The following is a 72,089-nucleotide window of genomic DNA, read 5'->3' on the forward strand; positions in this document are numbered from 1 at the left end:
TATAAAAAAATTTCAAATAAGAATAATTCATTTTCTAGCTTTTTTCCACATAAAAACCAAGTTGCATATGGAGGAGTAATTCTTTGAACTCAAATTGCACATAAAATCTAAAAGCAGTCTAACCAAAACAGAAAGGTTATATAAATCGAAATTATCCAAGTCTTGATTAAAAGATGCAACATTACCAGTATCTACTCCACTGATGAATATTAAGCATGTCCTCGGTTTCACTCTACTCCTCCAATAACCCTTCACTCGCATACTTACTTAAAAGATCTATCTTCTTCCTTTCCACAACCATTCTTTGAATCTCCTTCTTATTGGTGTTTGAGAGCAAGGAACAATCAAAGTTCAGCAAGTAGCAAGGCTCGATACTTGCAAAAGAAACAAGCAAATTTAAAACAGAATTTTGAAATAAGTAAGGAACAATGAAGAGTTTCTTGGATGAAAAATGATGAACATTTTCATTAAACTGAACAATGGAAAAATGCCAATACATAAAACAAGCATTGTGCTTGTCAAAATCAGTATAAGGTCAACTAATCTATACCAACTACCACTAATACATTAGAACTTGAAAGCTAAGCTTGTACACATGAACAAAGCTGGTTAACAGCTCAATCACATTAAAAAAAATACATCAACTTCAACCTAGCATGGTTCAAAATGAACTAAGTTTCATTACATCAATAAAAAAAGAACAAAATGAACTTAGATTGGCTGCTGCACTTGCTTCGGTAGTTTCTTGCATGGCTCAGGCTTGCTGACCTGCTTCCTTACTGCTTCTGGTGCCATATGCTGACCAACATTCAACACTCCTTGATAAACTGTAATTTATACATATTTTTATCTCATGCTTAACACATTTATGGATAATTTCTCCTTAGATTTGGTGAATTCGATGCTCCTAATTCTTTAATTTCATGTTTTATACTTAGGTGAGCACAGGAGAGTAAAAAGAACAAGAAACGGGCCTAAAACGGAGAAAATTAACCCACATGAAAAATCAACACGACCTGGACTTCCTCACATGGGCGTGTCATACGGTCATGTCTCTTTGGCAGGATCGAAGCATGACTTACACGAGTAGACTACACACCTGTGCCTATTCAACAGCCTTGACCACGGGTTAGAGTAATCACACACAGGCGTGTCCCTGCTGAGCCCAAGTATAACCTTATTCAGAAAAGACCAATTTTGAAGGCTCTTAGGTATTCTAAAGCCTATTTAAACACCTAAGGAGGCACTTAGGAGGAGAGACGCAGAGTAGGAGGCAATGAATTACTCAAGGGAAGCTGATTGGTCTATCTCAGAAGCCGGATTCATCATCAAGATTGAAGATCTCCCTTCAATTTCCATTCAGGGGTTTTGGGTTTTCTTTATGTTTTGTATTCATTAGTCTTCTGAGATTTTTTCTTCTATAATTATGAAATAAACCCCCTAAATACCTAAGGGGAATGAAACCTAAGACGGATCTTGTTATTATTATCTGAATTGTATGATAAATATTTGACTTGTTCTTAATTATGTGTTCTTAATTCTTGTTTTAATATTCTAGGATATTGTTTCGAGTTAATACTCTTATTCAGAGGAGGAATAGACCCTATCTAAAAGTAAATTTGTCATAATTAAGCGGAGTTGATTGCACGCCTAGAGATAGGGTGACAAGATTTTGCTGGATTAGGGTAAAACCTAATAAGGGGATCCATAGATCAAATTAATGCAATACTAGGTGTTAATTAGAAAGAGATTTCAATTAATCAACCTAGGGTTAGACGTTATTAATCTTGAGAGAGATAATAATATAACTTAGGGATTTCTATAGATCAAGTCAAATGAATAAATCGTCTGATTCAGAGTCAAATAACAAGTGAAGTCTAGGTGGATTTTTCCTTGGGTATTGTCTTAATCAATCGAATTTTCCCAAAAGTTTTTCCACAATTTCTCTTTGTGCACTCTTAGTTTAGTTATTTAATATATATAAACCAATCCCTTATTTTTTAGGCTAGATAATAAAAATAATGTAATTACTAGTACTCTTGGTTCCTTTGGGTTCGATAATTCGGTCTTGCTAAAGCTATACTACTGTTCAATAGGTTCATTTGTCTTTATCGTGATAATAGTTAGTTTCAAGAACGCTTAATTATAAATTTTTAAAACCTGTCGCGAATATCATGTATCACTCCTCATTAGTTAGCATGTTGCAAACTCCCATTTGCTTTCTTAGTTTGATAAATTTTGACACACTAAGGGCTTTAGTCAGAATGTCAGTAATTTGCTCTTCAGAATTGCAATGAACCAGTTTTACCTCCTGTGCTTGCTCCATTTCTCTTACAACATGAAGCTTGATGCTAAAATGCTTTGTTCTACCATGAAAAACTGGATTCTTTGCAATTGCAACAGCGGATTGATTGTCACACATGATCCCTGTTGGTTCCTCTTGATGTAAATTCAGGTCTGCTAATATCTTCTTTAGCCATATGGCTTGATTCACAGCCCCAGCAGCTACTACATATTCAGCTTCAGTAGTTGACTAAGCAACTACATTTTGCTTCTTCAAACTCCAACAAAAGACAGCTAAACTAATGGTGAAAACATACCCTGAAGTACTCTTCATGTCATCAATCGAACGTGCCCAGTCACTGTGTGTGTATCCAACTAATCTTAGCTTATCAGCTTTGCCATAAAATATTTCATGGTTCAATGTACCCTTGATGTATCTAAGCACTTGTTTAGCAGCTTGGAAGTGCTTCTCGTTGCAATAATGCATGAACCTTGAAAGCAAATTGACAGCAAACATAATGTCTGGCCTAGTGGTAATCAAATACAACAAACAACCAACTAGGCTCCTATAGACAGATTCACAAACCTGTTCAAAACTCCATTGGCTTGATAATTTTTCTCCAATAGCAATAGGTGTGCTTGTTGCCTTGTAATTTTCATTGAAAACTTGGTCAGGATTTTGAAGGCAAAAGCTTTTTGACTTAGGAAGATCCCTCTTTGACTTTGGTTCACTTCCATGCCAAGAAAATAAGTCAGTCTCCCAAGATCAGACATCTTAAACATTTTTTGCATCATTGCTTTGAAATCTGCCAATATAGCTTGGTCTCCTCCTGTAACAAGCAAATTATCCATATACACAGATACAATAAGTTGTGTTTTATCATTTTCTTTCTTGACATACAAAGTAGGCTCATTGAGGCTTCTTTGGAATCCCAAATTGAGTAGGTAGCTGTCGATTCTGCTATACCAGGCCCTTGGTTCCTATTTCAAGCCATACAAGGCTTTCTTGAGCCTGTAGACCATGTCTTCCTTGTCTGGCACTTTAAAGCTTTGAGGTTGCTCCACATAGATCTCTTCTTCAAGAAAACCATTGAGAAATGCTAACTTTACATCGAGCAGGTGAATTTTCCACTCCATCGGAGCTGCCAAGGCAATCAACAGCCTGATGGTATCTAGCCTGGCCACTGGTGCAAATGTCTCTAGGTAGTCCAAACCATACTTCTGGCTAAACCCCTTCACAACTAGCCTTGCTTTAAGTTTTTTCAAGCTCCCATCAGCATTATGCTTGGCTTGATAGACCCATTTTAGCCTAATGACCTTTCTGTTGGCTGGTCTTGCAACTAACTCCCATGTCTGGTTCTTCTCAATCATGGCAATCTCATCAGCCATTGCTTGTTTCCATCCTTGATGTGCCTCAGCCTCTTCAAAACTGCTAGGTTCAACTGTAGCCACATGTGCTCTTTCATAAATTTCAGCCAATGGTTTAGTACCCCTGACTGGTTCATTATTGTAGCGACGTAAAAAAAAATTCTCTTTCGGTTGGTCGCTAATTGGGGCGATTTATTAAACATTTGAAAACCAACTTTCGATTTTATTAACAAAGGGAGTCGCCACCGATCCTTTTTTGTAGGTGTGATCGGACACCTAATAAAATTATTTTAAAACAAAAAGAAGGCCAAATTTAGGTCTACGTGAAAGTCCAGAGAAAAATTAGGGTTCGGGAGTCAGTTACGCGCGAGGAAGGTATTAGCACCCTCGCGACGCCCAAATTGGTATCTCATAAACATGTGTTGACTTGATTTTCAAAAATACGAATTCAATTTGACATTTACTCGTGATCCAAATGAAAAATGAGAATTTTTAGTTTTCGATTTTTTTATTAGAAAGGGTGTCCCGTTTTTTAACACAAGTTGACAAATTTCACCCAACATAGCGATGAAATCGATGGCTTAATACTAAATCGGTACATTGTCTTATTTTTGAAATTAATTAAAACATGAGAAAAAATATTCCTAAAGTGAGAAATTAAAAATAGATAAAGGACGCAAAAAAAAAATGATATCATTAATGAAAAATATTAACATGGAATACTAGAATATTAGAATAACAATAATAATGATATTTACAAAATAAAAACAATCATGTACTAATAATAAAATAGGAAAAATGATATATTTGGTAATAATAATATAAAATAATAATATGTACATAAAAATACATATATATATGCATATAATAAAAGTATGTAATAATAATAATAATAATATCTACAATAAAAGAAAATATTAGGAAACGTACATAAAAAATATATACATAAAAAATTTACAACAATAATATAAAATAATGATATGTACAAATATATATATACATATGTACATAAAATATACACTAATATAATAATAGTTATAATAATACTAGCAATAGTAATAATTTGTAATAATAATATATACACAATATGGTATTTAAAATATATATATGTATATATAATAGTATTTAAGAATATATACATATGAAATATATAACTAATGGCATTAAAAAATATATACATAATATATATAAAATACATAAAAAAAATTATTAACACACTACATAAGTAAATGAAATATAATAATAATACTAAAATAATTAATTTAAATAGTAAAGTAACTAAAAGAATTAAATTGAACTAAAAACAAAATATTTGGGGCAAAATTGAAATAAAAATAAAAGGAAAGGACTATATTGAACATGCATAAAATTGTGGGGGACCAAAAACACAATTAATCCTCCCCTCAAAACATAACATAGCAAGAGGGACTAAATCGCAAAGCGCTACATACTTTAAGGCCAGTTTTTGACAAAAAAAATCATTTTGAAGAGAGAAAGAAAAAAAAGGGGAGAAAGAAGAGAGAAGGGAGGGGGGAAAGGAAATCCGGCCAAGGGGGCGGTCACCGGTCGATCGTCGGCCGCCGCCCGTCGCCGGCCACCGCCCACGGTGGCCGAAAAAGGTAAAATTTTTTTTCTTAACAATATATGTATATATAAAGAAAAAAAAACAACACAAAAAAAGAAAGAAAAAAGATTCGAAAGAAGAGGAAAAAAAGATGCAACCTTTTTATTGATGTTTCTTTTGTGTTCAAAATTTGAAGGGATTTTTGTGTTTGTCTCCTTTTTCAATCTTTGTAAAAATCCCCCCCTTTTACATGATTTTTGAATGGCTTTTTATAGCCATCTTTTACATGATTTTCTATTATTTCTTTTTCTATTTTGTAAGTGGTGGTGGTAGACAATGGATATCAAAAATGGGAGGAAAAATGGGGCAAGTGGGAAAGTGGCTAGGTGGCTAGGGTTTCTTGGTTTTTTTTTGGGGTTAGTTTTTTTGGGGGGGTTAGGTTTTTTTTGGGGGCTTAATGGGCTTTTGAATTGGGTTTAATATTTGGGTTTTGTAATGGGTTTGGGTAGATGTAAATGGGTCATGGGTTAAGGGTTTTAGTGGGTTTAGAGGTTTGGTTGGGTTTTGATGTAATCGGGCCCGAGCAATTTGGGCTTCTATAATTATCAATGTCTATTTCTGGACCATTTTGATCAGCTTCAATCCGATCAGCTATCAATTCTTCAGAATTGGCTTCTGGTTCATTTCTTTCCCAATTCCAGCTTACTTTTTCATCAAAGACTACATCTCTGCTTACTTGGATTCTGTTTGATGAAAGATCTAAGATCCTATACCCTTTCTTGACTAAGCTGTAGCCTACCAGAATACCAAGTTGAGCTCTTTTTGACAGCTTATCCCTCTTTACTGCTAGTGTGTGAGTATGACACAAGCAGCCAAAGACCTTCAAATGAGTCAATGATGGCTTAAATCCAAACCAGGCCTTAAATGGAGTTTTATGTGCCAAAGCCTTGGTTGGGAGACTATTTTGAAGGTACACAGCAGTGTTAACTGCTTCAGCCTATAGGGTTTTAGGCAAATTCTTCTCAAACAATAGGCACCTGGCCATATCCATTAAAATCCTGTTCTTTTTTTTCACTTACCCCATTTTGCTGAGGTGTATAGACATTGGTCAGCTGATGTTTGATGCCGGCATCACTGCAAAGACTTGAAATTGAGCTGAAGTGTACTCATCTCCATTGGCTGATCTAATGGTCTTCAATTTACATCCTGTTTCTATTTCAACTGCAACTTTAAACTTCAAGAACACTTGAGCTACCTCAGATTTGTGCTTCAAAAAGAAAATCCAACAATATCTGGTACAATCATCAATGAAAAGAATGAAGTACCTGTTACCATTGAGTGATTCAATCTTCATGGGGCCACACACATCAGTGTGCACGAGTTGAAGCCTTTTTTAGGCTCTCTAAGCCTTGTTTGAAGGAAATGGCAGTCTAGCCTGCTTTTCTAGCTAGCACACTTCACAGACTTGATCATTTTCAATTGAACCAATGAAATTTTCAGCCAAATCTTCTCTAACCATCTGAGCTATTGATCTGAAGTTTGCATGACCAAGTCTTTGATGCCAAAGCTTGGATTCATCAATAGAAGCTGTATAAGCTGAGTTTAAGGCTTTTTTCCAATCAATAACAAAGCTTTTATCTGTCATGGCTACTATCATGAGCATGGATCCACTTGGATCACTGATTTTACACTTACTGCCTTTGAACACAACTGAATAACCCTTCTCCAGCAATTGAGCTATACTCAACAAGTTTTTGTCAATTTCAGGAACTAACAACACATTTGAGATGAGATTGTTACCTGTGGGAGTCCAAATCAGGATATCTCTTTTGCCTTCAACCTTGATAAAGTGACCATTTCCAACTTTAATTTTGGTTTTGCAGCTTCTGTCCAATGACTTAAAAATGGTAGCATCTGGTGTCATGTGGTTGGTACAGCCACTGTCTATGAGCCACCCATTTGAGACCTTCTCTGGAGCAGTTGAGTAAGAGATTGTAAAGACCTGCTCCTCATGATCACTGCCTTCTTCAGCTACCCGAGCTTCAGCCCTTGGTTGCTGTTGGTTCTGCCTTGGTCTTTCCTTCTCTTTGCAGACCTTTTCAATATGGTCAATCTTTTACAGTATTGGCACTGCACATCTGGCCTAAACCAGCATTTGGCCTCTGGATGACCAGGCTTCTTGCAATGCCTGCATGGTCTATCCCATCTTCTTGGAGAATCTAACTTTGGCTTATCTCTCCAAGTCTTCTTACCTTTATTGACAGAAGAGCTTGAGGCAGTCTTGGTTTTCGCTTGGAAGGTACCTTTTTGGTACTCCTCGAGTCTACTGACTCTTCTCTACTCTTGTACATAGAGAGCATTAATCAACTCTGTTAAAGAGATGCTGGTCAAGTCCCTTGAATCTTCCAGGGATGATATTTTTGCCTCATACCTCTCTGGTAAGTTAGAGATCACTTTTTCCACTACCCTTGCTTCATTGAATTGCTCTTCAAGGAGCCTTATGCTGTTTACAACAGCCATAATTCTGTCTGAGTACTGCTTGACAGTTTCTTCTTCCTTCATTTTCAAGTTCTCAAAGTCCCTTCTCAAGTTCAAAAGTTGTTGTTGCCTTGTTCTCTCAGCCCCTTGAAACTCCTCCTTCAGTCTATTCCAGGCCTGTTTTGGTGTCTCACAGGCCATGATCCTTGTGAAGATCACAACTGAGACATAGTTCTAAATACAAGACATGGCTTTATGCCTCTTGGTCCTTTCATCAGCATGTTGCCTGATCTGAGCCACTATTGGGTTGGCTCTGAGTGGTGCTGGTTCAACATCTGAGTTGACCACTTCCCATAGGTCGAATGCCTACAGGTAGGTACTCATATTGACTATCCAAATATGAAACCCTTGACCATTAAAAACTGGTGGTGCTGCAGGAGAAAAGCCTGATGAAGCCATCGTTTTGAAAGTATGCAATAACAGGTTCACTGAGATTATAGCTCTAGATACCAATTGTTGGTGTTTGAGAGCAAGGAACAATCAAAGTTCAGCAGAAGCTGGAGCAACAAGGCTCGATACTAGCAGAAGAAACAAGCAAATTTAAAACAGAATTTTGAAACAAGTAAGGAACAATGGAGAGTTTCTTGGATGAAAAATGATAAACATTTTCATTAAACTGAACAATGGCAAAATGCCAATACATAAAACCAAGCATTGTTCTTGTCAAAATCAGTATAAGGTCAACTAATCTATACCAACTACCATTAATACATTGGAACTTGAAAACTAAGTTTGTACACATGAACAAAGCTGGTTAACAGCTCAATCACATTAAAAAAAAACATCAACTTCAACCTAGCATGGTTCAAAATGAACTAAGTTTCATTACATCAATCAAAAAAGAACAAAATGAACTTAGATTGGCTGTTGCACTTACTTTGGCAGTTTCTTGCATGGCTTAGGCTTGCTGACCTGCTTCATTGCTGCTTCTGGTGCCACATGCTGACCAACATTCAACACTTTTCATCACGTAACGGCACGTGCACGACAAATTCCCTCTCTTTATCTTTCCTCTCTCTCCTCTCCTCCTCCACCACATCCTCTTCTTCCTCAAACAACACATTCCTTACTTGTTAAACTTAGCTTTTCAACATTTTATTTAGCACAAGGTCTTTTTTTTCTTTGAAATAGCGGTAACCATCTCTTTACTTTGAAACTACTACTGTCCCCGAATAAAATGACAAATGGTGATCAATAATATTAATTGGTTTGAGATTGAAAGTTTTCAACAGAACATTTAATAAAACTGTTATTTCTTTTATTAACTAAACACCTGAATTTAAATAGAAAAAAGAGTTATACCCTAATTTGAAAATAATTCCCTTATTATAATAGAATACTAAAAGATAAAATAAAATATTACTATAATATCTCAAATAATTTATTCTAAGATTTATCTACCTAAATAACTTTAAAACATATCCCAAAATATATGGGTTTCACATATTTCAACACCTTTCCTCAAGTTGGTGCATATATATCAGCTTACAAGAAAATCAAAGCTTGTCTTAGAGAGCCCTTTGGTGAGTATGTCAACAATCTGTTGTTTTGAAGGAACAAATGGCATGCACACTTGACCTTCTTCAATCTTTTCCTTGATAAAATATCTATCAATCTCAACATGTTTAGTTCTGTCATGCTGGACTGGGTTGTGAGCAATACTAATGGCAGCTTTGCTATCACAATACAACTTCATTAGTGAAGTTATTGATTTCCTCAACTTTTCCATAATTCTTTTTAACCATATCATTTTACAAATTCCTTGAGCTATTGGTCACAACTTAGCCTCTATACTACTTCTTGCTACAACATTTTGTTTTTTGCTTCGCCAAGTCACAAGGTTTCCCCAAAAAAATGTACAATATCCTGATGTAGATCTTCTATCTATTATTGAGCCTACCCAGTGTGCATCTGTATAAGCTTCAATTCCTCTTTGTTTGGATTCCTTGAAGAATAAGCCCTTTCCAAGTGAACTCTTCAAGTATCTCAAAATCTGAAACACTGTTTCTTCATGTTCCTCTATTGGAGAATGCATAAATTGACTCACTAAGCTCACTGCAAAAGCTATGTCTGGCCTTGTATGTGATAAGTAAATTAACTTACCGACTAATTTTTGGTACTGCCCTTTATTAACTAATTGACCTTCTTTTTTTTTTCTGAATTTTACATTTAAATCAATTGGTGTGTTAGCTAGGCGGCAACCACTAATCCTAGCCTCTTTTAAAAGATCAATCACATATTTTTTTTAAGAGACCACAAGACCCTTTTTTGATTGAGCAACTTCCATTTTAAGAAAGTATTTCAAAGGACCCAAGTCTTTGATCTTAAACTCTAATGCCAGATGCTCCTTAAGACGTCTTATTTCATCCATATCATCTCCTGTAAGAATGATATCATCGACATAAACTATAATAATTGCTTTTCTACCTCTTTGTGAGTGTCGATAGAATATTGTGTGATCAACTTGCCCTTATGAGTAACCCTGTTTTTTAACAAATTGAGTGAATCGTTCAAACCAAGCTCGAGGAGACTGCTTTAGACTATACAAAGATTTCCTGAGCATTCTTCACATTTAGGAAAGCATTCTTCACATCTAGCTACTGTAAGGACCAATCAAGATTAACAACAATGGATAAAAGAACTCTAACAGAATTTAATTTGGCTATTGGAGCAAATGTTTCAAGATAATTGATCACGTATGTTTGAGTGTACCCTTTAGCCACCAGCCTACCTTTATATCTATCTAAAGAGCTATTCGGTTTGAATTTAGTTGTGAACACCCATTTACAGCCCACAGTTTTTTCTCTGCAGGTAATTCCATTGTTTCCCATGTGCCTATTTTTCAAGAGTGCGCATCTCCTCTAAAATAGCCTTATTCCACTCAGGAACCTGTAAAGCATCTTTCACATCTTTGGGTATTTTCACAGTATCGGGACACGAAACAAAGGCTGAGAATGTTAAAGACAAGGCTTTATAGGACACAACGTTAGACATGGGATATTTGACAACATTTCTAACACCTTTTCTTTTAGTAATTGGAACATCTAAATCAGAAAATTCATTAGTTAGATTATGAGCTTTACTTGGACTTTTAACAAGATCTTGGGAGTCGAATTCTTGGTGATGAATCTGGTGGATTCCACTTTCTTGATTTCGATCTCTTCTTGAGTAAACAATTAACTCCTTTGTTTGTTTTTTATTCTCATGATTAAGCTCTACACATTCATACTCATTTTCATTAACAACATTAACATCATTAATTTCTGTGTTAATCATAAATTCACCTTCCCCATTATTAGAATCCCTATGCTGTATATTCCTAATGTTTTCTTAATCAATTATAGAATCTTCCTTACTATAATTCCCTCCCTGAAGATTAGAATCAAAGTAAGATTGCGTTTCAACAAATGTGACATCCATGGTAACAATAGTCTTACTATCAATTGGATAATAACATTGTAACACTTTTTATTAGAAGCATAGCAAACAAAGATGCATTTTTTTGCTGTAGGATCTAGTTTACCTTGGTTGTGAAGATGAACAAAAACACTACACCCAAAAACTCGAAGGGATAAATCTGTGATCAATTTAGAGTTAGGAAAGTTATCTTTAAAGAGATGAAAATGAGTTCTATAGTTTAGAGTTTTACTAGGCATTCTATTAATAATATATGTAGCTGTTAACAAGGCTTCGCCCTAAAGATAATGTGGTACTTGACTAGTGAACATCAAGGCTCTAGTTACTTCCAAAAGATGTCGGTTTTTTCATTCTGCAATCCTATTTTGTTGTGGTGTATTTGTACAAAAGCTTTAGTGGACTATACGATGTTTGGTTAAGAAATCACCTAATTGGTCACTAAAAAATTTCCCACCATTGTCACTCTGAAGTACTTCTATTCTCACGCCAAATAGTGTTTTCTCCATAGCATAAAAAGACTGAAACACATTTTTAACTTCAGACTTATCTTTTAATAAAAACACCTAACAAATGCGAGTATGCTCATCAATAAACGTGACAAACCAACGTTTTCCTGAAAAAGTTGACTCTCGAAGGCCCCCAAACATCATTATGAATTAACCAAAAATGTTTGAAAGCTTTATATTTTTAAAGTGGGAAGAATGACCGATGATGTTTAGCTAATTCACAAAATTCACAGTGATATGAAGGACTTTTATTTTTAAATAGATCAGGTAACAAATATCTTAAATAGTAAAAATTAGGATGTCCAAGCCTATAATGCCAAATCATAACCTTATCCAAACTAGAAGCATAATTTAAACATAAAGTAGTTGATGGTTGACTTAGATGGTCGTTGTCAAGAAAGTAAATTCCACCAGACTCTTTAGCATTGCCAATCATCTTCGCCGAGACTATGTCTTGAAATTTACACATAGAGGAGTCAAATATAACATGACAATTTGAGGACTATAATAATTTACTGATTGATATGAGATTACAAGCTAGATTTGGCACATGTAAATCATCATGTAAAATCAAGGAAGGTGAAATTTTAATAGTGCCTTTCCCAGCTATTGCCAAGAATGACCCATTTGCTACTTTGATTTTTTTGTTTCCTACACAAGGTGTGTAATTTGAAAAAAGAAAATGACTACTAGTCATGTGATCACTAGTTCTAGAATCAACGATCCACATGTTTGTTTTACAATTCTTAACACTGAAAAAAACAGAAAAATCAGTGCTTGATTGGGTAAAGGGGGAAGAAGGATTATTGGATGAGTTAGGAACAGAAGAATTCATCCAAAATTGTGGTGATTGAAAAAGCTTGTGTAAATGCTCTAATTGTTCCTTAGTGAATGGAAACCCTTCTAGAGAACTTTGGCCCTCATAATTTTCATTTGTTGTTTCAACGGTAAAACCTTTTCCCTTTGTTTGATTGCTAGATCTCTTATCTCCAATGAAGGTTGTTTTAATGATGATGCTACTAGAGATTTAATCTAGCTCAGATGCGATAAAAGTTTTCAAGAGAGCATTTAATAAAACGGTTTTCTCTTTTATTAACTAAACAACTGAATTTAAATAGAGAAAATAGTCATAACTTAATTGAGAAAATAATTTCTTTATTCTAATAAACTACTAAAAGATAAGGAAAATAATTCTCTTATTCTAATAGACTACTAAAAGATAAAATAAAATATTCCTAGAATATCTCAAATGATTTATTCAAATATTCATCTACCTAAATAAGATTAAAATATATCCCAAAATATATGGATTTCACATCTTTCAACAAAGATAACAATACATCATGGAAAATAAAGAATGGATGCAATGTCTAGGGTAGCTTAATTGTAACAAAACAACATAATGAATGCAAAACTTGAACATCACAAATAAATACAGCAAAACCATCTAACCTTAAAACAAATAATATAACCTTATTGTCTTTCATAATTTGGTTTTCCATCACACTGGTTGAGATTATAACTGAATTAAGTGACTGAACTGCAAATATTGACATTTGTAGGTTTTGTGATAGAAAACCACGCTTGTAACTTGTTACTTCTGTTTAACTACGGTCTACGGGTGTATTTGGTTGCATGACGTAACTGTCATTGTCACTAGCTCGCTTCCGCTGAACTTCTTTTTGCTTTTAATATCCCACTGAACCCCTTTAATTCTATGGCATTGGGATCTACGATGAAATTCTATAGCATTTTTCTACCAGACATATTCGTCTACACCCTCACCCGATTCCGAGACTGTCTTCTAGCGGACTAATGCTCTATTTATCTCTCCAAACTTCAAATTTAATCTGTTTTTGTGTGAGGAACTATGTTTGATGAATGTGTTCGGGAAAAATTATATAATCTTCTGCTAGCTAATATTAAATCCTGGCTGGAAAATCTCGTATCCTTTCTTATTAATACTCTGGCACATTATAGTTTATTCACTCACCCAACACTTTCTAGACCTTTCCCGATCAAAACTTCACAGTGGCATTATGGCAGAGTATAAAATATGGTTGTTCCTTCAATTGGCTTTAACACTGTAGACATGAGGAATTATAGACAAGGACAGGGATATCAGAAAGTACACTTTAGATATCAGTTTTGGCTTAATTTCGCTTGTTAACTTAAACATTATAGATAAATTTCTCATTCTTACCAAAACATAAGTTCCTAGATCATAGAATATAAAGAACCCTTTAGTACTTGTACTTGAATGGGGGCATCCAACAAGGAATACCTCTCCAAAAATTGGCGAATGCCGCTTATAGCGACGAGCACACGGTATTCTTTAGTAAAACGCGAAAGAATCGTTAGCTCTGTGCTCATCACACGGCGATGTGGGACTTGACTTTATGGCAGTTTGATTTTTTTTTTATCACTCTTTTTAATTTTTCTTTATCCATTGTAATGCTGATTTATAATTAAACCAAGCTTTTAACTTTTTGGGAGGATTTTAACCTATTATCCTGAATTAAAATATGAATACATTCTGCTCTCACAGTTAGCACGCCTGATACTAGACATGGGACGTCTCAAAATTTTTCACTATATTTGTATTTTTTTTAATCAATTTCCAATAGACAGCTGAAAGTCTAGATTTTGTTCAATGATTCCTTTTGAAAACGAAGAGAGCTAAGAACCTGGAACGACAACGAATGCTTTAAGCGCACTTTTCTGCAGGCTAGAGGGAAAAATTAACAGTAACCAGTTCTTTACTTTCAAACTGCTGATGTCCCCAAAATAGAATGACAAATGGCAATCAATATCCATCTGTTTGGGATAACAATCCATCATGGAAAACCAGACTGGGTATAACATCTAGGGTAACTTGATTGTTACAAAACAAACTTCATAGATTGAGAATGCAGAACTTGCACATCAGGAATGAATAGAGCAAACCCAATCTAATTCACCAATAAATAGTAGCTAACATTGAAGTTAATCGCAAGTAGTAGTTTGTTTCTTTGGATATTCATTTAAAACTGGTGGATGTAGTTCACCACGAACAACAAAAAATTGCTGAAAGTGCAAAGTCGGTGGAAGGACCAATGATTCAGTGCATTAGTTTTAGATGTTTATCGAGTAAACAGATCTCTACAAATCGAACTCACAGTTCAGATTTTATCTTTTGTTTCATTATATAATTAAGTGGATCCTTTGCTATTGTGCTTCCCACATCTCTTTGAAAGTGGCCAAATGAGTACTAAATCAATGGTTTTTAACCTTTAATCACCAATCTTCCAAACATGTAGCAAGTCATAAGCATAAAGCAACGAATAAAAGTATCCTCTTGGTAAACCATTTTGGTATCGCTGCAGCAGTAGCAACTCAACTTGTATAAACCGTGTGTTGTCGCGTATGAATATCAAATACCAACTACTTATTCTGTCATTGACGTTGACAGATAAATTGCTAGTAAGATCGGCAGGCAAAAAAGGAACTTGTAGAATGGAGTTCAGCTTGTTAAATGAGATATCTCCATCTTTGCTTGGCGTTTTATTGAAGAAGCGTTTTTGAAGACCAAAGTGAAAGAACAGTTTTATTGCTTGGACGTTTTAGAAGCAGTTGTGTTGAGGTTAGGAAAATTATAAGACCTAAACACTATCATTGCTTGGCTTGCTGTACTTGATGGACTTTCCAACTAGAAGCGAACTTCATGCATAGCATGGGCTGCCAAGTAACCAGTGAATGTCCCCCATGCAGCACTGAAGAGGAAACAAGAGATCAATTTATTTTTATTATTTTTTAAAATGCCAATTCTCAAACAGGTTTGGAATGTGTTTCTTCAAGCATGTGAAGTTTGCTTTCAAATTGAACAATGGCAAGATGCAATGGCCTAGGCAATTCGCAGTTCAAAAGAAATTTTTGTATGCAAGCGTTCTTGAATGCGCTTGTCCATGGAAGTTTGAGATCTAGTCCTTCACTCTCGGCAAATCGAAAATCAATCGAAGAACCCAAAAACCCCAATACCTAAAGTTAGTTAATATCTGTCATGTCAAAGAGATACTAAAGTATGTTTAGCATCTATGTCTTGGACATAAATTTACACATGTTTATGATCATCACAGATCTCTATAACGCAAGTACAATTAATATTTAATGTAACAGTTGGTGGCATCTTTTGTTAATAAAGATCACAGGTGGCATGTCAATTTCCAGAAGATATCAAACACCATTACTAAAAGTAATGGCACAAACTGAATGCTACCACAAACCCTAAAACCCTAAATACTACCACAAACTGAAATGGCACTTATTAGTTACACTATTAAAATGATCAATTCATTTCAGGGTAACTGTAAAAGGGCAATAACCTAAAACTAGTGACATGGTGAACGGTAAAAGCATGAAAAAGTTCCCACCAAGTCTAGGCACTTAAACGAACTAGAATACCTTAAACAAGCATTGAAAGAACAGCCAGGGTGCGATTTTTTTCATAACAAGTTAAACTCCAAAAATAGAGTTGAAGTGAATGGAATATAACATGTTAGGAGTCTGGTTAGGGTTAAATGGTACAGAATTGTCTTTATAGTTCATCATAGCTCATGTATGTCATCCATACAAAAACTTTATTTGTTAGATTAAAAATACTATGGCCTCCCACTGTAGACTCAGAAAAACTTGTTAAAGTGCCTGCAAAATGCTCTAAATATGCAAAAGACTCAGAGGCTAACGGCAGTATCAGTCATCCGATGTTGAGTAGCACTTCACTATGTTAACAATACCGGTTTTATTTCCAAAACTAAACTAGTAAGATGCCGACTGCTCGAAAAAGCATCAGGGGAAAACCAACATTTTTTCTTATAATCTCAAGCATCACCCAACAAGTGAGGTATGAAAGCACCAGCAACAAGGATAAACGAAAGCTATCACAAGATTAACAACAATATCAATGTAACCAAATCCAGATACAAAACCATGACTCTAGTAGGTGTAAACAACATCACAAGTTGCAAATATAAAGAATTTTCCTGCTCTTTTCCACATAAAAACCAAGTTGCATATGGGAGAGTAATTCTTGAAACTCAATTTTCACATAAAATCTAAAAGCAATCTAACCAAAACAGAAAGGTCATATAATTCGATATCCACGAAGTCTAAATTAAAGATACAACATTACCAGCATCTATTCTACCGATGGATATTAAGCATGTCCTTGGCTTCACTCTGCTCCTCCAACAACCCTTCACTCGCATACTTACTTAAAAGCTCCATCTTCTTCCTTTCCACAACCATCCTCTCAATCTCCTTCTCATCAGGCAACGGCACGTGCACGACAAATTCCCTCTCCTTATCCTTCCTCTCTTTCTCCTCCCTCTCCCTCCTCTCCTCCTCCACCACATCCTCCTCTTCCTCAAACAAAACCTCTCTCGCAGCAGCTCCCACGCTAACCACCTCCTTCGCCCCTCTCCTTGCCTCTCTTCTAATCTCCTCCACTCTCCGCCACTCCTCCTCAGCTTCAGCCCTCATCTTTGCCTCCGCTAGCCCCTCCACTCTAGCTAAAACTCCATCCTCTTCATCCCTATACCCATAATAACTTGCATCAATCCTCTTATAAATATCATATCTAGTTCTCCTCTTTCGCAACTCTGGCGGCTTCTCAAACAACTCCCTAACTCCCGGCAACTTCTTCGCGGCTCCAAAATACCGATACCCAGGGCCACGGCCGCTGGGGTTTGGAACATCCACTATGTTCCCTTCTAAATCCGTCATTTTAGGGGCGTGTTTGGTGTAATTCGGGCCACCGAGTTCAATGATGCGTCGTTCCCAGTGCGACTTCTCTCGTATAAGCTTATTGATCTCGTCATTAAGGTCGCGGAGTCGATGTTCCCCGAGGCCTTCATTCTGAATCTCAGCGACCTTGCGGCCGATCTCTCGCATGATTTGATGACGCCATTTGTCGGCCTCAGCAAGGTCACGGCACTCAGAGGCGAGGAAAGGGCGGCGTTCTTTGGGCTTCTTTTTTTCCTCGGCTTTTAGGGCTATGAATCGATTGAGCATCGACTGGGCTTTCTCTTCGTTTCGAGCCATATTGTGATTTGTGATTGAGGGTTTCGGAAAGCTCTAGCTTTTGAGAAAGTTTAGCAAATGAGAGTCAGAAAAGCTTTAACCGCTTAATCTCCAAATAAATAACTCAGGGCAGACAGAAAAAGGAACAATGTAAAAATTGCTAATTAAGTTCCTCGGTTTTCTTGGCAACCAAACAGAAGTTAAAGTAACAATAGTTACATGAAAAAATAAGAAACAAATTTACCATTAAATGTGCACAACAGATTAGAAAAAAACTGAAAAAATATGAAGTTAAGGCCAAAATTTCTCTCGAGCTTATCATTGAAATGCCTCCATTTACCAAAAGAAAATCAAATTTAATGAAAAATAAAGGATTTTGAAATTCACCTGCCCTGAAACGTGAGCTGAAAGTGAGACGTCTTAAAACTTGAAAAGTTTCAGAAAGAAATGGCAAGTTTGCTCGCTTGATCCGTATTAAAATTATAAAGTCTCCAGCGGGTGTGTGGTGAATTGATAGTGACTGCCTGACTGGTGAACGATGATGGTGGTGGCCGGTGGGTGTTGGAGTGTAGAAGGAAAAGTTATTTTGTTAGGGATTTAGAAATTAGCTGTTAGGCATTAGAAATTGGGGGAGTCGGCTGAAGAGGAAAAGAAAAGAAAGGGTGAGCAGGCATGTGATTCGGCCGGGCCTGGACTAAAGTTCTTTTATCCGAGTACCGGTTCATTTAAAAAATGGACATGTTTTTATTAAAATTTATTTTTTTAATCTATATTTTTACTTAATTTTTTTTAATTTTAGGCCAATTTTTAGACTTAAACGGGTGAATTGATTTATGATTAGGTCTAAGCAGAATTAAAACCTTAGACGAATTGAAATTAAGAGATGATAAACCAGCAAAAAAGAGAGAAGGAAAGAGAGACCTCCAAATCTATATTTGTAACTTTGTTATGATTTTGATAGCTCGTGCAAGGCATATGTCTGATATTTCAATTTCTTTGTAAGAATTTTATCTCTATATTTCAATTTGTTAAAATTTAGTCATTGTACCGGACCTAAAATTGGTAAGTTCATCCAATCTTTTGCTAATGTTATTAATCTTTATTAATTCCTTGTACATAAATTATTGAATTACTAATTTTTACTAATTCCAATGCTAATTTTTAAGACTAAGTCAACATTTTACGTCAAAGTTTAACTATGTTATCTTATTCAATTATTTTAAGTTTTTGTAAAATAAAATTCTGACAAAAAAAAACAGAAATTCTCAATTTTTATAAATTAAAAAAGGAAAAAGTTATAATTAAACCTTTTTTTTCTTTAACAATTTTTTCCCCTTAATAGTGATCCAACCCCAGTCTTAATCATCAAGCTCTTAGGTGAGAATCATGATCCCCTTGCAAAACAAATTTCTAAGCTTCTACACGAGAAGAGACTTAGAAAAAATTTAAGAGACCCTTAGTAGGAGGGACTAGATAAAATTCAAGACATCCCTAGTATGATTAATACAGTAAAAGAAAAGCAGGCGTCAATAATTCAAGCTATCAGATTATTATAGCAAGCAAGTCCTCAAAGAGGAAGCAATAATTGTAAGTTGCTGCCTATGCTTGGATCACAACACATCATGCTAGTTTCAATGTTAAACCGGAAAATATGGCATTGCTCAATTTCAATGTTGAATAATTCTTGTTTTGAGACTCATTGCCATCAGAGAAAATCACACTACATTGCAGCTGTAATTGATCATCAGTTTCACTGAGTGAAGTTTGTCCCTTGCCTACTGCAGCCACAAAAGATCTAGTGAGAAAAACATTCATTAGAACAAAGGAGGCATAGAAATTGGCAGGTTGTTGATACAGGTTCCTAGCAATTAATATAGTAAATATACTTTCAAGATACCTACATCATATACTCGCCAGACCAATTCTTACTACACCAAAATATACCCTGCTCATGTTCATTTTTACGGGTAAGTATATGTGCAATACTTGGATTGTTAACTGTCGAGCAAATTTTTACTATCAAATAAAAATAGATGTCTAATCCACACAGGCACACATGCAATGCGAGCCCACATACACAGGATGATATTCGAATATATCACAAATAGGAAGTCAGATTGAACAAGAAGATGCCAATCCTACAAAAACTTAAACATGCCAAATGGCAAACGTGACCAATAACAGGAAGCACCAATTGGAACTCAGCCAGAGCAAGAAACAATTTATTTATAACATAACTTGATAAAAAATATTGTTGTAATTGAGCATCGAAGACTTAGTATCCAACACAGTCGAAACCTATGTTTTAAACAAAACTATGAAGTAGCCTGTGAATGGTAGCAAGTAAAACCGTCAATGAATGCCATAAGAATTCTATCCTATGGTTAAATGAATCAATTTCAAGTCCAGAGATTAGTGAATGATAGTGCAATAAGAAAAGCACGTTATTAGTTTAAGTAAGATTGAAAGTGTTGCATAATTGATATAATCAAACCAACAAAACTCACTCACTCATATTTGGATTTTAAGTCCTAATTGGTTAAATTCAACTCCCCCCCCAAAAAAAAAAGAAAAAAAAAAGAAAAAAAGAAGAGGTCCATAAAGTTGAATTTTTAATAAGAAAAAAACAGCATTACTTAAAACACTTAACGATTCATCAATAACCCAATGGAGAAAAAGGTTAAAATACCTTCCACCTCGCCTTCACCTAAGCTTCTGCTTGGAAGAACTTTTCTTAGCCGCTTCCTTAACCTTCTCAATATACCCTTCAATAGGTGGAGTCAAAGACGCCATCAATCGATTTGCCGGAAATGGGGTCAAATCTGGTATCATAGCCGCCTCCTTAAGTTTCTCCGGCAACGCTTCAATTGCCTCCTTTTTCATTCTCAACAAATTAGTCTCAGCAGCCTGCCTTGCCCTATGCTTCCTCATCAAAACCCGACTATACTCCTTGGCCAATCTCCGGCCATCCTCCACCGTCAGCTCATATTTGGGTATCTTATCAGCATCGACAAGGCCCAATGTAATCAAATCCAGCCCCGGAGTTCCCATAATCATAGGTTCGTCAGGGACTCCCATTGCTTTTCTTCCTCCCTTCTTCAAAATCTCCATTTCCCGTTGCCGCTCCTTGCTTATTAATCCCAATTTTTCCCGTTCGGCTTCGCGGGCTCGCTCTTTCGGTGAGAGGTGACGGACCGGCGTGGGTGCATTGAGGCATTGGTCGTAGAGTTTTTGCTTCTCATCGGGGATTCGGCCGCCTTTGGGGAGGGAATCGTCGAGAGAAGCGCCGCCTTTTCCTTTTTTAGTGGAGATTTTGGAGCGTTTTAAAGGTTGGCCGGCTTTGAGTTTGGATTTGCCTTTGGCGGTTCCACTAACGGTGCAGCGTTGGAGGAATTGGTGAGTCAGAGTTGTTAGAGGTTTGGGGTTTTTAGCGATTCGGATCATTGTGTTTCTGGTAGGGTTAAGGGTTCTACCAAAGAACCTAACGAAGAATAGAAATGGAGAGGCAAACACAACGCCCGGGCGCTTAGTTTCCTTTTGATGGACTGTGCTTTTACTTGGTGTAAAAATAATGTTAACCATGACATTAAATATTGTAACAGGTGCACCATATTAAAAATAAATGCCCATCCAAAGGGCCTTTAATCTTTTTATTTTTGCTCATTTTTCATTTTAGGTTAACCCAATTTTTTTTTGTTTTAATGAGTTGGTATGGTAATGAAACTTGTTTGGTTTGTGATTTCTATATAAAAAATGTTAGAATCTAAAATAAGAATAAATTACATCAACAGTCACTTAATTTTGGGGTAGTTGACAAAACAGCCACACAGGTTTCAATTCAGTATTCAACTTTCGAAAAATAACAAAACAATTCTTTTAACCATTTTCCGTTATAGACGTAATAGAAAAATGACATGGCAAATGAAAAATTCCTTGTTCTCATTAACCATCCAGCTAGCTGGTTAGCATCAATTTAAATAGCCCTTTAGCACCAATTTAGGGTTTAAGTAGCAAAAGAAGAAGAAAAAGAGAAAAAATAAAGATGTCGACTGTGATTTTGGTATGCTATTATGGAAACCCAGCCAAATTAAATACGTCTTGATCCAATGACAACCAGGTAGGAGGTTTTTTGGGTGTAAGAAGTTTGGGAGTGGGTTTCGAAAACCATGTTGTTTTATCACTTGGTTTGATCCACCATTAACGCCGCATTCACGAATTGTGTTGTTGGGTCTTTTGAAAAAGGAAAGGACATTGGAGGATGCAATGATGAGGGAGAGAAAAACATGAGTTTTGGTGCTTATATTTGTAATATTGTTGTTGTTTTTTAAACCCTAAACTAACTTATGTGATAGTTGGTATTCTCGTTGTTGTTAGCACTGAAAACCAGCTTATGTGGCTACTGGTATACTGTTTTGTTTTTCATTCACGGTGAGTGGAAACTAGGGGTCCTAAATGTAATGGTTTGGTAGAAGTGTAACACCCCTAACTCGTATTCATCCCCAGATTATGGTTATAGAGCATTATCGGAAACTTTTAACATAAAAACATTCATTCTCAAACATTTCATAAATCATATCATAATCCATGCAAAACTTGCATAACATCCCTTTTTTGACCCCTTGAGGCCTTAGAAACACTTTAGAAATGATTCGGGACTAAATCGAAAACAATTAGAACTTCATGGCAAAAGATAGAAAAATTCATCCTACAGGTGTCTCAGGCCGTGTGGGCATTCAAAGTAGGGACACACGGTAGTGTCCCAACCCGTATCCGTACCCGTATAACTCTCTAACTTGGTTTACACGGCTAAGTCACACGCCCGTGTGCCAAGCCGTGTAACTCTCAAAATGCAACTTTTAAAAACCTATAGGAGACACACGACCATATCGCGTGGCCGTGTGTCTAGGCTGTGTGGACAAAAAATAGGCCAAATTCAAGCCATTTCTTTCACCCAATTCAAGCACACCCTTACAAGTCATTTGCACCTATATTCAAGCATTCAAAATGTACCTAACACATGCATATTCAAGTTAGATCATCATAGTATTTAACCATACAACCAATATACCCAAAAGGCACCTCAATCACAACAATCAAACATGATTATACATTTGCTAAGTTTAACCACAAATCACTAACCTTTATAACTAATTTTATGCCAACATTTACCATAATGTTCACATACCAATATCATACTCAAAAACACCAATTTGACTATTCAACACCTATTATCACTACCTTAGCAAACTTGACCATATGTCAACACATCCAAACACACCAAACTAGCCATTTATTAACTCAATCTTCACTATCAATTTTCATACCTCAATGATCACATTCAAGCATATCAAAGTAACATTTCATAGCATGCATTTTATATACCAATCCAACTCTCAACCTTTAAGCACCAACATGCCAAAATATCAACCATGATAGACCACATATACATGCCAACATAACAACTAATACATCATCCAAAACACTATAATTACAAGCCAAACATATTGGCTATATCATCAAGCAAAAAATACCTATAGATTTGCATATTTAATCATTTTTTGATTAACTTGTTTCTGTATCAAACATATCAAAATAACCTTACCATTAGGATTACTTCTCACATGCATCAAAACCATTTAAATGTCACCATTCTAACCAATTCCAAATGGTTCCAATAACCAACATGTATACATACCAGATTATGTCCGAATAGTCATAATTCAACCAAACATATTTAATTAAATCCTACATCAAAACATTCCCTAAATGTTCACTTTGAAAACATGCCAACTCTTACCACTTTGGCCATAAAACCATACATCAATTTTATCTTATAAACACCAACCTTTAAATATCAAAGTGCCAAGAGCGCACCAATCATCAAGGCATCAAATATCGTAAGTTTCACAAATTCAAAGCAACATTACATGCTGATATCATTAACTAAACATTAGACATACGTCCACCTATGCATGCCATTATAACCACTACCAAAGCATCAAAATCTACCGATAAAATTGATGGATAATGTGATGGATCTTCGACTAGCTTCTAACCCAATTGAGTTTCTAACAATCTGTAAGGTAAAAGAAAAACTACGTAAATAATGAATACTTAATAAGCTCGTATAAATTTTAAGCATAATATTCCATTTCAATAATAAACTTTATAGAATAAACACAAATTTGTGCCAATACTATAAGATTCATAAATCAATATGATCATCAGCTCAAAAATGAGTAAGTTCGTTAATGTCGTATATTTGTTGACCATTCATAACATGATAGGATTTCATGAGACATAATAAATAATCACTAACCTTTTATAAGATTATATATCTTCCTCTTCATCCCCAATGCTTATCATAAGCCTAAACAACATTATTAACTCTTGATTCAGTGTATTTATCCATAGCATAAGTAATTTGCTCACATATAATACATCATAATAATTCCAACTACGTACTTACTATTTCATTTCCTTTTCTTGCTTGTTTCGTATGCATGGTACAAACATAATCATAAACATCAATCATATCTAAAAGCTTGGTATAAGCCCTAGCACATCAACAACACATGTTAGTTTATTTAAACATGATTATGAATTTGACATGGATAACCATTATTCTTGAGTGTGATTCAATTGGATTTATCATCCATCACAACATGTCATGTTTTCCTATGTATCACCATTCTATTAAGTTTGATATAAACATGTCTTAGTTCTTATTAAACACTTACCATCTCATTTGCATACACAGAAGACATAAATATAACATTAACCATAGCCATAAGCTAGTGATTAAACACATAACCTAGCAATATCATCACATGGTAAGATATGGATACATAACATAGCATCACTTATATCATACCTTTCATAAACATGAATATTCATACTTTGATCATTGGTACATCATACCTTTCCATATTTGTCGTAGTGAAGTCAATCGGAACCCTTACCGGAGCTTACACAAAGTGTGCTAAACAATGGTCGTAATCGTCCCTTTTCATATTCGATGGTTGAAACCATCCCTTTTCATTAATCAATGGCCGTCACCATCACTTTTCATAGTTGATGGTCGTCACCATCCCCTTTCATAATTGATAGACAAAACTATCCATTTTCATAATCGATAGCCAAAACTATCCCTTTTCATATTCAATGGTCATCACGATCCCGTGTCATAATCGATAGCCAAAGCTATCCCTTTTCATATTCGATAGTCGAAGCTATCCTTTTTCATAATCGATAGCCGAAGCTATCCCTTTTCATGTTCAATGATTGCCGATACGTTGTTGGATTTATGTCGTCTCACAACATGATAACTTGTATAATAACATATATATATTGATTCATTTTCAATAAAGTCATATCTTAACATTCAATTTAATCAACATTATACATAATACAATTCATACAAGCTTATCTAGCTAAATTGTTGAAATGACAAAGTACAAGGGCATTTTAGTAATTTTTTATTCTCTTCAATTTTCTACCCGATCTTGATCTAAATTAATAATTTCATCCGATCTATTAATTTAGAAAGTAAAAAATGTATTTTATACAATTTAGTCACTTTTGATATTTTTACAAAATTACCCCTAAAATTTTTCTTTTATTCAATTTGGTCCCTGAGCCTAAAACATGCAAATTAACCATTTCTAATGCCAATTCACATCATCTGAATATTCATAGCACAGAAAACAGCCCACATTTTCAATAATTTCACATTAAATCCTTGTTTATTTACTATTTCAACAATTTAGTCCCTAATCAGAAAATTCATCAAATCACTTAACAAAATACTTTTAAATATCAACCAAATTTCAAATTCATCATTTAACATCTAAAATCACATAGATTCATCAATGGAAAATTTTAAAATCTTTAACAGTTTCAAAAACGAAGGTACGAGCTAGTTGGACCTAGTTGCAACGATTTCAAAAACATAAAAATTATTAAAAACTGTAACACCCCGAGCCCGAGACCGTCGCTGGAGTCGAACACGAGGTGTTAACAGACTTCAAACCACTTATTTGACATTTCCCAGACAAGCTGCCAATCTGCATACTAGTCGCTTTAAAAATCATATCTTGAGTTCTGAAACTCGAAATCCAGTTCCGTAAATTTTCCATGGAACTAGACTGATATACCTATATGGTAGAATTTTTGTAGAATTTTTGGTTGGGCCAATTAGTACAGTTTATTAGTCAAAGTCTCCCATGTTACAGGGATTGACTACACTGACCTTTGTGCATTACGACTTGGATATCTCCCTGCACAGAGCTTCAATACTCATGTCGTTTGTTTCTATAGAAACTAGACTCAGAGGGGAATCTGTACGTATATGGCATGACTCCTAATTATCTCTGGTTAATTTATAATGAATTTCCAAAGTTGGAACAGGGAATCCAGAAACCGTTCTGGCCCTGTCTCACGAGAACCTGAATATCTCTTGACATACTGTCCATATGATCGTTTCGTTACTTCTATATGAAAATAGACTCATCAAGCTTCGATTACATAATTTATTCATCAATTAATTCCACTCCTACTATTTTTAGTGATTTTTCAATCTCACGTCACTGCTGCTGCCAGCATCTGTTACGAAAGCAACTATGCCCATTTCGTGATTTCTCCTTGATCTAACTAGTAATTCATCATACACATCACAAATTACGATCATGATTAGCCGTGCCAAAGGCCAATCATTGTCAAACATCTCCCTACTACACTATTGCCATATCATGAATTTTTACACCAAAAATAATCAACCATGACATATGGCATAAAAAAAAAGGGTCGAATTACCAAGGCTTACGACCTAACGTTATAAACCAAACCCAACCGACATTTATGCCATTTTCGCATGGCTAAAAGTTTACATCCCAAAGTTCAAACACAACAAAATAGCCTATACATGCCGAAATGTTCTCCTAAGCCGACTAAGAAGAAAGTACCAAAACTTGCTAGCCGGTGTGATGACTCCGATGACGGCCCGATCACGCAAAAAGAGACAAGTCCAAGAAACCTAAAATAGGTGACAAGGAAACACCGAGTGAGTATATAACTCAGTAAGTCATAAGCAATGCACTACCATCCATTAATAACATTATCACAAGAGGAAGCAAAATGGAACGAGGCTAGTTACTCCATCCATACCGAACCATACCATAGTTCCTCAAACCTATCGGTTCAATCTCATACCAAGTCATGCATTCACATTCCATATACTAATCAATAGAATATTCGAGGCATTTTCATACATCATTTTAATTTTCGTTACAATCATACAACTAAACGACCTTTCACCTATTCCACGATAAATCTTATGTACGTGACTTCAATTATAATTGTCACATAGGTTCAAACTTACCAAGCTCAACTTCAAATATAAACATAACGCCTATTAGTCACGAACTCAAGGTACTTACCCGATCCGCTGTCCGTGATCGACTCAATAATGTCGCACACTTAGTGTTCATAATGATTCAAAAGTATATATTAAGTCCGCACACTCAGTGCTATATAATCAACTCGCACACTTAGTGCTATATAATCAAACTCGCACACTTAGTGCTACATAATCAAGCTCGCACACTTAGTGCTACATAATCAAACTCGCACACTTAGTGCTGTACAATTTAAACCCGCACACTTAGCGCCAATCTCATGATCATAAATGTTTATACCCGCACTCTTAGTGCCGAGATCAACAACTCAATACATCTCACCTCTTTTCTCTTCACCCAACACTTTCATCACCACATACATACATGTGTATATATATATTTATCATTCCATTCAGCATCATTACATAGACGTTATGATCATTTAAATTAATACAAACTATATGCTTAATGACTTACTTTATGTTGGGTAAAGTAATTCCAAGTCGGCTACTCGATGACCTTTGATTTCCCCTTGCTGGACGCCTCTCCTTTAGGATCTTGAGCTTAAACAAATAAATTAACTCATTCAATCGCTTTGCTACATATATTGGTATTCACATTTTAATGATTTTATGACATATGGGACGGCATGGTAAAATTTTTATCTTGCTACCTTATATTCTTAGCTATTCGGCTAATAACCTTATGCAATTACCATATTTTCAATAATCCAATCACACATGCATATGCATACTTGGACATTCGGCAATCACCTTTGCTAGTTTTTCCCATTTTTTTTTGTCGGTTATATATACATAGTCCTAAGGTAATATCACGAATGGGCTTACATATATATATGTATATATATATAGCTGAATATGCAAGGCTTAAACTCAACATCACATAAGCCCTTAAGTGATGGCCGAATATGTATATCTATATATATACATCAACTATACTATTACCTTTAATTTATCTAATCACACAATTTCATCTCATAAACACTTGACCCATTTCTCACAAAAATGAAACAACAACTAAAATGAACATCCCATTCTTACCCCATATGGCCGATTGCTTCGTTTGTTACCCAACTAACAATTCAACAATTTCAACCTCATTACAACCTCTACCTATCCAATATAACATGAACACAATCCTCCACCCCTAAATTAGATTCGGCAATCACTTAACCCATTTTAACCTCAACTTTCAAGTTAAAAGCAATTAACTACTCACCATATCCTACATTACTATCCATTTAATGACATTAACACATCTACTAAGAGTTTCAAGCTTCTTGGCCGAATTTCAACCTCAAAATCCTAAGTCTAATCTATAGGATGAGTAGAATTTGAACTAACCATCTCAAACATGCATAGATTTTCAAGAATCATTCAATACATACCTCATTCTAGCCATCTTCCAAGCCAAAATCCAATAACCAAATCTCCCTTCCTTCTCCTCACTCACGGCAATAGCCAAAGAAAAAAAGATGAACACTCCCTCTTCCCTCCTTATTTTATTCATCTCTTCCTTTTTAATTCCTTTCTTTAATTTATTTTAATTTACTTACCAATATTAAATAATAAACAACATAAACTTGGAGGAATGGAACCATGCTTGGCCGGCCACTTATCAAGAATTGGGCACTTTGACATGCAAACCCAAACTTTCCTATTTTAATACTATTTGGTCCTTACTTATTTACCTATCATAATTTTCTAAGTCTCTCAACTAGATCCTTTCAAGCAAAATTCACATTCCTAATACAAAATTAAAACATCAAATTTTTATACAAGTACTATCACACATATAAGATATGCAAATAAAATTTTAACTAAATTTTATGACTCGGTTTTGTGGTCCCGAAACCACTTCCCGACTAGGGTCGATTTTGGGCTGTCACAAAAACGGGACTAAATCAGACTTACATGCAAAAGGGGACTTTGACCAAATGCTTAAGCTATCATCCATGGCTTCCATCTTTCTCCAATTTCGACAAACACCAAGGAAAAAGATGATAGCTTAATTGTTTTGTTTTTATTTTAATTTAATTATGAAATTACCATTTTTTTCCTTTTAATAATCATCCAAATTTCATGCTTTCAGTTGCCCAAAACTATCCACTAAATTCTTAAATGGTCTAATTACCATTTAAATCCCTTTTCATTTATTCAAAAAGCCATTTAATCACTCAAATCAAAAAGTAATTTTCAACGAAACTTTAATACCACCTTAATGACATTTCATAAATATTTAAAAAAATATTTACGACTCAGTTTATAGAAACGGGGTCCCAATACCTCATTTTCTAAAACCACTTGACCTTAGGGTCTTTGATCGCGTGATTTTGTGATAGGTTTTAAATATTTATAATTACTCGTTCTTGAACTAACTATTATCGCGATGTAGGCAAGTGTGCCTATCGAACAGTAGTATGGTTTTAGCAAGACCGGATTGTCGAACCCAAAGGAACTAAAAGTACTAGTAATAACTGTCTTTTTATTATCTAGCCTAAGAATAAAGAGGTTTTTGTTTTAACTAACTAATTATCTAAACTAAGAATGCACAGAGAATGGAATTGGGGAATTGCTTTTGGAAAAATTGATTGAATGAAGACAATACCTAAGGAAAAATCCACCTAGACTGTACTTGTTATTCTGGCTCCGAATCAGACGATTTATTCATTTAACTTGTTCCGTAGAGATCCTTAAGTTATGTTATTATCCCTATTCAAGACTAATAACGTCTAATCCCTAGATTAAATAACCGAGACTTTTCTCTAATTAACACTCTAGGGTTGCATTAACTCGATCCATGGATCCCCTTATTAGGTTTCACCCTAATCTGGCAAAATCTTGTCACCCTATGTCTAGGCTCGCAATCAACTCCGCTTAATTATGACAAATGTACTTTTAAACAGAGTCTATTCCTCCTCTGAATAAGAGCATGTCTCGAATCGGTATCCTGGGATATCAAAACAAGAATTAAGAACACATAATTAAGAACAAATCAAATATTTATCATACAATTCAGAAAATAATAATAAGATTCGTCTTAGGTTTCATTCTCCTTAGGTATTTAAGGGATTTAGTTCATAACTAAATGAGAAACATCTCAGAATAATAAATAATACAAAACATAAAGAAAACCCAAAAATCTTGAAGGGGAATTGAGGAGAGATCTTCAGTTTTGATGATGAATCCGGCTTCTAAGATGAATCAATCTGCTTTCTTGGAGTGATTCCTTACCTCCTACTCTCTGTGTCCCCTTTTCTCCTCTTCTAAGGTGTATTTATAGGCTTTGGAATGCCTATTAGCCCTCAAAAGTGGCCTTTTCTGAATTGGACTTAACTTGGGCTCGGCAGGGACACGCCCGTGTGACACGCCCGTGTGCGATTACTTTAGGCCTTGTTCGAGCCTGTTAGAATGGTACGGGTGTGTGTTATACCCGTGTGAGTCATGCTTTAATTCTGCCAGATTGACATGGCCGTGTGGGCTACCCGTGTGAGGAAGTCTAGGCCGTGTTGAGTTCGTACTTTGGCCCATTTTCTCCGCTTTTGGCCCGTTTCTCGTTCCTTTCGCTCTCCTATGCTCTCCTAAGTTTAAAACATGAAATTGAAGTATTAGGAGCATCGAATTCACCAATTCTAATGGAAAATCATCCAAAAAATGCGTTAAACATGGGGTAAAAATATGTATAAATTATGGTTTATCAAATACCCCCACACTTAAGCATTTGCTTATCCTCAAGCAAAATTCTCAACTCATAATCAAAATAAATTCTTCTCAACTTATAATTTCTATCGATAATATCTCAGAATAAGCCATAGGTAATCATACATTGAGAATTCAACTAAAAGAACATAAAAGTTTCAAACATTCCAAGTTGAGTATTTAATCATGCAAATATAGGTGTCTCTCCTTTTTAGGTAATTACCTTTGATTCATAATACCACAAAGTTTCACATCCTCACTACAGATTCACTCAAATCACTCGAGGTGTTTAAGGACAATAAATGAAACACTCAATAGTCAATAATGAAAAGTCATTACCATAGGCTTACAGGAAAATCAAATCTCCACCACTATAATTTAAGATGATACATCAATCAAAAGGTCTTTAGAGGGTTGTAATGAGGTTTGGATAGGAGGTGTGGTCACAAGCCGAAAGAAAGGGTTAGAATCGAGATTGAATTGAAAAATTACCTAACTAGAAAAAGAGTTAATCATCACTTGCGTACAATAGAGCTTCTTCTCAGACTAAGGAATTTAACTTCTGAAGCTTACAAATAGAAGATCACTACTAATATGTATACATGTTTTTTTTAAGAACAATTAAATTACAGAGTAGAATAAAACATAGCTAAGCAACTATTTCAATTCAAATCTCGAAAAAAATGGGGATTAAATTAATTTAAAGGATTTCAACAATAATGCGTTAAAGGTTAATATTAAGGGTAATACAAGAAATGGCTTGTTAAGCTCAAGGGGGTTCACTAGGGGTTAATTGTGGAGGTAGGCTTTTGATGGCATGAGTGGGTTAATCCTAAGTGCCTTAATCATTTTGACATATCAAATCAAATGGTGTGGTCTCAACATAAATAATCAAGCAAGTTTTAGAATAACAGTTCACTACTGACGTACTCAAAGCAATAATAAAAGTGAGCATGAAAGAATTAATAGATGCTCAAAAGGCTCAAAAATCTCACAAAAATTATGGCTTTTTGATGTTTAAAACTTGTGAATCCCAACTCAAAGTAATACCTAAATTTTGGGGAAACAACCTAAAATTTTAAATTCTTAAAAATCAACTTATCATGCTTGATTCTCTAATGTGTTAAAGTTTAAACAATTAATGCATAAATGCCTATGTTTTAATTCAAGATATATCAATCAAAATCATAAATCAATCAAAATTTATCCTAAATATGATATGAGAACTTTTCAAGAGAACAAGGCAGTCATTCAGGGATTTTTCTGATAATGAAATAAATACCCCCACACTTAAAATGTACATTGCCCTCAATTTACAAACATAGACATTAGAGTATAAAAATAAGATAGGAAGAGAAGTGAAACTTCCTGTATGATGAATTCCTTGAACTGGAGTTCTGGAGAGTAATCGGTTCGAGAGTGGAGGAGGATACTCCAGCGGTCGTAGGGGTTCATTAGGCCATAAGTCCTACGCCAAAAGGATATTATATCTAGTGGTAGCTATGGTTGTGGGCGAGTAGGACATGGCAGTCGTGGAGAACCTTTTCCGGTGGAGTTTTAGTTCCTATGTGATGATGAGCTTAAGAGCTCTATATAACTGTGATAAAATCAGGAACTTTTTAGGGGATATTAGGAAGAATAATTACTCAAAAAGAAATAACCAAAATTAATAATTAAAAATAAAATTTCTAAAATCTAATAAAAATAAAAAGTAGTTTTAATAAAAATTAAAAACATAAAATAATAAATAAATGTTTTTAAACATCTTCATCGCTGGATGGTTCGCGATGTGGGACTGGTGATGAGATGTGGAGGTGCTGAAAAATCTGCTGTAGAGTAGCATCAATGTTGTCAAATCCTTGAAAACACTGCTGGTCGGATCGAGTGAGGCGCTTAGAGATGTCAGCATATAAAGCCGCCTCATGAACTGGACGAGAGCGTGGTCATGACTGAGTCGGTGGGTCCTCGTGCTGTGGGGGGACATCATCAGGAATGTCCTCGTAGGCCTCCTCCTCGGTAGATTGGGCGAGACGATATTGGGGAGGGTAGGTTCCTCGGCGCCTCTCGATCATCCTCATGCTATGCATACTCGAGATGCCTTGTAAAGACATCTAGCCGACGAGGGTGAGGGATGATTCTTGGGCCGCGGTGTTGAGAAGCCCGAAGTGTCGCGCCAGTCGAGTCACGTAGGGGCCAATGGAGATGACCCTCGTCCTATGCCGCTCCATCTGGTACTAAATCGCGAGGGCGATGAAATAGGCAAGGTCGATGACATGCCCGTGCGACATACACAATAAGAAGTAGGCATTGTGAGCGTTGACGACGCCAGTGCTCTCTTGTCTCCCTGTAATCGTGTGAGCTAAAATAGTGTGTAGGTACCTTAGGGATGGTGAGAGAACTAATGCCTTGGAGCAGCTAGGATTGTAGGAGGCTGCGCAATGGGCCAAAGTGTGCCAGCACTTCGAAGGAGAAAAATGTATGTGGCGAGTGAGAGCATGTAGTTCATTTTCCTCCTTAAACTCCTCCGTATATAAGCCTAGTGCAGCACCAAACTCTGGGACGCTTAGCTGGCGGACTAACCCGCCTAGGCAAAACTGGACCGTGTCGAGATCATCGTAAATTTTCATTACGGTCTGAAGATGGAAAGTTGAGCATAGTTCCATCGTGAGCTCGAGGTATGTTGGTTCGATGATCCGAAAGAACAGCTTCCAAGGGTCAGTGGTTAGAAGGGCCCGAATCGTATCAGCCATCTAAACTTGTTCTATGGTAGCCTAGTTGATGCAGCGGCCTGCAATTAAGGGTCGGACCCTAAGTATTTGGAAAAGCTCTTCTTGGGGCTCTCGAGGGAACTGCAGGAGAGGGTGATGAATTTTCGTGATTGGACCTGCGAAAGATGACGCTCCCTTTCTCTTCTTCGAGGCAGGTACGATGATTTTCTTTCCTCCTGAAGATGACATTAAAAGCCTGTAATATAAAGAATAATAATAATTGGTAAACGATTTCGAAGAAGTAAAATGCATGGATTTGAACTAACTATTTCAGCCAAGACTACTAATATGAAGCAAACTCAACCACAATAACAATGAGAATGAGAATAGAAATATAATGGGTATGGGGTTTTCCTAATCTCAATTTAACACGGAATGTATGATAACTAACCTAGGAATGCAAATTAAATGATAGACATTGGCATGGTAATAGCAAAAGAATAAGCATAGTAATGTCATGGGTATGAGGTGTTCCTAATAACTTGATTTAACACAAAATGTATGATAACTAACCTAAGAATCCAAATTGAATGATAGAAAAATGAAAAAATAGTTCAAAAGATATGAAGATTATGTTGATAATAAGCATTAGAAATAAGTAAAATAGAAGTGAAAGGAGTAAACAAACGCTAAGGGAAAGAGATTGAGCGTCAAAAATGAAGTGGGAAACGGCATACGGGTGTGGCAAGGAGGCCGTATGGAGTTGTAGTGGCTAGGGTTAGGGTTTTTGAATAGGGAAGAAAGTGAATAGTGTAGGTATTTATAAATTTTGGGCAACACGACCAGGACACACGCCCGTGTTCCCCAATTTTAGTCCGTGTGATTCGCGAATTTCTAATTTGGGAGCGTCTGACATTTAGTACACGCCCGTGTTCCTTGGGCGTGTAGGTGCACACGGCCGTGTCGCACGATCGTGTCTAGCATTGTTAGCTTCTCCTGCGCCCATGTCAATCTAATAGGTTCGACCACGGTTGTTAGACATGGGCGTGTTACACGCCCGTGCTGTTTTAACAGGTTCGCCCACGGTTCTTCCACACGGGCATGTCGCATGCCCGCGTTGTTTTGGCAGGCTCGACCACGGCCATGTCGCACGGCCGTGGCGTTTTATCGCATCCCGTGTTTAGGGAAATCTTTGCCCTGTTTTCACACGGCCCTAAGTATGCCTGTGCTTTTGGCCGTGTCCCTGTGAAAACCTGTATTCAAGAGCTTCGTTAGTAAGTTAGATGTTGAAGTCTAAATATTTAAAGAAGTTAATACAGTTAGTGCTCGGGTTGCCTCCCGAAAAGCGCTTATTTATAGTCTAAGCTTGACTTACCTCTCTGTTGAATAATCATGGTGGTTTGAGGAGTTTATACTCCTCATTCCTGTCATCAATCTCATAAAAATAAGGTTTTAAACGGGTGTTGTTTACCTTAAAAGTGCCGAACTTGGGGTGCCTTACCTCGACCTACCGAATGGAAAGATACTAAGTATTGTAAGAGGGATTTCTTCATTCGGTGTGGTAGCGATAATGTGGGGATCTGCACATCTAATAAGACTCTATCTCCAATATTAAGTTGATTTGGAAAGGTATTGATCTCGTTCTATCGTAGTTTCAGTTTGTCGAGTGTTCTTGGTTTATGCGTCCGCCATTCATCGAGTTTCTCAATTTGTAATCTTTGATCTTCATGAACAGGTCCTCTACTATTACTTTAGAATGACTCGTGTGCTTTCTTCAAACTCATTTCCTGTAAAGTAGGTTGTATCACATTGTCAATTTTAGGAGAATGGGTTAAACGATCACCTTCAATTCCCGATGTGTTGCCAGATTTGCGAGCTTGAAGGGTGATTGTTTCGTCTCCCACACGGAGTGTGAGTTTACCTGTGCCAACATAAATAATCGTTTTAGCAATTGCTAAAAAGGACCTTCCTAGAATTAAAGGAGTATTGCTATCCTCCTCTATATCTAAAACAATAAAGTCAATGGGAAATATAAATTTATCGATTTTAACTAGTACATCTTCAATAATACCCCTAAGGAACCTTATAGTTTTATCTGCTAATTGAATGCTCATCCTAGTTTGTTTGGGTTTCTTGAGACCTAATTGCTTAAACATTTTGTAGGGCATGACTTTAATACTAGCCCCTAAATTATCTAATGCATTATTAACATCTAAACTACCAATTAAGCAAGGAATCGTAAAACTCCCTAGATCTTTTAGTTTGTTCGGTAGTCTATTTTGGAGAATAGCTGAGCAAACTGTGTTTAGCTCCACGTGCGACGCCTCGTCCAACTTCTTCTTATTTGCTAAAAGTTCTTTTAAAAATTTCATTACGTTTGGCATCTGCGATAGGGCTTCAATAAACGGTAAGTTAATATGTAATTTTTTTAAGAGTTTAATTAATTTACCAAATTGTTCATCTGAGTGGTCTTTCTTTATCGCGTTGGGGTATGGCACATGAGGTTTATATTCAACATTCACCGTTTTGTTTTTATTATTATCTACCTCACCTTGACATTTGCTTACCACAGTTTCTTGCCTCGGTTCTAGTTCAGGCTCAACAACTCCTTCTTCATCTTAAATATTAATTATGTTTAGCTGTTCCCTTGGGTTGGGTTCAGTATTACTTGACAAGCTACCTTGTGGTCGTTCAGAAATTAGTTTGGAGAGCTGGCCTATCTGAGTTTCGAGCCCTTGGATCACCACTTGTTGATTTTTAAGTGCTGTCTCGGTGTTCTGGAAACAAGTTTCTGACACTGAAATAAACTTCGAGAGCATCTCTTCAAGGTTCAGCTTTTATTCCTATTGCTAGGGTGGTTGTTGGTAGCCTGGAGGTGGTTGTGGTCTTTGATTTCCTTGACTGCTCCACGAGAAATTGGAGTGGTTCCTCCAGCCTGCATTGTAAGTGTTACTATATGGATTGTTCTGAGGTCGAGGATTATTACCCATGTAGTTTAATTACTCGTTATCCATGTTGTGGCCATAGGGTTGGTATTCCGAATGGCTTGTTCCACCTCCACTTGCTTTGCACTGCATTACTAGGTGAATCTATGAAGAACTAAGAAAACAATCAATCTTTTCATTTAAGAGTTCTACCTGATTAGAGAGCATGGTGATCGAATCGATGTTATAAACGCCGACTATTTTCGTTGGCTTTATCCTCATGACTTGGCACTAATAGTTATTCAGTGACATCTCCTCTATAAACTCGTAGGCATCTTCAGGTGTTTTATTATTGATGGTTCCGCCAGCAGCTACGTCAACCATTTGTCGAGTCGAAGGATTCAGGCTATTATGGAATGTTTGAACCTGTAGCCAAAACGGTAACCCATGGTAAGGGCACCTTTTCAAAAGGTCCTTGTATCTCTCCCATGCATCGTAGAGTATTTCCAAATCCATCTGCACAAAAGAGGAGATATCATTACGTAATTTAGCCGTTTTAGCCAGTGAAAAATATTTTAGTAAAAATTTTTCGGTCATTCATTCCCAAGTAGTAATTAACCCTCGTGGTAACGAGTTCAACCACTGTTTAGCTTTGTTCTTCAATGAAAAAAGGAATAACCGAAGACGAATGGCATCACCAGAGACACCATTAATTTTAAATGTATCTTATAGTTCTAAGAAGTTGGCTAAATGAGATTTGGGATCCTCATCCTGCAAACCATCAAACTGAACAAATTGCTGTATCATTTGAATAGTGTTAGGTTTTAATTCAAAAGTATTTGCAGCTACAGCAGGTCTAACTATGCTCGATTCAGTTCCTGTTAAAGAAGGTTTAGCATAATCATATATAGTGCGTGGAACAGGATTTTAATTAACCACAATTGTAGGAGGTAGCTGATTGCCTTGGTTTTTAGCCATCTCTTCGGTTGGGGGTTGAGTATCATCTTCTTGCTCGTTCTATGTGTATCTTAAGCTTCGCCTTATTTCTCTTTGATTTCTGTGAACTGTATGATCGATTTCTTCGTCAAAAAGTAATAGTCCTGATAGATTTCTTCTAGTCATAAACTATAAAAACCTACCAAGAGAAGGAAAAAGTAAATTAATAAATAATAATAAATTAAAGTGCATGAAAAATAAATGGCTAAAGTAATAAAAAATGAGTGTTCCTAATATTTCAGTTCCCCGACAACGGCGCCAAAAACTTGATCGTGTGATTTCGTGATAGGTTTTAATATTTATAATTACTCGTTCTTGAACTAACTATTATCGCGATGTAGGCAAGTGTACCTATCGAACAGTAGTATAGTTTTAGCAAGACCAGATTGTCAAACCCAAAGGAACTAAAACTACTAGTAATGACTGTCTTTTTATTATCTAGCCTAAGAATAAAGAGATTTTTGTTTTAACTAACTAATTATCTAAACTAAGAACGCACAGAGAATGGAATTGGGGAATTGCTTTTGGAAAAATCAATTGAATGAAGGCAATACCTAAGGAAAAATCCACCTAGACTGTACTTATTATTCTGGCTCCGAATCGGACGATTTATTCATTTAACTTGTTCCGTAGAGATACCTAAGTTATGTTATTATCCCTATTCAAGACTAATAACGCCTAATCCCTTCTCTAATTAACACTCTAGGGTTGCATTAACTCGATCTATGGATCCTCTTATTAGGTTTCACCCTAATCCGGCAAAATCTTGTCACCCTATGTCTAGGCGCACAATCAACACCGCTTAATTATGACAAATGTACTCTTAAATAGGGTCTATTCCTCCTCTGAATAAGAGCTTATCTTGAATCGGTATCCTAGGATATCAAAACAAGAATTAAGAACACATAATTAAGAACAAGTCAAATATTTATCATACAATTAAAAAAATAATAACAAGATTCGTCTTAGGTTTCATTCCCCTTAGGTATTTAGGGGATTTAGTTCATAATTAAATAAGAAAACATCTCAGAATAATAAAGAATACAAAACATAAAGAAAATCCAAAACTCCTAAAGGGGAATTGAGGAGTGATCTTCAGTCTTGATGATGAATCTGGCTTTTGAGATGAATCAATCAGCTTTCTTGGAGTAATTCCTGTCCCCTTTTCTCCTCTTTTAGGGTGTATTTATAGGCTTTGGAATGCCTATTAGCCCTCAAAAGTGGCCTTTTCTGAATTGGACTTAACTTGGGCTCGGCAGGGACACGCCCGTGTGCGATTACTTCAGGTTGTGTTTGAGCCTGTTAGAATGACATGGGCGTGTGTTATACCCGTGTGAGTCGTGCTTTAATTCTACCAGATTGACACGACCGTGTGGGCTGCCCGTGTGAGGAAGTCCAGGCCGTGTTGTGTTCGTACTTTGGCCCATTTTCTCCCTTTTTAGCCCGTTTCTCGTTCCTTTCTTTCTCCTATCCTCTCCTAAGTGTAAAACATGAAATTAAAGCATTAGGAGCATCAAAATCACCAATTCTAATGGAAAAACATCCATAAAATGCGTTAAACATGGGGTAAAAATATGTATAAATTACGGTTTATCAGTCTTACCACTTGAACTTAACAAATCGCTTATATAACATAAATGATCAAATTAAAAACATTTTTAAAACCATATTTGACTCGTAAATATTAAATGAAAATATTTACAAACTTACTCGTCAGATTTGGTTGCCCCCAAACTACTATTTCCGACACCACTGAAAAACGGGCTGTTATAAAAAGTTTGCTTACAGACTTGAAAGTTTCAAGACTAATTGTAATGGAAGAGTATTTGGTTATTGTAATGGTTTGGTATTTTTACACATTTGTATTGCACTTCATTTCATTTTCTAAATGTTTAATCTTTTTTTAAGACTTGAAAGTGTATTTGGTTATTGTTTGGCAGCTTCTTATGATTACTCATATGTTAGAAGAGACAAAACAAATGAAAAAAAAAACAGAAACACATTGGTCAGCATTAAACTTATTTCATATATTAAGGCCAAACTGTTTATAAAAAGAAGGCCAAACTATTGCCAAATTTGCCCGCAATTCAATACAATTGAGCAAATTTGAATTGTAGGCAAGCATATGCCTAAGTTTAGATAATTGTAGAAATCATAGGAAAATTTACAAAAGAAAAAAAATCTGCCTAAGTTAGTAAATCAGTAGCAGGTATCGGCATATTTACACAAGTTTAAAAAGTTAACAAAAAAAAAGTCATGTTCACAATGTCATCATCGGTCTGTCACAGATGACTCTTGAGTAGAAGGTATCCATCTAACAATGGTTGGTTTCCTTTGAATGGAAGCTTTTCTCTTGGGGGTAGCATCTTGTTGGTGAGTTGAGGCGGATTCTTAATAAGTTGGGGTCGTTTGTCACTGAGTTAGGACAACCTCCTCCTGAGTTAGGGTAGTCTCTTACTGATTTGGGGTAGTCTATTGCTGAGTTGGGGCAACCACTTGGTTGTGAACACCAATTTTGTGTCTTTTAACCTACAAGAATAAGTGAAATCCATCAAACAAATTAAATTTATAAGTAAAATAATGAAGCAAAGACAGATGACTTACTAGAATGTTTTGGCCAACTTCCAATTTGCAACTTCTCTTATTGTCACCTATTTTGTTGCATTTACTACACCCTTATTTCCACCCCTCTCTTGGTCAGCCTTTCTATTGTTTGTGGTTCATTATGTTTTTTCCTTCTCACCTTAGTAGGCCTGCCAGGTGGCCTTCTTAGTGTAGGAGGCAGTATTGACAGCCTGTTTGGCATAGACACCTATTGCTTAAGACCCCTTTACTGGCCTTATGAAGTTAGAGTATATGGAAAGTTGGGTTTGCTTGGTATACCAAGCTTGTACAAAAGTTTCTGGGAACGCATATTTTAGATGAATGATAGCCACTACATGCATGCAAGGGATGCCAGTGAGATCCCTATTCCTTCAGGAGTAGGAATTCTCAACTAGGTCCACCATATATTGATTGCCTGGACCACATTCAACCTGATACCTGTCCCCACTAGCATGTGATGGAACAAACCTAAAACACAATCACTAAAACAATATTAAAAACATGTGATCAGCCTCACCAACAATCATACATAAGGCAGAAATATATTAAAAAATGACAGAATAAAGGCATACATGTATTGGTCCAACAACATGTGATCAGCCCCACTTGCAATTATACACATGGAAAAATAAAGGCATTAATATATTACAAAGGGTAAATTTACCTCAGTGAATCTTTGATATTGACATCCAGCTTTTTCTTGATCTTTGGACACAAGATTGTAACAACCCATTTTTCAGTGGTGTTGGAACTATGGTTTCAGGACCACAATTCTGATGTGTCAGTCCATAAATATTAATTATTTAATATTTATAAATTCATTAATGTCATATTAAATTTTTGTTAAGAAATTTTATCGTTTAGTTAGTTAATTATTTAAAAAGGACTAAACTGTAAAAAGTGTAAAAGTCAATAAATATTAGTGATTTGGTTTAAATTGTCTTTATGGAATGATTGAATGGTTCTAAATGGCAATTAAGCCATTTTAATTTTAGTGGACAGTAATAGTTTAATAAACTAAGATTTTCTTAAGAAATTATTATTAAAAAAATAATGTTAAAGTAATGAAATATATTAGATAAAACATAAGAAAAGTAGCAATGGTCGTTGTCTTCTTCTTTCTTTATTTTGCTAGAACACCATTGTTGGAAGACTTATGAGCTTCCGTTTTTTCTATTCTTGGATGCATGTAAGTGTATTTTAGTTTATTTTTTCATGATTTGTATGTTTTTGAGTTAGTTGAAATGGTATTTATCTAGTATAAGGACTAATTTATGAAATTGATGAAGTTTAAAAAAATGTCCATTGATGTTATTGATGTTTATTGATATCTATGTTTTGGGTTGAAGTTAAATGATGAATTTTAGCTATTTCATAAAGTAAATTAGAGTGATTTTTAAGATTAGGGATAAAATAGATAGAATGCTAAAATTATTAGGCTTTCTTGAGAAATTTTAGCATGAGTAGAGGTTGGTTTGGAGTGGATAAAATTTGGTTCTATAGGAAAAAGGGTCAATAATCATGTTTTGGTATTTGGGGACCAAATTGTGTAAAATGTAAAGCTTGGGGCTAATGTGTAAATATTGTAAATAAGAAATTAAATGAATTAAATTGAAAACAATTGAAATTGTGGCTAGTAATTGAAATAAATTTTATTATAGATCAAGATCAAGTTGATAATCGAGGAAAAGGAAAGGTTGTCAATTAGTCCCTAGACTTTTGTTATTTCTGTACTTTGACCCTGATAAGTTCGTACGGTTAAATTTTAGTATAATTTAAATATTAAATTGCTTGTGGATTGAAAACTATTAACTGAATTGTGATAAGTGAATTGATTTGGGAAAGAAATTGTATTAAATGTTGTTAAATGATAAATATGTGAGTCGATGAATGTAGGATACAATTGACATGCCAATAGGTTATATCATTCGCTATACGAGATTGGTTGATGGTGAGATGATGATTATGATTTCATTCATGTTTATTGAATATACTGGGGTTCAACATTTGTTGCAAACTATCGCGTTATATTATAGTATTTCAGGTGTGTTTCAGGGACAAATGTAAAGCCTACGGGCTTGGCACTTGGTGCTGAGGTGTGTTTCAGCCTACAAGCTTGACACTTAGTGCCCAAGTGTGTTTTTGGTTGGTGATGGGTGTCGAAACCACCAAATATAAATTCCTACACTCTAACTTAATTAAATAGTAGTATAAAGTAATAGTGTCGATCCCACAGAGACTGGATTACTAATTTTCCTATTTTCGTGACCAAATTTCTGAGTCTAGGCAACTATCGTGCCTTCAAACTGTAAAATAAATGAAAGGGGGAATTTAGTTGATAGAGAAAATAAAATAAACAAAAATATAATATAATAAAATAAAAACATATTTGAGATTGCAAATAAAATTAAGTGAATTAAATTAAATTAGGGAGCTAAATATATTAAAACTTAGCCTTAGACTTGGTACACTCCGAACTTGAACCGATCCTTAAAAAATGGTTTTTCCCTTCTAATCGATAAGTTAGTTACAGCAGTTGAGGATGCCTCAACTGCCGACTTTTCCTCTTATAGTTGGTTTCGGTACGACCTACAAATCAACACTTATCAAATTTCTAACTATGTAGCTCGTGCCCGTAATTTAAGATTCTGATAGCCTTATGATCTAGAAATCCCAACTCGAATTAACGGCCTCAACATTGCGGGTTGTTTAAATCCGATTACTATCTCCCTTGACAGAATCCAACTAGCTTTTTCCAATTAAACATGCCAATTTGTTCGCAGGAATTCGAATACAACAGGGCCGACTCGGCTTTCCAATTGTACACCAAATAATTCCATCCTAAAGAGCGCTTTTGAGTTGAAACCGAATTAACTTTAAGGGACTATCCTATATACCGGAAAGATAGCGAATAAGAATTCAAAAGTTTCTAGTGTGGGTTCATAACTCACAATTATTTTGTTGGAGCGATAACCAGGATAAAGCTGAAAATGACTTAGCTAAGCATGAAGTTAATCATACTAGTTGGTGTATAAAAATGGTCTTTAATGGAATTGGTGAAAGGTGTTAAAGGAAAGGGGCTTAGGAAATAAATTACACAAAATGTTGAAATGGAAGAAAAAAAATGAATGGCAGTATGCTAAAACTTACTGACGCAAAAGTGAAGAAAAATAAAGGAAATATTTTATTCCAAAAACCAAGTGTGTATTCAAGTGTCATCAACATTAGGTATTTATACACATTTCTCATGCTAAATTTAGCATGAGTATCCTAAGAAAATATCAACTAAAAATCAAAATTTAAAAATCAAATTTAAACTAAAGATAAAATTCAAACTATTTATAAGATTTTGAAAATATTAAAAATAATCTGATCTTTATCCAGCCAACCACTAAATCTTCAATCCTTCAATTTGGCCCTCCTTTTTACTTTTCATTCCAATTTAGCCCTTTTTTGTATGATTTTGAATTTTGTCACACAGATTTCATTCTTGATAAGAAAAACTCAAGTTTAGTAGCATCTTATTCGATAATTAGCCCAAAATAAATACATTTAAAACACAAATTTATATTGCTATCAGTTGGTTAGCTCATTTGAGCGATTTGGTGTGTTTGGTTGGTTAACCGTGTATCCAAATCCATTATAACATTCATCGGGTATAGTTAATGATATAACGTATTGGGTTGAATTGATTCACTCGTATACAAGTTTATGACTCACTCATGATTTGGTTATGAATGGTAGGATTGTGATTTATGACATTTCTATATTATGTATTGATTAAGTTTATTCGATAAGTTAATTGTTTAATTCGTGGAACTTCTAAACTCAAGTAAGCTTACTTTTTTTTCTTTTATTTTTATTGCTTTCTTGTAGATTTTTTTTGAGGCTTCGGGCGATCGGATCGACTTCAACAATCACACTATCCAGAAGTCTATCGATAGTTTTTTTTAATGTTCGTTTTAGGTTATATGGCATGTAATAGGTGAATTGAATTTATGGTAGTAAGTGTGTTGTTAATAGTTGGATGATGCTTGTTTGTGATGGGTTTTGAGTACATGTAAATATGTTTTTATTTGGTATATGTGTTAGTTGGAAATTTTTTGGTATTTTAATATAAGACTTATTGAATGTGTGAATATTGCATTGTGAATTAGGAATTGAAAAGAGTGGTGTTTTGGTATGATATGATAAAGATGTTTGAGTACTTTGAATATGTAATTATTTTTATTTTTAAAAATGTTATTTTAGTTTGGATATTGAATTGTGGTGTCAATGAGGATACATTGGTTAGTCTCTTAGGTGATTGAATAGGTGGATACATGACCATTTGAACAATTTTAGAACAAATAGAATGCCAAAATGGTATTGATTTTTTTATGAGTATTGATACTTTTTCATAAAATATCGCTACCCTAAAATAAATATAGATACCATTATTTTGTAAAGAAAATAATTTTCAATTTTGTTATCGATTTTCAGTAAGGTATTGTTTCAGTATCGATACCAACTACTGATTTTCAATATTTTCATTAAAACTTTAGAAATTTTGTAAACCTATCCTATTCTATGCTTGAATTTTACAATTAGGTACTTTTAGAGTTTTAAAACTTATTATGTTTGATTATTTAGAATATCAATTATCAATAAGTAATTATTGTTTAGTAAATGGACATTGGTTGTGGAATGTTATTGTAGCATCTCTTTACTATGGTCCTATAACACCTTTAACCGGTATCCGCCGCCAGAATAGGTTAAGAGGAATTTCCAGACTTATAACTCAGTTCAGAATAAGAATTTTTCAAATAACATTACATTTCAGTAAATATTACTCATTCACATTCATTATATACTTAAATCAAGCATACAAAGTCTTAATCATGCATTTGGGACTAAATTGATAACATGTAAAAAAAATTTAGAAACTTATAAAATTTTCAACATTTCAAATATGACACACCCGTGTGAACAGGCCGTGTGCTTCACACGTCTAATAGACACGCCTGTGTCTTAGACCATATGGAAACAGGGCATACATATTGACTTGTGTCACAAGGCCGAGGACACGCCCGTGTGCCAGGCCGTGTGAAAACTGGAGAGGATACTGACTTAGGTCACACGGCCAACCACACTCTCGTGTGCTAGGCCATGTGCCATTTAGGGGGGATACTAACTTATGTCACACAGCCAATCACACGCCCATGTGTGAGTCTGTGTGACACGCACGACCAATAGACACGCCGGTGTGTTTAACCTGTGTTAATAAGGTAAACTGACTTAATTCGTAGCGTACCCCAGGGGATGCATGGCCGTGTAACATAACCGTGTGTCGCACACAGCTGAGACACACACCTGTGTCTCTGTCTGTGTGGACAAAAATAGGCCATTTGCAAAGCCATTTTACCACCCTATAAATACAAGTATCCACAAGCATAATTGACCATATTTCATAACCCAATTGGCAAACATTTCATAACCATTTCATATACAATATGTACCAATTCCCCTTGTCATGCAATTACCTATTTAATACCATGTAATATTCATTCATCTATCAAATGTATATCAATAACTTACTTGCATACTTTCATTCAAACATTTCCATACCAAAACTTACCATATTCAAACACACTTATATACAACCAAAACATGTTACCAAATAAGCCAAATCACATGGCTTAGCTTATACACAAAAACATACCAAAAATCATGTTGTCAAGTATTATAACTAACATAATTTAAACTAGCCTATACATGCCATATTTACATATATTCACAAGTTTAAAATACCAATTGGAAATTGGATAGTGTGACGTGCAACTCCGACTTGTCCGGAACGAGTGAGCTAACGAACCACTATAAGACATAGAAAACAAAACAGAATAAGCTTATAGCTTAGTAAGCCCGTATAATTTAGAATTAAACTTACCATTTATATATATAATTAAAGCAATAATAACAATGCCAACAATTCAATTTAACCTTCACCTAATCACCAATATTCATACAACGTTAGTCATTGTAAACATACATGAAATCATCCATAATACAATGTTTCTCATCATTCTAGATTCAAATATCATGTATAACATAATGACATTTATAAACCATAACTCATCAATATAACATTATTTAGGCCCGTTGAACCTATTATAATTTCAAAGGATTGTCGAGTGAACAATGTCAATAATTCATCAATTCATCATCATACATGCTCTTTTGAGTCATGGTCCGTAAGCTCCTCTAAGCTGATAAACAGTAAGCTCTATTGAGATGAAAATGGTAAGCTCTATTGAGCTAAACAGTAAGCCCTTTCAAGCTGAATCGGTAAGCTCATACGAGCTGTGGTGAGTCCGCAACAAACGCAGGAACTCGACCAATAAGGTAATCCTAGTAGCATGTCACTCGTATCCAATGAATTCATATGGTTCAAACAAAGCTCGGTAATGAATATAAAATATCATTAAGATATTTATTTTTCAAGGATTTCAATTATATACATTCAATTCAACAATTACAAATATAGAAAAGTTCGATTCTAATTATACGAACTTACCTCGTATTTGCTCGTATAACTGTCGTTTACTCTTCTACCTTTCATTTTCCCCCTAATTCAGGTATTTATTTATCTTGATCTATGTAATATCAAATTAACTCATTCAAACTTTCATTCAATTCAATTTAGCCTAAAACATTCATTTTGGCTAAATTACAAATTTACCCCTAGACTTTTGAGTACTTATGCAATTTAGTCCTTCACACATAAAAATGCAAAATTGCACAATTTGACCATAATCCATGATAGCCAAATTTCGTATATGCTACTAGCAGCCCATATCTTTCATATTTTCACACTTTTAACCATAAAATTTTATAATTTCACAAATTATTCCCTATTTTGCATTTTTGTCAAAAATCACTTTACAAAACTAGTTCAACTATCATCAAGCTTCCATAATCTTCCAACTCAAGTATTCAATAATGACACTTTTCAAAATCATGAATAAATTCAAAAATTAAGGTATGGGCTAGCTAATATACAAAGCAACAATATCAAAAACATAGAAATAATCAAAAACGGATAAAAAACCGTACCTTAATTGACAATTATACTTAGCCGAATGAAAAGAAGAGAAATATCTTCCCTTAGCCCTAAAATTCAGTTTAATAAGATGAGAATATATCTAATTTGGCTTTTTTTTCATTAACATATAATAATTATGCTAATTACTAATTTACCCTTAATGAAAAATCATTAAAACAAGCATGATAATGTCCATAATTGTCCATTTAAATAACCAATGGTCCAATTACAACTTAAGGACTTCCATATTAATAAACCATAGCTATTTAATACTTTTAAACAATAAAACTCAACTTTTACGTGTTACGAGATTTAGTCCTTTTTACCGAATTAAGCATTTAAACGGTAAAATTTCTTAACAAAAATTTCACATAATCAATCTATCATGCTGTAAACCTTATTAAAATAATAAAATAAATATTTTGACTTCATATTTGTGGTCCCGAAACCACTATTCTGATTTGACCTAAAAATAGGCTGTTACATGTCTGATGACCAGGCAGGGTAAGGGGTGCTACAAAAATTCCTTTAATTTTTTCAGCTTCTTCTTTCTTCTTGACAATAAACAACATAATCTTGGTCCTAACTATTTCCATCATGGTTAGAATAGGTTTCCCCCTTGCTTCCAATATCACCTACCAGTAAACAACATAAAAGATAAGTAAACTACATGTCATTAATGATTAGTAAGTAACATAAAAAATAAGGTTTTCCTTGTTAAAACATTTAGAAAGATTATTCACCAACATGTTATACTGGCTCCTAATTGAGAAGTGGGACCTTGACCAGTGAGTAGGGTTCTTTTCCTTCAATCAATCATAAGCATGTTGATTGGTATTCTTCAGTTCAGCCATGACATCCTCAAAATCCTTTAGAGTGTAACGACCCAATTTTGGGGCTAGTCAGAACAGTGGTTTCGAGACCACGAATCTGATGTAGAAAAATCCATTTTTATTATATTTTTATGGTTTACAATTTTATGGAACTATTCTTTGAAAATCTCATTCGAAAATTTTGACGTTTGGGCACTTAATTTAGCCAAAAGGACTAAATTGTAAAAGTGAAAAAGTTGAGTTCTACTTGTTTAAGGTGTCCAATTGCTATGAGATTTTAAATTAGAGGTCTTTAGTAAGTAATTAGACAAGTTATTGGACAAAAATGGACATGAATAGGTAAAATTTCAAAGTTATGCATTAAGGGAATTTTGGTCATTTGGTAAATAAAAGAATAAAAAGGGAAAATAAAGTCAAAATTTGTGTCCATCTTCTTCTCCTTGGCTGAAATTTTCATGCTCACCATAGCTAGGGTTTCTTCAACTTTCAAGCTTGATTGTAAGTACATCCTAGCCCTTTTTTTAATGCTCTTTACATTTTTGAAGTCCTTGTAACCCGATTTACCTATTTCTACCATTATTTTGAAGTAGGGTTCATGTTTAAAAATTTACCCATGTGTGACATGCATGTATTTTTATGGTTTATGGAAGATATTGTATGTTTCAGGTGTGATAAACAACTTTTACTAAGTGATTTTTAGTGAAAATGCATAAAAAGGACTTATTTCTAAAAGTTGTAAGAATGAGTAGTAGAAATGTGATTTGATGGAAAATGTGGGCTGTTAATGAGTAGTAGAAATGTGATTTGATGGAAAATGTGGGTTGTTATGAGCATGATTTAGGTTTGGCTAGGCTTGGGTAACAAAGAAAATGGATATATTTCATTTTACGAGCCTAAGGACTAAAATGTAAATATGTCAAAGTCTAGGGGTAAAAATGTAATTTTACCATAAGTTGATTTGTGGATAGCATTGAGTTAAATTTGCTATTATAGATCAAGAAAAATGAAGTTCGGACCTTGATCGAGGGAAAAACAAGGTTATTGACAATTAGGTCCATTTCTAACTATTTTATACCGAGGTAAGTTTGTGTGTAAATAACGCAATGTTATATTATGTATTTAATGCTTAATATTGCATAAATTGTATGATTGTTTCTATGGAAATATTCAACGAAGTTTTGACGATGAGAAAATCTCGGTTGAACCTTAGGAATATATTAGGATACAAGTGACATGTCACTAGGAAACCATGTGTTATGTGATCTATATGAATCCAGATGCTGGTTATGTATGTCCTACCGGTGGCTGGGTAGTCCAGTATGTGTTGCGGATACCTAATAGCTTATGTGAACAGCCAGTGTAGTTATGTCTTGACTGACAGCTTGTGTGAGCAGGCCCATGATTAGCTCGTGTGTGAGCCCATGTGTTATGAGATATGAGGTAGCATTGGCTATGTCTGTGGCACTTATCAGCAAGACCTTCCGTGTATTCAATAGTATTCCAAGTGTTCAACGGGTAATCTGAAGAGTATTTCAAAGATGAAAAAGCATTTGACTATGTTACAATTTGATACAAGCATGCATGTAAAACTCATGAGTATGGGCTTTAGTATGAAATGAACTCTTGGTAAGAATGCTAATGAGTAAGTTATGCCTAAGATACATGATGATATTTATGTTAACTTATGTTGAGTAGTTATATATTTAATGAATGATTTATGTTGCTTATTATTTGCATGCAAACTTACAATGCTTTAAAGCTTACTCCCATTTTCTTTCCATTCCTATAGTGTCGCCAAGCTAGCTCGGGGATTGAGGGATGTCAAAGCTCGATTCACACTATCAAACAATTGTTTTGGGTATACCTGGTTTCAATATTTTGAGTATGGCATGTATAGGGACTTGGTCATTTTTTTATGTGTCATATTAGTTTAGCCAAATGTGTTGGCATTGTAATGGTTAATGATTCATTTTGTACATAGTCCTTGGAAGTTGGCTAATATTAATCTTATTGGTCATTGGTATTTTTATGTGATGATGCTTATTATGAAGGTGAAATTAGCATGAATGGAAAAGAAAGTATGTGATGTTTGTGCATGATAGGTGTTAGAATGTGCAAATGATGTATTGATATCTTATTGTGGATGAATTGGTTGAATGGATATACTTGGATTTGTGTTGCTTGGAGTTAGTAAAGGTGGAAAAATGGCTTGGTAAATAGCCTTATTTTTTGTCAACACAGGTTAGACACATAGGCATGTGTCTAGGCCGTGTATGACACACGGCTTATCCCATAGGTGTCTGATCCGGCCATGTGTCCCCTATATTTTGAATTTTAGCTTTGAATTGGCCACACAGGCAGAGACACGGCTGTGTCTCAACCGTGTGAAGGACACGGCCAAGGGACATAGGCATGTGCCCAGGGCGTGTGAAGTCTGCACCTATTTTATGAAAAATTTTAAAAATTAAATCACCCACATGGCCTAAGCACACGGGCGTGTAACTTGGCCGTGTGTCTTCAATTTGTTGATGACGTCATAAACAGAGAGTTACACGGGTTAAGGACACGGGCGTGTGTGACCACACGGCCTACCCACACGGGCGTGTCCCAAGCCACACAAGCATGTGACCCCTGTTTTGATGAAAAATTTTCTAAGTGGTTGAAAGTTTTCTAAAGTACTCGGTTTAGTCCTGAACCACTCCTAATGCATGTTTTGGGCCTCGTAAGCTCGTTTAAGGGACGATATGAATGTTTTTGAAAAGTTTTAAATTTGAGTGGAAATTTATGTCTCGGTTTCGAATGTTTGCTTGAGTTTAAGTCCGGTAATGCCTCGTACCCTATTCTGGTATGGAATACGAGTAAGGGGTGTTACATAGAGTGCTTGCTCTCGCAGCTTTCCAAAGCAAATCTTTAAATTCCTTTGTTTGGAAACCAATTTTCTTGAAATTGGCATGTAGGTGTCTAACGCAGTGTCTTATTTCTACATTAGGAAACAACATATATAATGATTCTAAAAGTCCTTACAAATAGAACCAAAATAATTTAATTCCTTGACATACCATAAACCCTAAATAGAAACTATAACGACCCAAAATCCATAGGCACCAGAAAAGTGTGTTATCGGGCCTCCGTCTTAGTGAAATAAGTTCAAAAGTAATTATTAAAAATATTTATGAGCCTAGTAGTGTGTCTAATTAGGTTTTAATTAAGTAAATTTAGCTTAATTTAAAGTAATTAGTAAAAAGGATTAAATTGAATAAGGGTAAAAGTTTAATTATAGATTAAAGAAAAACTAGAAGGACTAAAGAGGAAATTAAACCATTTCCTATAGCTGAGGCGGTTTAACATGGAAAAATATCAAAGATTTTATTAATTAATATATATATTTGTTTAATAATTAAGTATATTATATTATTATATTATATTATTATATTATATTATATTATTATATATAAAAGAAACAAATGAGTTAAAAAGAAACAGAAATGAAAACAAAAACAGAGAAGAAACAGGGGAGAAAGAAGAAAAAGGAAAATTTAGGTTTCAAGGTTCAAAATTAAATTGGTAAGTCAATTTAATCCTTTTCTTGTAATTTTTAAGTTTTTGGAGTCCTAGGACAAAAAATGTCATGATTTATATTGAAATTTTGAAAGATAGTAGATTTCTAAACATGATATGATAGAGTTGGGGGTCTATTTGATAGAAATTTTAATTGGAATTGAATAAAGGATTGAATTGTAAACTAAGCTATAAGTTTTGAGTTTTAGGGATTAAATTGAAATAAATTCGAAATTATGAAAATATGATAAAATTTAAATAGTTAGATGTGGGTTTGACAAGAAATTGAGTAGCAAAGAGGTATGAATTGAGAAAGAAAAATATATAGGGTTAGTTGGGATTAAATTGGAATTAAAGTAAAAGTTAGATAAAAAATTCAGCATTTAAATTGTGTTATGCTAATAATTGTGAAATTATTTTAATTGTTCATAGCTAATATCGAGCCTGAAGCATCGGCCCAAAAAGGAAAAGGAAAGGTCGTCGAGGATTAAATCTGAAGAAAAAAAATTCTGGTTTGTATCACTATAACTCAAGCTTTATAATTAATATGTGTTTATTTAATATGAATGTGTGGTAAGTATTTTAAGGTAAGTATTTAATGAACTGATAAAATTTGTGATTGGGTATTAAAATTTAGATTGATACTGAACTGAATTATGGGATACTGAATATTGTTTTGAATACCGAATTGAATTGTGAAATTACTGAATAATGTTACGTATATTGCATTGAACTGTAAAATTTCTAATGAAGTGAATTACTGTATTACTGTGAAAATTGATCAAAATAATAAATTATAATTAATATTGAATCGAAATGGAAATTGTACTGAAAATGTTTTAAATACCCTATTAACTAGTCGGGCTAGTCGGATATAGTTGGCATGCCATAGGATATGAAAGAGTACGGGTTTTTACCGGCTTACTGATCAGGCACTTATGTGCCGACTATTGTTACTATTACCGTTTCGACACTTTGTGTGTCGAATATTGTTACCGTTACTGTTATAGATTCAGCACTTTGTGTGTTGAATATTGTTACTGTTACTGCTACTGCTACCGTTACTGATTACTGATTAGGTACAGTGTACCGTTAAGGCACATTGTACCGTACTGGTGTGTTGGTTGGAATCCGTGTATCCGCCGAGTCCGAGTCAAGTTAATAGGGGCAAATGAAATAAATCTACTGATAAAACTAAATTTGAATGATATGGCATGTGTGAAAGTTGAGAATTGAAATAAAGAAATAAGAATGATATATATATAATCGAATGATAAAATAAAAAGATTTAATTGTTCATTAAGTGATGATGATTGTAATGTAAAAGTATGTGTGTCATTTAATGTATTTAATTATAAACTGAAATATAGTGATACCACTGAGTATATGCATACTCAACGTACGGTTGTTTCCGTGCGCAGGTTGTAGAAGTCAAGTACTGAACCAGCATGCAAAGCCAGACCTGACTTCAGCAAACTTTTGGTGATGTATATTTTCTTTTGGTAATGTGGCATGTACATAGGATGTGTATAAATGTTATTATGTTTTGAATATAAATGGTTTAAAATATTAGTATCGCAAGTCTAAAAATTATAATGAAAAGTTTCATCCATTTCAATTTAATTAGTACAATGATAATTTTAAATTGATATTATATTGATTAAGTTGATTAGAAAGTATTTAGGATAAAAAATAAATGTGTGAAATAAATTGGTTGAATTGGTTATGTTTGAAATGAATATGGTTTAATTGCAGGGGGTTTATGTAAAAATAAGCAGAAATGCTGTCGAAATTTATAAAAAATAAAAAATAAAAAAATTGTAGTACTTAAACGAGTCCCATTTCACTTAAATGTATGATTTAGATTTGAATAGTTCAATATAGGGATTTAGTAATTAAATTATGCTATGAATGTTATTTTATTTATGAATTATTCATAAGTTGCCTGATACGACTGGTAATGCCTCGTAACTTTGTTTCGGCCACGGTTCGGGGTTAGGGGGTATTACAATTATTGGTATCAGAGCTAAGGTTTAGCCGATTCTCAGACTAAATGAAGCTTGTAAATGGGTCTAGAAGTACATGCCACATTTAAGTCGAAACTGAGTCGGGTTTTTGAATGCTAATATATTTATTTGATTTTGTTTTATAGATAAAATGTCAGATGAAAGAATGGATAATGTTGAACAGGAAATGTATGCTGGAAGTCAAGAATTTGAAGAAACTGAATCTGCTACACCTAGAGTGAATCCGTTAGATAATCAACCTCCTAACGTATGAAGAGAAAGAGATGCCTCACAACTATTAAGAGATATAGCTAATGCATTACAGCATATAGTGAGAACTATACCTGTTACTACATCTGTACCTACTGTCAGACAGGCCCCGATTAAAGAGCTACGAAAATATGGTGTCACGAAATTTCAGGGATTAAAAGGAGTTGATCCGTCCACTGCTAAAAATTGGATGGAAACAACAAAAAGAGTTTTGAAACAATTAGACTGCACCCCCCGAGAGAGTCTGATATGTGCTGTATCACTGTTACAAGGAGAAGCCTATCTCTGGTGGGAATCAGTGGTTAGACATTTTCCGGATGATCAGGTAACCTGGGACTTGTTTCAAAAAGAATTTCAGAAGAAGTATATTGGAGAATTGTACATCTAAGAGAAAAAGCAAGAGTTTTTAGTGCTGAAACAGGGGAATATGTCAGTACTGGATTATGAGCGAGAGTTCTCAAGATTGAACAGGTATGCATCAGAATATGTTCCAACCGAGGCTGATAGTTGTAAACGATTTCTACGAGGACTGCGAGATGAAATCAAGATTCAATTGGTAAGTCTCAGAATTACTGAACTTGTTGATCTGGTTGAGCGAGCAAAAATGATAGAACAAGTACTAGGCCTGGATAAAAAGTCAGAAATGGGTAAATCAGCTGGGAAACATATGGGAACCACCAGTTCTAATCCATTACCGAAGAGATTCAGAGAATCAAGAAGTGGTTGGAGATCAAGCTTTCGGTCTGATAGGGGTGACAGAAGCAGAGAAAAACAGATTACTGTCTCTACCGGTAGTATAAAAGCTCTGCCTCGAGAAAGTGAAAATCCTGAATGCAATTATTGTGGGAAAAGACATTTTGGTGAATGCTGGAAGAAAATGGAGGATGTTTCCACTGTGGCTCTACTGAACACTTTGTTAAAGATTGTCCGAGAACTCAGAGTAGTACAACTGCCACATTTCAAAGATCGGTATCGACTGCCAGAGGTAGAGGAATATCTAGAGGAGGTTCTGTTTCAAGGAGAGGAGGAGTTGGTAGAAGCAGTGATATAGCTACACAGCAATCTGAAGCCAGAGCTCCAGCTAGAGCTTATGTAGTCAGAACCCGGGAAGAAGGTAATGCTCACGATGTGGTGATAGGTATATTTTTACTGTATTCTGAGCCTATTTATACTTTGATTGATCCTAGATATTTACACTTATATATTAATTCAAAATTAGTAGATTGGGGAAATTAAAAACAGAAATGTCTAAAGTCTCAATAGAAGTATCAAGTCCATTGGGGCAAACAATATTAGTTAATCAGGTGTGCCCGAGATGCCCGCTAATGATATATGATAAAACTTTTCTGGTGGATTTATTAATAATGCCTTTTGGGGATTTTGATGTTATACTGGGTATGGACTGGTTAGCTGAACATGGGGTAATTTTGGACTGTTATAAAAAGAAATTTAGCGTTCAAATTGAAGATGGTGATAGTGTAGAGGTAAATGGAATTCGTACCAGTGGGTTAGCTCGAATGATATCAGCGATTAAAGTTAATAAGTTGCTTCATCAAGGTTGTACAACTCTGGCATATGTTATTAATTCTGACTCAGTCGGAAGTCAGTGTAGTCAGATTAAAACTGTATGTGAATTTCCAGATGTATTCCCTGAAGAGTTACCGGGATTGCCACTTGACAGAGAAGTAGAATTTGCAATTGAAGTATACCCGGGTACAGATCCAGTGTCAATACCTCTATATCGTATGTCACCTACTGAATTGAAGGAGTTGAAGGTACAACTGTAAGAGTTACTGGAACGAGGTTTTATACGACCTAGTACCTCACCGTGGAGAGCTCCAGTGTTATTTGTTAAAAAGAAAGATGGTTCGATGCGATTGTGTATTGATTATCGGCAATTGGACGAGGTGACAATCCAAAATAAATATCCATTACCACGTATTGATGATTTATTTGATCAATTGAAAGGAGCTTCAGTATTTTCAAAGATTGATTTAAGATCGGGCTACTATCAGTTAAAGGTGAAAGAAAGTGATGTACCAAAGATAGCATTTCGTACAAGATATGGTCATTACGAGTTCTTAGTGATGCCATTTGGGTTAAAAAATGCCCCAGCTGCTTTTATGGATCTTATGAATTGAATTTTTTAGCCGTACTTGGATCAGCTCGTGGTAGTTTTTATTGATGACATTTTGGTATATTCAAAGTCTGAATCTGAACACGAGCAGCATCTCTGAATTGTTTTGCAAACGTTACGAGAGAAACAGTTGTATGAGAAATTAAGTAAATGCGAATTTTGGTTATCAGAGGTGGTATTTCTTGGTCATGTGGTATCAGCAGATGGAATTAGAGTGGATCCAAAGAAGATTGAAGCAATCGTCCAGTGGAAGACTCCCAGAATGTATCAGAGCTACGTAGTTTTCTTGGATTAGTCGGGTATTATCGAAGGTTTGTGAATGGATTTTCAAATATAGCTTTACCGATGACAAAATTATTGCAAAAGAATGTTCCATTTTTCTGGAATGATCAATGTCAAGAAAGCTTTATGAAATTGAAGCAGGTGCTGACAGAGGCACCAGTTTTGACTTTACCAGAATCTAGAAAAGATTTTACGGTGTATAGCGATGCTTCTTTAAATGGGCTCGGGTGTGTACTGATGTAAAATGGGAAAGTGATAGCTTATGTTTCTAGGCAATTGAAACAACATGAACGTAATTATCCGACACATGATCTGGAATTAGCAGCCGTGATCTTTGCTTTGAAAATATGGAGACATTATTTATACGGTGAAAAATGTTACATTTATACAGATCATAAAAGTCTCAAGTATCTTCTATCACAGAAAGAGTTGAATTTGAGGCAGCGTCGATGGATAGAACTTCTAAAAGATTATGATTGTGTTATTGATTATCATCCAGGTAAAGCTAACGTGGTAGCTGATGCATTGAGTAGGAAGGCAGCAATTGAATTGCGAGCGATGTTTGCACAACTCAGTATTATTGATGATGGAGGTTTATTGGCTGAATTAAGAATTAAACCAGTGATGTTTGAACGAATCAAGTCAACTCAATTAGAAGATGATAAGCTAATGAAGAAAAAAGAAATGTTTCAGAGTGACAGAACAGGGAATTTTAGTATTGATAAGCATGATTGTTTGAGATACCGAGATCGGATTTGTATTCCAATCAATTCAGATATTAAAGAATTAATTCTTCGAGAAGCACATGACGGTCCATTTGCTCTACACCCTGGAGGCACAAAGATGTACCGTGATTTACGAGAATTGTACTGGTGGCCAGGGATGAAAAAAGATATAGTTGAATATGTCAGTAAATGCTTGGTTTGTCAGCGGGTAAAAGCAGAGCATCAGGTTCCTACTGGATTATTACAGCCGATTACTATTTCAGAATGAAAATAGGATCGTGTTACGATGGATTTTATTACAGGATTGCCATTGTCTGTAAGTAAGAAAAATGCTATATGGGTAATAGTTGATCGACTCACAAAATCGGCTCATTTTATAGCTGTCAGAACGGATTGGTCACTTCAGAAACTTGAAGAGGTCTATATTCGGGAAATTATAAGGTTGCATGGTATACCAGCTTCTATAATTTCTGATCGAGATCCTCGATTTACATCGAGATTCTGGAAACAGTTACATGAGTCTTTGGGTACTAAACTTAATTTTAGTACAGCATTTCATCCACAGACTGATGGGCAATCTGAGCGAGTAATTCAGATTTTGGAAGACATGCTTCGAGCTTGTGTTATTGATTTTGAATATGGTTGGGAACGCTACTTGCCGTTAGCTGAATTTGTTTATAATAACAGTTATCAGTCCAGTATTTAGATGGCTCCGTATGAAGCTTTATATGGTAGAAAATGTCGATCACCTGTATGTTGGACAGAATTAAATGAAAAGAAGATAATTGGACCTGAATTGATTCGTGAAACAGAAGAAATAGTCAAGAAGATTCAACAGAGATTAAAAGAAGCTTTTGACAGACAAAAATCTTATGCTAATCCGAAACGTCGGGACATTGAATACTCAGTCGGGGATAAAGTGTTTCTCAAAGTTTCTCCTTGGAAGAAAGTACTAGGATTTGGCCGAAAAGGAAAGTTAAGTCCTCGGTTTATCAGACCATATGAAGTTATAGAGAGAGTTGGACCAGTTGCTTACCGATTAGCTTTACCTCCGGAATTACAACAAATTCATGATGTTTTTCATGTTTCCATGTTACGAAGGTATCGATCGGATCCATCTCATATTATCTCTACTGAAAACATTGAGATCAGACTAGATTTTTCATATAAAGAGGAACCAGTTCAAATACTAGCTCGAGAAGTGAAAGAATTAAGAAACAAACGAGTCCCTCTGGTAAAAATACTGTGGAGAAGCCATAATGTAGAAGAAGCAACATGGGAACTAGAGGAAACTATGAGATCACAGTATCCTCACTTATTTTCGGGTAAAATTTCGAGGACGAAATTTTTTTTAGGGGGGAGGAAATGTAACCACCCAAAATCCATGGGCACTGGAAAAGTGTGTTATCGGGCCTCCGTCTTAGTGAAATAAGTTCGAAAATAATTATTAAAAATATTTATGAGCCTAGTAGTGTGTCTAATTAGGTTTTAATTAAGTAAATTTAGCTTAATTGAGAGTAATTAGTAAAAATGATTAAATTGACTAAGGGTAAAAGTTTAATTATAGATTAAAGAAAAACTAGAAGGACTAAAGAGGAAATTAAACCATTTCCTATAGCTGAGGCAGTTTAACGTGGAAAAATATCAAAGATTTTATTAATTAAAATATATATATTTGTTTAATAATTAAGTATATTATATTCTTATATTATATTATATTATATTATTATATATAAAAGAAACAAATGAGTTAAAAAGAAACAGAAATGAGAACGAATACAGAGAAGAAACAGGGGAGAAAGAAGAAAAAGGAAAATTTAGGTTTCAAGGTTCAAAATTAAATTGGTAAGTCAAATTAATCCTTTTCTTGTAATTTTTAAGTTTTTGGAGTCCTAGGACAAAATATGTCATGATTTATATTGAAATTTTGAAAGATAGTAGATTTCTAAACATGATATGATAGAATTGGGGGTCTATTTGATAGAAATTTTAATTGGAATTGAATAAAGGATTGAATTGTAAACTAAGCTATAAGTTTTGAGTTTTAGGGATTAAATTGAAATAAATTCAAAATTATGAAAATATGATAAAATTTAAATAGTTAGATGTGGGTTTGACAAGAAATTGAGTAGCAAAGAGGTATGAATTGAGAAAGAAAATAAATAGGTTTAGTTGGGATTAAATTGGAATTAAAGTAGAAGTTAGATAAAAAATTCAGCATTTAAATTGTGTTATGCTAATAATTGTGAAATTATTTTAATTGTTCGTAGCTAATATCGAGCCTGAAGCATCGACCCAAAAAGGAAAAGGAAAGATCGTCGAGGATTAAATCCGAAGAAAAAAAATTCTGGTTTGTATCACTATAACTCAAGCTTTATAATTAATATGTGTTTAATTTAATATGAATGTGTGGTAAGTATTTTAAGGTAAGTATTTAATGAACTGATAAAATTTGTAATTGGGTATTAAAATTTAGATTGATACTGAACTGAATTATGGGATACTGAATATTGTTTTGAATACCGAATTGAACTGTGAAATTACTGAATAATGTTATGTATATTGCATTGAACTGTAAAATTTCTAATGAAGTGAAATACTGTATTACTGTGAAAATTGATCAAAATAATAAATTATAATTAATATTGAATCGAAATGGAAATTGTACTAAAAATGATTTAAATACCCTATTAACTAGTCGGGCTAGTCGGATATAGTTGGCATGCCATAGGATATGAAAGAGTACGGGTTTTTGTCGGCTTACTGATCAGGCACTTATGTGCCGACTACTGTTACTGTTACCGTTACTGTTACCGATTCGACATTTTGTGTGTCGAATATTGTTACCGTTACTGTTACAGATTCAACACTTTGTGTGTTGAATACTGTTACTATTACTGCTACTGCTACCGTTACTGATTACTGATTAGGTACTGTGTACCGTTAAGGCACATTGTGTAGTACTGGTGTGTTGGTTGGAATTCGTGTATCCACCGAGTCCGAGTCAAGTTAATAGGGCAAATGAAATAAATCTACTGATAAAACTAAATTTGAATGATATGGCATATGTGGAAGTTGAGAATTGAAATAATGAAATAAGAATGATATATATATAATCGAATGATAAAATAAAAACATTTAATTGTTCATTAAATGATGATGATTGTAACGTAAAAGTATGTGTGTGATTTAATGTATTTAATTATAAACTGAAATATAGTGATACCACTGAGTATATGCATACTCAGCGTACGGTTGTTTCCGTGCACAAGTTGTAGAAGTCAAGTACTAAACCAGCATCCAAAGCTAGACCCGACTTCAACAAACTTTTGGTGATGTATATTTTCTTTTGGTAATGTGGCATGTACATAGGATGGGTATAAATGTTATTATGTTTTGAATATAAATGGTTTAAAATATTAGTATCGCAAGTCTAAAAATTATAATGAAAAAGTTTATCCATTTTAATTTAATTAGTACAATGATAATTTTAAATTGCTATTATATTGATTAAGTTGATTAGAAAGTATTTTAGGATAGAAAATAAATGTGTGAAATAAATTGGTTGAATTGGTTATGTTTGAAATGAATATGGTTTAATTGCAGGGGGTTTTATGTAAAAGTAAGCAGAAATGCTGTCGAAATTTATAAAAATAAAATAAATAAATAAAAAAATTGGAGTACTTAAACGAGTCCCGTTTCACTTAAATGTATGATTTAGATTTGAATAGTTCAATATAGGGATTTAGTAATTAAATTATGCTATGAATGTTATTTTATTTGTGAATTATTCATAAGTTGTCTGATACGACTGGTAATGCCTCGTAACTTTGTTCCGGCGACGGTTCGGGGTTAGGGGGTGTTACAGAAACAACATAAAATAAAGTAGACAAATGGAGTTTTACCTTTTGCTTGTTAGACATGAAAGTTATCTGGTATGAGCTCACAATTTCCAAGTCTAATGCGAGCAACTCTAAGAATCAAAGCCATGATGCTTGGTTTTCACTTTTGACAGCAGTATATGCAATAGGATAGTTGACATTATTTGCATCTATCCCAACAGCTGCTAGTAGATAGCCACCAAAATAGCCCTTCAAGAAACATTCATCTAAACCTATTATCCTCCTACAACCAACCCTATACCATCTTTGCATGCCTGCAAACAGACATACATCCTTTGAAACAATTTGTTATCCAGATAACAAATTGTTGTTGTTCCCTCATTTTGGGTCCTAACCTCCAACAAATACTAATAAATCTTCTCATATTGAGCTTTATGAGATCCTTCAATTAATTCTAGTGCCTTAAGTTTAGCCCTCCTACATTTGGTTAGTGAGACAAGGCAAAGGAAATCTCTTTTGACATCTTGTTGCAATAATGTCAAAAAATAATCAGGATCAGCAATGAACTTTTCTTTATAATATTGACCTATCGAAGATGAGGTTACATTCTTATTTTTATAGAATTTATAACACATATGGTTAGGGTTTGAACTCCTAATTTGCCAAGTCTGGTCAGTAGGGTCATTATAGGTTTAGTCTAGAGGCCCATATTTACTAAGAACATTTTGAACTACAGACTACCTTTAACCTCTTTGGATCATTTTTTGAGAACTTAATAAAATAACTATTCAGCCTACCATACTACTTGGCAGCTTCTTTTAGACTGTCTTTAGACTTAAATAACATTCCAACTTGAAGTTTAGGATTACTCATGTCATTTTCTAGGTTGAACTCAGGCCAATTTTGGTCATCTGAGTCAAATTCACGTGCACTATTTAACCTCCCATAATCATCACTATCACATGGTTCCCCTATTTCTATATTATTCACGTTTAAACAATTTAGATTAACCTTAATCCTATTAGACACATAACTATTAGATACATCACTAACAGACACATCACTATTAGACACATCAACATCAGACATTTCTTCTTCACTCTCATTAAAATTATCATCAATTCAATCTACCAAAAAAATTTAACGTTAATAAAGACAGAAAAAAACCAAACAATTTAATACAACATGATAGATAATAACCAATACAAAAAAGAATTTAATACAAAGACACATTCATTTCTATCATGCACATGGCAGATAATAACCAAACACTTTAACCCTAAATTTAGGCAATGACAGACAATAACCAATACAATGTAGAAGCTAAAGAACAATTTTAATTCAATTGATATTTGAAACTAAGAATAGATTGTCTCCTTATAACCAAACAATAACCAAACTTGATATTGTTAGTCATAAAAATAGGAACAAATTTGCCTCTTTAATAAGGCAATTAGTATGCAAATGGCAGACATATTTGAATACACAATATTTCAATAAACATATTTAAAATACTCATAAATCATATTTGAATAGTTAAATCAGTTTGATACAAACAATAAACATGAACATACATAGTATCATGCACATGGTAGACCATACACAGTATCTGCCATTCACTTTTATAACCTTAAACCTCATATGAATAACAAAAGAATCAAAATCTGTCATGCATGTTAATAACAAATGAAACCAAAATCTGGCATAAACCCCATGTGAATGCAACATTTTTAAAATTTTAAATATAGACAATCCTAAACCAAAGTAACCTTAAATCCAAAAAATCAAAAACTAAATACAGAAACTTACCCGTTACAGTGGATGTAACAACATTAACAGCTTCTCTTCTATTGACCATTGTAGCTGAAAACCAAAAACAATGATAGGTTTTCCTTTTGTCTTCTTTTCTCCCCAAACAAAAAATACCAATCGATTTCTAACATTAAACCCTATTTATCGATTTTCTACCCCTAAACCAACCTTGTTAACCAGTTCCTGAATCAATTTCTAACCCAAACTCTGTTAAATTTTTTCCCAATCGATTTTCTTTTCCTCTTCCCCTTAATCACAACCAATTTCTATTTTTTTACCCTAAACTAACCCACCTATTCAAAATTTTTCTGTAAACCATGTCAAACCTTTGACCCTTCCATTGTTTCACCAACGTGGCAAGTTAACTGGCCACATCAGCTTGTTAACTTGCCACATTAGTGGTCCCATTAAGACAGTAACAGAAAAAAGTTCATGAGTGACTGATTTGTCACCTTTTGATAATATTAGTGATTGTTTTGTCATTTTTCAAAAGTTGAGTGATTGAATTGAAACCTGAGTAACTGTTTTGTTAGCTACCCCAAGGTTGAGTGACTATTGGTGTAATTTACCCGTAAAATAAATCAAATTATTTAGAAAATATAGAAAGAATAGTACATTTAGGGAACATGCTCAAATTGAATGAAAAAGAAATCATCATTTCATCGATTTTAACTAGAGGTGAAGCTTAAATATTTTTTAGCTGGAATTAAGGTGTATAGTTTTCTAATTGTTATAGTTTATATTTTTATAATATTTTGAAGGATTAAATAAAAATTTTTATCATTTGAGAGGTAAAATGTAATTTTACTACGTAATAATGTAAAATTTTATAAATTTTAAAGTAAAATTTTATAAATTTTAAAGGATTAAATATTAAATTTTCATTTTTAGGGGGATCGAGAACCTACTAGTCCCTTGTTGTTGCCCATAATTTTAATAGAAAATTTTAACGAATGTTAACAGCTTGATTGAGATTTACAAACCTGTGCAGTACAAAGATTAAATTTATCAAAATTAAAGTAAAATATAAAGTTTAATTATACAATTTGACCAATTTTTACAAATCCAATAACTTAAGTTTTCGTAAAACAATTATTTATCCAAATAAAATAATTATAATTTCTAACATTTTAAAAATGATAAAATTTAAAATTCTAGCATTTTAAAAATCTCTAAAAATGTGTTTAGGTGAAGAACTTTAAAATTTTTGAGACTTCTAAAATGATAGCATTTTAGAATTTGTAAGTTCAAAATGTTAGTATTTAAAATTGTTTTGTTTATATAAATAATTCATTTAAAAAATAGCTTAATGAAATTTTATGAATTAAAAATAATTATAAAATAAAAGTAATTGCATTAAAAATAAATATATAAAAAATATTCAATATGGATATCCTTGTTATAAAATAAAAGACGGAGAGTAAAGAACAAAGAGAACGAGCGAGCAAAAGAGAGAGCATATTTTATTGATCAATTGAAATCTCATACAATACTTCTCCAAAGTCTATATTTATAGATGACATAAGAAGTATAAATGAAATAGAACTCTACTTCTAACTACTATTAGAGTTTGAAGTACACCAAAACTTATTTTGATCTTGATGTGGCATGCACTTAATAATAAAATACTCATAACACTCCTCCTTAGATGTCCATTGGTAGATAATATGTCTCGTCTTACCAGGAAAACTCAATGGGACAAAACCTTGGTTAAGAAAAAAAGAGAACAACATGTATTTGCTCCCCCTCATGAAAACATCACATAATATCTCATATTCTACGTATTCAATCTTGAACACTAGCTTTTCAAATGACCATTTGAAAGTATTTTCCAAGCATTTATATCAACGTTCTTTTGAAAGTAATGAGTGAGGAAAATTTTGGAGAAATATATTTTGATCTCTTTAGGATTTCAATAATAATCATAACAAACTTTAATCATGATTCTTCTATAAAAATACAAATATGTATTTTGGATCATTTTATAATCCTGCTTCAACTACTATTCACTGAGTCAAATTTATCACATATGTTGAAATTATTTCCATTCATATAAATGAACAATTTTCCCGATTATTTCAGTATGTTTCTAGCATTCTAAATCCTTCAAGGATTTTAATATAAACTTTACCATATAGTGACTCATAGAAAGGTTGTAACAACAACTATTAGATGCAAATTAAATCTTTTATAAACTATCAGTTTAATAATATATCTAAAGGTTATTGCATCCACCACAAAATAATATTACATCTTTCCATAATCAATGCTAGGACTTCGTGAAAAACTTCATATTTTTATTCCACTTCTGCAAACTACTTCATTTTCACCCTCACTGGCTTTATACCTTTAGATATTTGGACTACTGGTCCAAAAACTCCACGAATTTAATTGTATTTGAGTTGCGTCTTTCTATTTTGAGCAATCTATTTCATATCTATATTTCTCAATAGATTTATTCAAGATTCTCCTTTTATTTTATCATTTCAACAATGATATTGCATGCAAAACCATTGTCGACCAGTTTTATTAGCGGTTCGATGTTTTCTTGAATTAACATAAAGTATCAAGATTTATTTATTTTCACTATTTTAATTTTCAGTTTCAGGTACCTGAATCTCTTCTGTAGTTTCAGTTATGTCCTGGGTCTCTTCTAGAGCACCCGCTTCTATTATATAACTATCTAGAACAATTTTCATCTTTGGAACCAATCAATCTATCATTTATTCTAACTGGTTGTCCTATTGGGACTTTGATTCAAATTAAAATATTAGATGGTATATAACACTTGGTTATTCCCATTAAGTTTATAAATACATCGGACAGTTTACTTGTAATAAAGTGAGTTATCCTTTCTGAACTTCTGGTTCAAATTACTTTCTATAAGGACCTAGATATTGCTAACTCATTATAAGCAGTGATTTCATTTAGCTATTATTTTCCTCCCCCTAATGTCGAGAAAACTATCAAATCAAAATATTAATCACAAATCATGTCATAATTGAAAGATCATGTCATAATTGAATCTCCAATACATTCAAAACATCTAATAATACAAGAAGACTCGTAATTAATATATATTCTAAACTTTCTTTGAGGACTCACTCATCTTTATGCGTTTTGGTGGATCAATTGGAATATACGCGCATATAAAAAAGTTCAAAGATGGGAATATTTATCTCTTGACTAAAAACCAATTGTAATAGGGAGTATTTATAACTTATTGGCTTGATGTGTACAACCTGTAAATCAACACACTACAACAAAACAGGTTTTTAGCGGCATTTTTTGGCCTATAACGGCGCTTATAAACGCCACTAAAATAATTTCCTACGTTTTGTTAAGCGTCGCAAAAAACGCCGCTAAAGAACATGACCTTGGAAAAGCGCAGCTAAAAAACATGATCTTTAGCGGCGCTTTCTCCATAAACATCGCTAAAAGTCATGTTCTTTAGCGACGCTTTTCCTAAAAATGCCGCTAAAAGTGATTTTCTTTAGTGGTGCTTTTCTTAAAAACGCCGCTAAAGGTCATGAAAAGTAAAAAAATTAAAATATTATAAAAAGAGTAGATATCAAAAGGAAGTATGCAATAATATCAGGACTATTATCACAGCACGCACAACAAGCATTACTTTGACAACAGTTTATATATAAATCCATTCCTATCCCTCTACCCACTTAAGCAAATCCTTTAGCATTACTTTGATAACAGTTCCTATACAAAACCATTTCTTTTCCAGCAGTATAAGCCCCACTTGAATCTTGAGTGTAGTTTGAATATTGCTGAGTAGTATAATTTGTAGAATTGCTCCCATTCTATGTGGTAGTCTGATGAGTGTAACTATTGCTTAGGTAACCTCCAGCTATCTGATAATCACCAGGATTGTAGTTAAGTGCTTGAATAACTTGTAGGCCCATCATAAGAAGGCAAATGAATGACATACTGGTTCTGAGAAAAAAGAAATAAAAGTTAATGAATGACATATGAAGGCCAGAACCAACCAAAATAATAGAATCAGATTCCAGTTATCATGAAAGTAGATAACTTATCTAAGATAAGGTTCTTCTAAATTTAGAACCCTAAATTAGATTAATAATAAAATATGCAATTAACAAGTAAACATTAACGCCACATATAACATCAAATTGCACAGCTTAATATACTCAATACATTAGCATAAATAACATCACATTGAACAATGAATTTAACACATTCGAATAGATGAATTTTAAGCTCACTAACGGTTAATTTAGCATGTGAACAACATATACATGTTTTGCATTTACAACATGGTTTAATCAACTTCAAGCAGGAAATTAAATGCTGCAAATTTCCAACATTCAAAATCATATATGGACAACATTAATATGACATTTTCTAGCACCTTAAAGACACATTTGGAAAATTTGAAGAACCATTCGAACAACCATATTCGAACATCTTAAAGATGGCTAAATTTTGTCTTGTTTTGGACAACCTTACAGGTTAGTAAGGCATGTATTAAACCACGCCTAACATGTTTATTTCATCATGATTTGAACAACAATAAATAACCATTAGGAATTATATTAAATCAACTCTTTAACACATTCGAACAATTTAAATACTTCATTCGAATATCATAAATCACAACTTTCAGACACCATAAATTGCAGCATTTAACACCGAAATTTTTAGCTTACTAACATCATAAATTCATATCCATTTGGACATCATTAGTTAACATTTAAAAATTTAGTTTCACATTGTTCAGACCATTTTAATTTCCTGATCACTTGGATGATCTTTAATTATTATTTGGACAACTAGAAATTTCACTGAAATTTCACTAAAATTTCACTTAATTCCATCACTCATACCAGCATAAAGATGCAACAAAACAACCAAGGAAGAAAAGATAAAGAACTCAGTATCATTTATTTAATTAAATAAATAACATATGTAAGTGTTTCATTTTTAGCAAGTTTAATGTAACAATCTGATTTTGGGCCTAGTCGGAATAATGGTTTCGAGACCACAAATTCGACATAATAGAATTTAATTTTATTATATTTTTATGTTCTACGATTTCACGAAATGATTTTGTGAAATTTTTTTTGAAATTTTTTTTGAAAATTTTGACGTTTGGGCACTCAATTTAGTCAAAGGACTAAATCGTAAAAAGTACAAAAGTTGAGTCTTACATGCTAGAGGTGTCCAATTGTTATGAAATTTTAAATTGGAGGTTCTTATATGGTAACTAAACCATTGGTTAATATTTTGGGAAAAAATGGATATGAAATAGGTGAAATAGAATATTTTTAAGTTTGGGGCATTTTGGTCATTTAGTAATTAAAATGAATTAAAACCAAAATTAAAAGCCATTTTTTTCCATCTTCAAGATATGGCCGAAAATTCTATGGAAAAACCATGGCTAGGGTTTTTCAAGCTTTCAAGCTCGATTGTAAGTCCGTTCTAGCCCCGTTTTTAATGATTTTTACGTTTTTGCAATCCCCGTAACAAGATCTCTCTATTTCTACTATTTATTTGAGCTAGGGTTGATGTTTAAAAATTTACCCATGTGCTAAATGTGTGTATTTTGATGTTTAAGGGAGGAATATGAGTGTTTTTTATGTGTTAAACGACTTTTACTAAGTAGTTTTTAGTGAAAACGCTAAAAAGGACTAATTTGTAAAAGTTATAAAATTTGTCATAAAGGTGTGATTCAGTGGAAATTTTGGGCTGCTATAGTGATGAAAATGATTCGACTAGGCTTAGATTGCAAAGAAATTGAATGAAAACCATTTTACGAGCCTAGAGGCAAAAGTGTAAATATGTGGAACTTTAGGGGCAAAAATGTAATTTTTTTTCATAGTATGATTTTTGGATCAAATTGACTAATGTGACTAATAAATAGACTAAATGTGAGATTATAGATCAAAGAAAATGAGGTTCAGACCTAAAACGGGGGAAAAACGGGAAATTGACGGTTAGGTCCCTTTTTGCCATTTTGGTGTTGAGGTAGGTTAGTATGAAAATAATGCAATATGTTATTATTATATGTTTAATGTTTAAATATTGCATGAAATGTTTATGTATATGTATATGTATATATATTTTTCTTTATGAAATTGATTCATGATGTCTCAATGACGACTCGACAACTTTGCCTTCCTGCATCAAAACGCAGCCCAGACCACTCAACGATGCATCACTATAGATCACAAATTCTTTACCCGATTCTGGTTATACTAACACTAGAGCTTTAGTCAAAAGAGCTTTTAGCTGATCAAAACTTTTTTGACATTTCTCAGACCATTCAAACTTTACATTTTTCTGAAGCAATCTCGTCAACAGAATCGCAATCATTGAAAAGCCTTTCACAAATCGTCTATAATATCCCGCTAGTCCCAGAAAACTGCAGACTTTAGAAACATTTCTCAGAGGCTTCCAATCTATAATCCTAGATATCTTGCTTGGATTGACTTGAATACCTGATGCTGACACAATATGCACTAGAAAACCAACCTCGCGCAACTAGAATTCACATTTGCTGAACTTTGCAAATAACTGCTTATCACGCAGATTCTGCAATACAATTCTCAAATGCTCGACATGCTCAGATTCATTTCTTGAATATATCAATATGTCATCAATGAACACAACAAAAAATTGATCCGGTACAGTCTGAAAATTCAGTTTATTAAATTTATAAAGACAGCAGGTGCATTCGTTAGTCCAAAAGGCATAACTAAGTATTCATAATGACCATACCTCATTCTAAATGCAGTTTTCGGCACATCAGAGTCTCTAACTCGCAACTGATAATAACCCGATCTTAAATCTATCTTTGAAAACACTGTAGCCCATTTTAACTGATTAAACAAATCATCTATTCTGGGCAGAGAATATTTATTCTTGATCGTTACTTTGTTAAGCTGTCGGCAGTTTATACACATTCTCATCGTGCCATCTTTCCTTTTCACAAACAATACGGGAGCACCCCAGGGTGAGAAACTCGGTCTAGTAAAGCCTCTTCTGTTAACTCTTGCAACTGAGCATCCAATTCTTTTAACTCTGTAGGAGCCATTCTATATGGAGCTAACGATATCAGCGTTGTACCCGGCACTAACTCAATGCCAAACTCAACCTCTCGGATCAGTGGTAAACCTGGTAACTCTTCAGGAAACACATCTAGATATTCACACACAACTGTCACTTATTCTATTTTATTTTTAGTCACTTTTGTATCAAGCACATAAGCAAAATAAACTTCGCAACCCTTTCTCACATATTTCTGAGCTAACATTGAAGAAATAACTGCTGGCAAGCCATTCAAATCATCTAACTCAATCCGGATAATCTCATTATTCTAACATCTCAGATCAATCACCTTTTTTTTGCAATTCACAATAGCATCAAGCAATGTTAGCCAAACTATACCCAGAATTATATCAAATTGATCAAATGATAACAACATCAAATCAGCCGAAAAACAGAAATCTCAAATCATCAACGGACAGTTCTTGTACACTTTATCAACCAACACACACTTGCCTAGGGGGTTCGATACTCTAATTACAAATTCAGTAGACTCTATAGAAAAAGTCTTACTAGATACTAAATTCACACATATATACGAATGAGTTGATCCTGGATCTATCAAAGCAATAACTTTAGTATCATAGAGAGTAAAATTGTTGGTGATAACATCTGGAGATGACACTTCTTCACGAGTGCGAATAGCGTAAGCTCGTATAGGTGCTCTGGCTTCAGAACTCACAATAGAGTCTTTGATCTTTCTCTGACTACCACTCACATTAATAGCATTTCTGGGTGGTCTACCTCTTGCTGCAGTGTTACTTGGCCTCGTGTTTTGCACTGTATCTTGCTCAACCAACTCAGGACAATTTTGAATGAAATGATCTAATGATCCACATTTAAAACAGGCCCAATCATTCAATTTACAATTATCGATATTCCGTTTTCCATAATATCTACACTCGAGTCAGTTTTGTCTCACACTGCCAACACTGGCAATAGATGTAGCTTGAGCTTTAGAACTCACAGGTTGCTTTTCACGATCTCTAATTGAATGTCCCACTGATGCATTAGAACGATTAAATGAGTCTCAAAATTTCTTCGATGAAGATTGATACGGCTTACTCATTGATTTCTTTCTCGAGTCTTTAGCTTCAGAGTCTGCTTTTCTCTTTTCTTTGCTGAGATTCTCGGCTTTACAAGCCCTTTCAACCAAAACGATGAATTCTTTCAATTCAAGAATCCCGACTAACAATTTTATATCCTCGTTCAATCCATTTTACGAACCTTTTACACATGATCTCCTCAGTAGAAACATATACCCGAGCATACTTGCTTAAACGTACGAATTATCTTTCGTACTCAGTGACGGCCATCTGACCTTGTTTCAATTTTAGAAACTCTTTATGCTTCTGATCAAGGAATCGCTGACTTATGTACTTGGAACGACGAAAATGTGCAAGTGTACACAATCGCAACAAGTAATAAAGTGACAGTAAATATCGAGTTATCGTACCCACAGGGACTGTGAAAAGAATTATATATGGCTGCTATTTAAAACAATTTGGTAAAGAAAAATATTTTTTTTTGAAGAGGGTGATTAAAAACTAAGATTTTAAACTAAGTAAACTATATAAATAAATCTCAAATGCATGATTTCAAAATACGATTTTAATAAAGATGACATAAATTTGTTAGATTAATTACATTTCTTAACTTAGAATTATTAAACTCATGTTTATATTGTTACGAATAAATTCATGGAAATTAATTACATTTCTTAACTTAGAATTATTAAACTCATGTTTATATTGTTACGAATAAATTCACGGAACTCCGTAATTTGGTAACTTATGAACATACTCACCTACCAAAATACATTCATCTCTTGACTATATGCCTATGTCAATTCAACCGATTAAACAAATCTTAATAGGTGAATATGTTATTGCACATACATACTTATTAAATCCAAATAATCTCTTGTACATATCTCTATGTCAATTCAAATGCTTAATTAAATCTAATAAGCACATAAAAGACTATGTGAGGTAACAAAGTATCCCTACCTTGAAACAGTTTAATCACAATAATCTTGCAAGTTATGAAAGGCAAATGTATTGTCAGATACTGTTGCTAATTTAACCATCAGCTACCTTAGATGATTAAACGTGCACTGATTAAGTACTGAGTCCATTAATTACAATTTCAATCCGTTTAAATAATTAATTCATTAGCTACCTCACAATTGTAATGCAAGAATAACTTAGTCATGATTTTACTTAATCAAGCATCTTACCAAAGCCTATAACAACATAAACACATTTTAACAATTTTAGCAAACGACATGCAATCAACCTAACACAAATTAAATTCAAGATAAATTGATTAAATTAAACATTCAAACAACAGAAATATCCATAGATATTCTCATCATAACA

At 34.2% G+C, this 72,089-nt stretch overlaps 2 protein-coding genes and 2 non-coding genes across 7 annotated transcripts; 1 reads left to right on the forward strand and 3 right to left on the reverse strand.

The window, feature by feature from the left end:
- Positions 1–13,941: 13,941 nt before the first annotated feature.
- On the reverse strand, positions 13,942–14,058 carry LOC121217105 (U5 spliceosomal RNA). Its single transcript, XR_005913312.1, has one exon. It is a non-coding gene; the product is annotated as a U5 spliceosomal RNA (small nuclear RNA).
- Positions 14,059–16,682: 2,624 nt separating this feature from the next.
- On the reverse strand, positions 16,683–18,446 carry LOC107924917 (pre-mRNA-splicing factor ISY1 homolog). 2 transcript variants are annotated; one of them, XM_041082343.1, is made up of 2 exons: positions 18,121–18,446; positions 16,683–17,787 (listed from the first exon to the last, which is right to left on the reverse strand). In XM_041082343.1, the coding sequence occupies exon 2, from the start codon at positions 17,752–17,754 to the stop codon at positions 16,855–16,857; it is 900 nt and encodes a 299-aa protein (XP_040938277.1). In that variant the 5' UTR covers positions 17,755–17,787; positions 18,121–18,446; the 3' UTR covers positions 16,683–16,854. The 2 variants fall into 2 exon arrangements, with proteins under 2 accessions (XP_040938277.1, XP_040938274.1); XM_041082340.1 differs by having other exon boundaries at positions 16,683–17,791; positions 18,121–18,443.
- Positions 18,447–19,263: 817 nt separating this feature from the next.
- Positions 19,264–21,378, reverse strand: LOC107924898 (uncharacterized). Of its 3 annotated transcripts, none has more exons than XM_016855486.2 (2): positions 20,423–21,378; positions 19,264–19,508 (listed from the first exon to the last, which is right to left on the reverse strand). In XM_016855486.2, the coding sequence occupies exon 1, from the start codon at positions 21,313–21,315 to the stop codon at positions 20,437–20,439; it is 879 nt and encodes a 292-aa protein (XP_016710975.2). In that variant the 5' UTR covers positions 21,316–21,378; the 3' UTR covers positions 19,264–19,508; positions 20,423–20,436. The 3 variants fall into 3 exon arrangements, with proteins under 3 accessions (XP_016710975.2, XP_016710961.2, XP_016710968.2); XM_016855472.2 differs by having other exon boundaries at positions 19,264–19,511; XM_016855479.2 differs by having other exon boundaries at positions 19,264–19,528.
- A 15,543-nt stretch (positions 21,379–36,921) lies between these two features.
- On the forward strand, positions 36,922–37,028 carry LOC121217534 (small nucleolar RNA R71). The gene has a single exon (XR_005913629.1). It is a non-coding gene; the product is annotated as a small nucleolar RNA R71 (small nucleolar RNA).
- The last annotated feature ends 35,061 nt before the right edge of the window (positions 37,029–72,089 follow it).

The sequence above is a fragment of the Gossypium hirsutum genome, chromosome A02, assembly GCF_007990345.1.
Source record: "Gossypium hirsutum isolate 1008001.06 chromosome A02, Gossypium_hirsutum_v2.1, whole genome shotgun sequence".
Classification (NCBI taxonomy): domain Eukaryota; kingdom Viridiplantae; phylum Streptophyta; class Magnoliopsida; order Malvales; family Malvaceae; genus Gossypium; species Gossypium hirsutum.

What these genes read in the sequence shown, in the direction of transcription:
- LOC107924898 (XM_016855486.2), bottom strand. Translation starts at nt 21,315, where the DNA reads ATGGTTAACATTATTTTTACACCAAGTAAAAGCACAGTCCATCAAAAG.
- LOC107924917 (XM_041082343.1), bottom strand. Translation starts at nt 17,754, where the DNA reads ATGGCTCGAAACGAAGAGAAAGCCCAGTCGATGCTCAATCGATTCATA.